Raw genomic sequence first — 72,089 nt, forward strand, 5'->3', positions numbered from 1 at the left:
TAAAAAATGAAGGTTTGTTTTAATATGACTAAAATGTTAGAAAAAAAGTAATTATTAATGATGTGTAAAATTAATTTTTTTTTATAGATTCAGTATATTTTTTTATTTCCTTTTACATTTTTTTGATAACTAAACATGAAAATGAGAATTTTATGATATTTTCTTTTCCTTTCTCTAATATTTTTTAGAGTTCCAAACATAGCCTAAAACAAATAGAATTTTCAAAACCGAAACTAGTTAGGTTGCATAGTTCATTAAGGCTCAATTAACTAATTTTTTGACTAATATCTAAGTGGTTGAGGGCCAAAATGCTTACATAATTTATATTTTTATATATTTATGACACATTAGTTTGAAACCATGAATCAAAATCAAATCGATAGCCAAAAAAAAAATGTGAATTGAAATGAAATAAAAAATTGGTCAATATCTTTTCGGTCCTGATTAGAGATGAGCATAATTCGGTTAAAACCAAATTAACTGAATTAATCGAGTAAATTTGGTTTATTGGTTCGGTTCGATTTTCATTTTTGCTGAATTTCAAGTTTTAATTTTTGGTTTGATTTTTTAGCTTGGCTAATTCTATTAGACCGAATTAACTGAATAATATAAATGAATAATAAATAATTATATATTAAAATTTATATATGAAAATATTAAATCGGTTAAATCGATTCAACCAAAATTTTGTTTAATTGGTTTTGAGTTTGATTTTGATTCTTGTTAAAATTTAAATTTTATATTTTCCTTCTTAAAAGATAATGAAAATAAAAATTTATATATATTTTTAAAAGGGTGGGACCACCAGGAATAGGAAACAGCAGGAGTGGTTCGGCGTTAAGTATCAAACCGACGAACGTTTCAGCCTTTTTATCGACATTGGGACTGTCGGAGTGGGGCCCGTATCTTGACAATTGGCTGCTGACGTGTACGCATGGAATTGACGAATGTGTACAATGTGGATTTTGTATCTGCATGCGTATACAGTTGGCACTCTAGGAGTGACAGGTGGAAATACGTTGATGTTCAATGGACCTGCGCGCATGATGATACTGTGTACTACTTACCGTCAGTTCACATTCCTCCTCCCACTTGCAAGGTTAGGCTCACTAATTTTACTTTTACTATTATACCCCACCCAACCCATTTACGTATTTTAATTTTACAAATTAATTGATATTGCAACGGTGAATTTAATTTTGAATTTTGGAAATTAAGAATCGAGAATCGAATTAAATTGTAAATTTAGCATAATTTTTTAGAATTAATTTATAATAAAATTGATATTATTTTAATAGACTAATATATATTTTTAAAATAATTTAGTAAAGGTAATAGAAGGTGTAATATTTTTTTTGGGCTTTAAATCAGTTGAGTTTAACCATACTTGGCATGGTTAGAATGGAATAGGTTAATCCATCTACATTCATTCATTCAAGGGTGAATTAATGGACTGATTCGATAACAATTTAAATGTTTCTTGGCGGAATTTGTCATAAAATTTATATGAATTATACAAATCAAACAACTCCGACTATATGCATTAAGTAGCATTGCGAAAAATGTTAGCTACATTAATTAAAAAACTACGATTCTAATAAATGTTATTTGACATTAAGCATATATTCATAATGTATGATCGAAAGTCTATACTCTTCTTAACTTATTGCTTCCTCTTTTTTCAACTTCTTTATTGCCTATTAATGTGCTAGCTTGTTTCAAAATTTCAACCACTTTTATAATTTCTATAAAAAAAAAAAAGCAAACCCTAACCTTTTATAAGTTAGAAATGAAGCCCGATACTATGAGTAGGGTTAGGCTCTTATGCTTATCCTAAGCCCTAAAAAATTTATGCATATAGTTACCTCGTACTACTGAAGTGCATAACTTAATTGACCACGATCCTAACCATGACCATCATATTAAGCAATTCGACACTTTATTTTAAACAACGACTATTTGCTTTTTAATTAAAAAATAATTATATTGTAATTCCTTTTTATTTTAATTTTGTGTTCATAATTTAGTTCATAGAAGTAGATTCTTACGAACCTTCTAGCAAATGATAATCTTTTCTTTTTCTTTATTTTTTTTTAATCTCTTTTTTCAAAATTTTAGTGGAGGTAAGTGAATGTAGGTCAATCACTGTCAGTATATATTCTAGCACGTTACAATTGACTTCGCCAAATTTATCGTCAAATCATGATTACTCATTTAATATTTTAGTTTGACTCGAATCGTTATTTGACAAGACATGATTATGAATATGAATACTCAGTGATTATTTTTTTGTCCCTCCATTAGTTGAAAAGTTGGAAAAAAAAATTCATTATTTGGGGAGAAAAATGATATTGTAAAAATGAGATAATGGATGAAAAATGTTTTTAGTTTTGGCATGCACACTGGTGGGCCAATGACACAACCAAAAAATTGAAGGCAATTCCTTAATGAAAAGTAGAGTAGGCATATTTCCTTTTCTTACTATACAAGAACTCCACTTTAGTAGTCACTCAAATGAGCCAAAAGTTTTTAATTTTTTTTCCAACTCAAAGAATAACCCAATAACAGAATAGGAGTGATGAAAAAGAAGCCTACTAAACTTCTACAATTGTTTCACCCACTCTCCCATTTTTTTTATTATTAAAAGCCGAGATTACACAATATCATAAAATCTATACTTCACCTATGTATATATATTTATAACTTCTCAAAATTAAAATAAAGAATTAATATAAAAATGTCATATTCCTCCGTCCTTAATATTCACCGATTGATTGTCCATTAAAAAATTTGTTAACGACTTCTATTAAAATAAAGAAATCTTATTAGGAATTCAAAAAAATGAAAAATAATAAATTTAATATATATATATATTTGAAAAAGACCGGAAGCCACCCACATAGCGGTCATATCCCAAGTTTATTAACAACCTTCATTTATGACGGAAAAATACCGTGAAAACAAAAGAATACTTTTCTTTTTCTTTTTTTTTTTGGTAAAAGAGGGCGACACCTCCATTTATTTATTAATAAACTCTCACTTTTGACGGAGGAATATCGTGGTTACAAGTTAACACCAATCAACCAAATTAGGATAAACAAAATTAAACATAACTAACAAAGGAGAAAAAAAACATAAAAACAACAAAAAATAAAACGAAATACACCAAACGAAACTCTAGAGATGAGCTAACGACGAACGGAAGCAAGAAGAAAATAAATTTATACAAAAACAAAAAAGAAACCAACTAAACATACTTTATTTAAGTCGTACCCATTTTATCCAATCAATACAAATTTTTGATAACTTCAGGAAATTAACTATTATTTATAAATAAACTATTCTTTCTCATGACAAATAAAAATATAAATATAAAACATGAACTTTTCGAAATGTGTTAGCTTGTCTACGCTTTATGCAACAAAATTTTTATTTTTATTTTTATTTTATCAATAAATAAAAGAAGTGGAGAACACAATCATAGAAGCGAAATTTAAAAAGGGTTTGCCTAAGTTAAAAAAAGTCCCATTGAAATTGGAGAAAATAATTTGTGTAGCCTTCTTAGTTTAGAAGCAACTCCCAATAAAAATATAATTGCCTATATTTTACTTTTAAAATTTATTGAGCAAGGTGTAATTTATTTATTTTCATATCATTTAGTAACTTTTTATGTTATGCTTTGGACCTGATTGCCGAAACATAAAAAAAAATATATAATGTTGTTGTTATTCTAAATATAAAAAATAATGATAAAAAATAATTAAAATAATTGAGTAATTCAAATTTAATAATTTTATGTAAAATAATTGTTAGATATTCACGTTTTTTTTTTTTTTTTATCAAATAATGCCAATAAATAAATAAGGTAATGCAAGCAAACAGAGTCGCCCTATAGCTGTAACCAGATCAAAGCCAACTTGGGTCGCCTCGCCCGCCAAACTTGACCCGTTTGGACAGCTTGGGGCGGGTCTCCCCAAATTTCCACTCTCAAGTCTCAATACTCTTAACACTCCCTATTTAACTTGCATTAACATTGGGAGGGAATAAAATGCCCTAGAAGGGAAATAAAAAAGAATCCAAAAAGTAATGTTTATTATTATTATTATTATTATTATTATTATTACAATGTTTATTATTATTATTTGACAAGTTCTTTGTTTTCTTAGTATATACAAATATTTTGGTTTTAAAGTAATCAAATTTTGGACATCTGATTTGATGGGTCATTCAAGAGTTCATTTTTACTAATAGATTATTAGAATTCATACAATTATCACTTTTTATGGTTCGGTTATTCGTCCGATTCATAAAATGTTCTATATTGTTATTTTATTTTATAATAATAACATAATTTATTGTATAACTAATTGTAATTAACTTACTAAAACTAATCTATTCCTAAAAATAGGCATTTTGCATACTAAATGTAACCTTAATTTTCTTTTGATTAATTGTATTTTTTCCTTAATTTTTTTTGTGAGTTTTGAATTTATTAAACATGTAGGATTCATTTGGATTAAAGATTTTATGTGAGAAAAGAAAAGAAAAGGAAAGGAAAACAAGAAGGAAACATAGTTCCCCTTATATTTTCCTTATTTTATTAAATATTATAAACAATGAAAGTTTGCTTTAGTATGACTAAAAATTTTTAAAAATAAAATATTAATGATGTGTAAAATCAATTTTTTGTTTATATACTTCGTATATTTTTTATTTTCTTTATATTTTTATTTCATTTTTATAATATTTTTTGAGTTCAAACTGAGACCATAAGAGCAAAATAAAGTGGCAGAATCGAATTCACGATGTCTGAAAGATGCGTAGTTGAAGAGTATATTTTTTTATTAGGGTATAATACGAAGAGATGTTTACACAATTATTTGTTTTTAATTTTTATATTTTTCTCAACAAACATATTATTAAATTATGTGTTATTTCGTTGATTTCTCTATTCACTATATATCAAGCTTCTGTTTAAGTCAATTATTTTTTCCTTTTAGGAAAGCAAGGAAATTTATTTTCATTATATTTTCTCTTTAAATCAAAAGCTATTAAATAAAAATGTATTCAAATGTCAATCAAAATTAAGAAAACCAAATCTTAATAAAATGTAAATGAAAATTATATTAATATATTTGCTCTATACTTTATTTTTTTCTCACTTTGTTTGATCTTATAGATTCCTTCCTTATTTTTCTTTATTTGTTCCAATATTTTCAAATTTTAAATAAGGCTTAACCAAGCCGAAAAGAAAGAAACACAATAATCAATGCTAACACCCATATAACAATAAATGTCATAAACATTCCCTTAGGTTCGCCAAAAAAAGATACAAATATTTTTTAAAAAAAGTTGTCTATTTGTAAGATACAATAAAAAGCTTGTATTTTTTTGACAAATCTCAAGAAAGGTTCTTGAAAATTTTAAAACCTCAAGGAAGGTCATTGTCGTTTTGCCAAACCTAAGGATATGTTACTGTTTTTTAACCTAAAAAATAAGAATTTATCGAAATAGTATATAATTAACGGAATTGAAATTTAGTAATGTGTAAAGTCTAACATTTTAGATTGATTCGTTGTATATTTTGTTCTATCTCTTACTTTACGAGTTAATCAAATATGAAAAACAATATACCTTCCCCCCTCCCCTTAATATATTCAAGTTCAAAAACAAGTCTTAACCAAACTCAAGAACTAAAAATGGGAACACAAGTGATACAACTTTCTATTACCAACAACGATATAACAAACGCATGACAACCACTAGATTAACCGAACTTGAAAGAAAGAAATAAAAGTAACATAAATAGTTATTGCTAGCAGACAACAATCTCATATCTTGCATATGAAGTTTATGATTCAGTGCTCGATCGAGTACAAATATTGGTCGATGTAAATTGTCAAATGTAATCGAACTCGAAATAAAAGAAACACAGGTGGTGTCATTGTCTATGATCAACATCTCCATACCCATACACGTAGGGTTTTATTGTTCATGTAATCATTGACAAATGTATGATCGCCATCGACAACCGACAATTATGTCATTTTATCATCAACTTTGTCGCTTTTAATGGATGCAAATCTTAGTTTTGATTGTTTTTTTTTTTAATTTTTTTTTTCGCTTAAAAAAGAAGAAAAAAGAAAGAAAAAAATATACACATTCTCATTACATAAATTTTATTTCACTTTCTTTCCCTATCAATTGTAATGTTTTTTTTTTTTTTTTTAAAGTACATCAAATGAATATATATATATATATATATTTATATTTAGATATAGAATACAAAATATCCAATTTTTCATTCTATATTTTCATTTATATTTTTTTGAAAATTCGAATCCAAAATTTTTTATAATAAAAAAATATGGAGGAATACGAATAAAAAAAACTACCATACGGTGCAGACTGTAGAATGTCTCTGCTGCCTCCGAGCAGCCATACCAAGATATCACTTTTCTCATACTCGCAACCTGGAACGTAATTGCACGCGCCCCACCCCTGGCTAATTTTCCAGCCGAGCCCGAGAGCGTGCAGGAACGAGGCGCGTGAAAGTGGTACCCTCAACTGGCCCCTCGCGCATGCCCTCTTTATAGTAATTAAACAGTAGTTGTCCAGATACGATGTGGTACTGATAAGGTACGCCGATTTAATTAAAAAAATAAAAATGTGCACTTGTGCGATCCAGTTGATCTGACCCGTTGAAATTTTCCAGCGGGACGACGAGGGCCGTTGCTTCCGCGGGTGTCGCCATCACCGGTCGCCTCCCGCCCTGGATGGGGACGTGATGGAGCAGCAACTTGGGCTGGGCCTTTTATTTTGGGCCGTCAGTTCCTCCGCTTCCAACTAGATATTTTTTAATTTAATTTTTAATTTTTATTATTTTGTCCGTACGCTCGCAATGACGAAGGAAAAAGTTTTAAAAACACAAAAAGCAGCTGGACAGCCTGTTTGGATGTACCAAAAAATTGAGAGAGATTGAAAAGACTACGGATTTTCTAGTTATTTAATTAATAAAAAATAATTAAATAATGGTCATATTTTATGAAAATAAAAACCTACGGCAGAGGATTGTTGGATCTCACAAAAAGAATAAAAACTTTACGATTGTGACCTTCACTTAATTATTATTATTATTATTATTTTTTGATAACATCGATGTGATCGGCTTACGTATCAAACTTATTATTATTATTATTATTATTGTTGTTGTTGTTGTTATTATTGTTATTATTGTTTGATTTTTTATTTTCTTTTCTCCGATGAATTTAGACCAAAATGAGCATTGTTTGGTCAAATATACCTAACTTAAGGATTGTTTGGTTTGATTTTAGATTTTTATTATTTAGAGTATGATTTCTTATTTAGAAAAAAAAAAATCAAATTGGGTAAATAATTTAAGTTGTAATTTGTAGCAAATTTTTTGGTTTTGAAAAATTACAGTATAAAATGAAAAAAATAGTCGCATAAAGCTTGATTCAATTAAATAAATATTTTTTGGTAATTGCTTCACTTAATACATTATCAACCCCTTTTGAATTCATATTATTGATACAATGAATTGAGGTTAGATTTTAATTGTCATGTCAATAATTGATTAGGAAAAAAAAATTTAGTGTTCTTGTAATTTGATGAAAACAAGATTACTAAGATTTTCAATCAGATCAAAACACACTCACCTCTAATGAGTTTAGTAAAAAGATAAAGATATTCCTTATAATTTGAAAAATGCTATAGACCCCCCCCCCCCTATGATTTCAAAAATACCACAAACATTCATTAAGGTTTGCAAAAAAGACATATTTTTTCTTAAAAAAACTTATCTTTTTTTTTACAAAATACAAGAGTGTTGCGGGATAAAATCGGCGGTGACCAGTGGGACTGCTCTTCGACTTCCGTTGACTTGAAAAGGGGAAAAGGAAGAAAGGCTCGGTAGACTCAGAATGTACTCCGGGGGATCGCTCTGATGTCTAAATAGAAGAAATACTTCAGAGAGACTATATGCAATAGTAAGAATGAGTATTGAATGACTTATCTTGACCTATTCCTTGTGTTTCTTCTTATAGTAGTCAGAGTTGACCCTTGAGTTGAATTGTCTTTATTGCGCGAGGTCATGAATCGCTCTCGGGTCATAAAGTGCCCGCGTGTATCACTCCGATCGTTTAAGGCGCCAACGTGGATCCCTCCTCCTCTTTATTGAGTTGGAGTTGATTGCTCTCACAAGAATGTCTGATTCGGGGAGTAATGACTAGGTGTTGACTTTTTCTTATTGACTGATATATTTTGGGCATATCAAAGAGAATGTTTGCATCTTTTTAGCGAACATCGGTGAAAGTTCTTGAAGTTTTTGACACTTTAGTTGAGGTTCCTGAAAATTTTGAAACCTTAGGAAATGTTATTGTATTTTTTGTCAAACCTCAGAAAAGTTATTGTCTTTTATCTTTTAATTTAGTTAGGACTTTTTATTGTGAAGATTACTAGAGTTTTAATTTATAGTTTTAAAATAATTTATTATTGTAGATATTTTAAAATTGCAATAAAATGTGTTTTGTAAAAATATGCAGATTAATTATATATGTATATGTATTTTTATTTAAAATTTATGTATTTACATTAATATTTATAAAATATTCAATTTATGGTGCCTAACTAAAAGCAAAAATAAAAATATTGATATTTATATCATATATTTGGTGTGCATGCACAAGATTTTTATATTTGTGACATTACTCTTTTAAAAATTAATAATGTGTAATTGTTTAAATTAAGTTTCATTTTAAGTGTTCCAAATTTTGGGAGAATTTATTGATGAAAGTAATAAATAGGGTATATTAATTTGGAATTCTGCATGTAAGGTTGATTAATGGCTTGTTTGGCTATAATGGAAGGCAAATCCACTCTAATAATTTTCAATTAGTTCCCCCAACTCATACATACAAAAGTGAATTTAATATTTTTATTATTAATTTGATTTTTTCTTGAACTTATAATTTATTAAATTGTTAAAGTTTGAATAAAAAGAGCGAATAAAAAAAGGGGAACATTATAAATGATATGGTGTAATGACACACTAACGAGTACAAAATGGTATGTTGAAAAATTGGCCAAATAACAAGTTTTGAAAATGACAAAATGAAAAGTCGGGGGAAGGGATTTTTTTTTTCCGAAAACTAAATGCAAAAGGAGGTCAATGTGAATGTTGAAAACTTATGGTAGGTATAGAGATATGGTATTTTACTTAATTGTTAATTTTTAAAATTAATTTACAATAAAAAATTTTATTGAATATGATAATTGAAAATAATAAAAATATTTTGTAACTGGCTTTATTTTTTTTAAAAAATTTATGTATATTTTTATTTCAATTATATTTAAAATTATATGATCATTTTATTTCAATTTAAACTTAAAAGCGTACAAAATGAATAAATTAATTTAAAAGAACTATTTCTGAATATTAAAATTTCTGACAACGAATCGATAAAATAATTGAACACCATACAATTTATTTTTTATTTTTTTTACAAATAATAAAAAATTGACAACAGAAACAGAAAATTGACAACGTAAACAAATATCGTTTTATATATTTTTTTCACTATGTAGAAAAAAAAAAGAAAACAAAAAATAATAATAATAATATCAAACATGCCCTCAAAAATTAATATCTTTATTTTATAAATTAATATAAAAAGTGATAAAAACAAAAATAAAGATATAAAAATAAAAACAAAGTTAAAAATATAAAAATCAATTTATTCTGACTATTCATTTGCACACATGCACACAAAAGTCAAAACACGTTGTGTATTTACTCTATGAATTAGTAATTTAAGTGCAATAAAATTTCAAAGATAATATGTCATTGATATCATAAAAATGATTCGAGAAGATATAAGTCAAGTAGGTCAAATCTATGTCATTCTAAGTCTAGGTTCACAAACTTATAAGAATATGACAATTATATGATTCAATTAATCTAAGACTAAAACTGCATTTACGTTGATCCATATATGCATGTTTTTTTTAATTAAATAAAAATTTGACATTACAACTTAATATTTTATTATAATAAATCCATATAGATTTTGTTAATGTTATTTATTTCTTACCAATATCTCACAAACCTATTAATAGCTGTGTTAGTTTTCAAAGGGAAATTATTTATTTTTAGTTTTAATTAAAAATTGAAAAGTATATTTCTTATTTATTGACCAGTTGGATACAACTGTAAAAATTTCTTCAAAAAGATTTGGAGGAATAAGGATTAATTAATATATATATATATATATATATATATATATATATATATCACAACTAAAATAGGTGTGAGCATATTTTAATAATTAATTATTTACTTTTAAGAGTTAATCATGCTAATGAAAACTAAAAATATAGATATTTTAAATTTTATTTTTATATTTTAATAATCTATCATTTAATTTTAAAATAAAATTTTAAATACGTCAAATTAAATCAATAAAAATAAAAGTGTACAAAAATTAAATAAAAAACATTTCCGTATTTATTAATAATAATAGAGATGGAGAAATTAGTAGATTGTATTCATTCTCCCTTTACAAAAATCACAAGATAACGAAGCGTGTGAGCGGAAACACCCGAGTCTACCATTCAGAACCGGTTGTGGAACGGACACGTGTCGATCGACCGATCCACATGGTCGGTGATGTCACGGTCTCACAAATCGCAATAAATGCACTTTGCGGTCTCACAGAAACGTGGCAAGCGGAGAGCGGTCGGATCAGATCCAGATCGGCCGCGAGCTCAGCCGCGTCGGACTCAAAAAGCTGGCGAGTCTTCGGGTGGTTTCGAAGAACCTTACATCTTGGCCGCTGACTCGGAGCTGGGAAACCGGCAACCGGAACGCCCCGTTCCACTCGCTGTACTAACATACTACGGTTATACATACGACGTGACTCTTTCTACCGTCCACCGGTTACCTCAGCAGGATATTTTTTTTATTTTTTTATTAATTTTTTTAAAAAAATTTAACTTCGGGCAAGAGCCCAAAATGCAAGATCACTGTGTCCTCTGTATATAAGTCGGGCGGTTCTCTTTTCCAGTCGCCAGAAAGAGTGAAGCTGCGGCCGTACTTCGCTCTCGTGCGTCGCCAAAAAGAGTCGCTGTTTCCAATCGGAAAATTGATCGAATTCCACATCCGAGCTCTGGAACAAGTCTCTCGGTGGGTTTTAAGAAAATTTTCTGCATATTATTGTTGGTTTATCTGATCCAATTTTCCTAAAATTGTGGCGGAACTTGTGTTTTCCTGGAAAATATGCGCGAGCGGGGAGGAGGGGAGGGGAAGAAATCGGAGAGGAGTTCTTTTTGGATTGGTTGTTTGTGTGTTCACTTGTTTGATTTCTTCTTTTGATTGCAGGTTGGAGTGAAATCGAAGTCGTAAAGGTTAAGTCTTTATGCGGATCTGATCGAAAAGTAGTGAGATTCCTGTTTGGAGGGAGGGAAATTTTAATTCTCTTTTTGCAGGAGCTTTTCTTTGCTTTGGAAGTTTGACTCCTATTGGATTTCGAATTCGCATCTGTTCACTGCACTATAGTTTTCTCTCATTTTCTGTCCGCGCCTTTCTGTTTTCTCTGCCGTTTCGGTTTTGAAAGGTCAGACATGGGAGTGAAAGTGGCGACGACTTGTGTGCATTGGTCGCAGCCAATTGTTCCTCATTCTACTCACTCCTCTCAAACCCTAGCTTCTGCAATTTCGTCCCCTTCGAAGAAGAGGAGTCGCAGTTCCGAAGGAGTTCTCGTGTGCCGGTATGTACAGAGATTGGACCGATCGGCTCTGTTCGGAACGTCGTCGTCCAGGCTCTACAGGTCCCGATCGTGCGAGAACCAGAAATCGAGGGCTCAAACCCTAACGAGAGCGTGCAGCGCCAGCTTCGACGCGTCCTCGGACGAAGAATTCGCGAAGAAGATTCAAGAATTGGCGCTGAGATTCCAAGTTTCCGACGATGACGAAGACATCAGCAGCACCGCGGATGCAGAATCGGAAACAAATCCCGATTCCAGAGACGAACAGAGCGAGAATGGCGCCGATAATTCTTCTATAATCAACGGCGAAATCAGCTTCGTCCAAGATAGAAGACAATTTCTGCATTCGAAGATCGTCCCCATTGAGCCTCCATGGCCCACACTTCGCCGGGAGCCGCCGGACTGGCCCGGAAGAGACGAAATTATTCCAGCGAACATAGAGCGGAAGGCGAACAGCGTCGATCTCCCGCTCTCCCTCAGGATGATAAAGAGGAAGAAGCAGTGGCAGGAAGGATTCAGAGAAGCAGGGGAGTCCGCTTACTGTTCCGTAAAGAAGGCGTTCTCTTCAATGGTGTTCATAATTCGAGAGCTCCACAGCTACTCATTACAGATGCGAGAGGTCCTCTTCTACGAAGATCTTCAGGGGATTCTTGTTCGTGTACAGAAAGAAATGCACGCATCGTTCGTGTGGTTGTTTCAGCAGGTGTTCTCTCACACGCCCACTCTCATGGTCTATGTCATGATCCTCCTCGCGAACTACACAGTCACTTCCATGGCTAGCAACTCCGCAATCGCCGCTTCCCAGCCGCCGGAAACCTACGTTTCAGTGGTCGAAACACAGGATCAGCTGCCGCAGAAGTTCGACTCTTCGGCAATCAAGACATTCACGGCGTCCTCTTCCGGCGGAAAGACAACTTTCATCGGGGGAAACGGCGGCGGCGGCGGCGGGGGAAAGGCCCGGTCGGCCGCCGGGGGCACGGACGGCGACGGGACGTTCGACCCGTCGGAACACCACCGGAGAATAGTTCCCGAAGGGACATCTCAGGTTTCTTCGATGGGGAACCCGGCGCCGGCGAGGGAAGAAGCAGAGTCGGTGTCGGGGCGGGAAGAGGAATTGAGTCTCTGGAATTCGGTGGTGGAAGACGCTGCGAAAATGCAGGCTGCTTTCAGGGACGAAGCTCTGGACCAGGAGACTATGCAGAGGTTCGTTTCGCCGGTGACGACGAAGATTGAACCCGACAACTACTCGGACTACTTCCAAACAGAGCTTCTGTATCAAGTCGGGTTGGCCCAGGACTCGAACAACGCTCTTCTCCTGGCCAACTACGCTCAGTTCCTTTACCTGGTTGCTCGCGATTACGACAGGTACTTCGAATTATATATATATATATTCTTTTTAAACAGAGCTTCTATATTCAAATCTGGAGTTGAAATTAAAGTTGAATTTGGTGGAAATGCAGGGCGGAGGAATACTTCAAGAGGGCGGTGGGGGTGGAGCCGCCGGACGCGGAGGCGTATAATAAGTACGCGGGGTTCTTATGGATGGGGAAGAAGGACTTGTGGGCGGCGGAGGAGACATATCTGGAGGCCATATCTGCCGACCCTACAAATACTTACTACGCAGCCAATTATGCTCATTTTCTGTGGAGCACCGGCGGCGAAGACACCTGCTTCCCGCTCTCCACTCCCGACGAAGCAGACGACGATAATCCCATCCCCGACCATTCCGCCTAGTCAGAACCAAGAAGAAGAAACACACACTAGTACACCACCTTACCTTCACTTCAGTCTTTTTTTTTTTTTTTTTCACCCAAAAATTGTTATTATAGCAATAAAATATTTACAAAAAAAAAAAAAAATTCATCTGTAGGTTTTTTTTTTTTTTTTGGGGTTGTTATTCTAATGGTGAACTCTGGGCGCCGAGTAGAATGAGCAAAATGTAAAAATTGATATGTGTCAATACAAATTGTTTCTTTAATTATAATTAAAATTAAAAGTACAGTCAGGAAAAAAAATAATAATTAAGGGAAATTAAGTGTCAAAGATTTTGGAATTTAGATGAGTGTGTTTATCCTCATTCATTTGGCAGCGGGCGGTTTCCCTGTGGCTGTGTCTGTGACCCACCATCTGCCCGTTGCAGCACTTACCATTCAGAAACACAGGACTCATGCAAAATTCATTCAATAAAACATTCTGATATTTTTATATGATTTATAATTTTATAGTTTTAGTAAATTTAGATTAAAGCTGAGTTCTCAAATGCAGTTTTCTTTCTCACATTATGTTTCATTGTTGTTGGCCCTTCTATGTTCTTAATACACTCAGATGCTCAATTGGTCATTGAGTTTCTATAAATATTTTGTTGCAATTTCATTTTTTCTACTTTATGAATCATTGCAATTTCAATTCAAGTATTATACTTTTTTCAAAATTTCTAAATGCCAATATAAAGAAACCTAAAATCTAAATTCCTAAAACAATATTATTTTGTTGCTAACTGTAGAGGAAAATTGATATATTTCAATCACCAAAATTACTGCGTTCGGATTAAGAATTTTGATGAAAAAAAATAAAAATAAATAAATAAATATTTTTTTTATTTTTTAAATATAATTAAAAATTAAGGAAAAAATTATTAATAATATATAAAATTAAATTTTTATTTTTTTTATTTATTTTCCTGAATAACCAAATATGGTAAATTAGATTCCTTTATCTTTTTCCTTCGTTTCTCTTTTCCAAGCTCCAAACAGAACATAAATAAACATTAACTATAAGTTTAATGCAAAAGATTTGAATGAAATTCAGCAAAATAAAATCAATTTATTGCTCTAATTTTTTCTCCATCTTTCTATTTCACAAATGCATTCCTAAAAATTATAAATAAAAAAAAAAAAAAAAACCCCCCAAAAGACAAGTTACAACATCCAAATGGTGAAACTGTACTTAGAAAAGAACTTTGAAAATTAAAAAAAACAAACCAATATATTAATGGACTTGCATATGGATTGGTGCAATTGAATAAGGCATTTGTGCAAAAATTGTTCACGTAATTTGATAAATGTGAATGGGCTTCCAGTAAAATCCGACACCCATTTTGATTATCCTATCATATATATATATATATATATATATATATATATAAAATACAGAAAATCAGCTGTGATTCGTATTAGTGGGAGCCCACCTTGTACTAATGGCGACCAAGGAGTTGGGTTTGCATCTTGGTCATCGGATTCATTTGAGTGTGATGGATTCATTTTGATTTTAAAATTTTAAGCATGTAATACGCTTTATAATAAATAATTAATTACAAATATAAAATTTAGTAATTAATTTTAATTTTTTAATCACGTTTAATTCATTATACACATTTGATGTAAGAAAATATTGTTTAAGAGTTAGTAAAAATGTGAAGTTATTTACTCACTTCTCTCTCTAGTACACAACAATTTTTTTCTACATGGATAAGTTGGGTTTCGGATCTTGATTGTCAGGTCCAATTGGGCGCAGTGGTTTTAATTTAAGAAATATTATTTAGTTTTGAGAAATGTATTTTAGATATTTTCTCTATTCGTTACAAAAGCATAAGACATTACCTGAAATGTATTTTTCGAAATGCCGAATGCTATTGTTAATAATGGTGTTACTTTTTCTCTAGACCGAAAAAAAAAAAAAGTTTGACGATTATTAATTAATGTAAATAATAAAATAAAAGGGATTCAATAAGTGAATGACAATATTGTGAGTATCGTGTCTTCAATTGCAAAGGAAGTTATATTTATATTGACACGAAAACCACATAAATGAGGCGAAAGAATAAAGGAAAGTAAAATGATTGGATACGAATTGCTTTTAATTGTATTCTTAAAAGGGATTTAATAAGTGAATAATAATATTGCGGGTATCATGTCTTCGATTACAAAGGAAGTTATACTTATACACAATCCGTATAAATAAAACTAATAGAAAAAAAAAATTAAAATGATTAGACGCAATTAACTTTTTATCATAGTCAAAGAAATCAAAATTTTAAAAAGTCCTTACTTGTGAAAGAAGAGGGTCTACAATTTTTGTAGTGGCAGACTCTCAACCCCCTAAAAAGTAGATTACATATATGACCCATTTAGATAAAAAACGTTTTCCATTCAATTTATAAAAATAAAATTCGGCTGTTTAAGGGAATTTCAAATAAATCGTGTGTCTAAGACTTGCCAAGAAAATAATAAGATATGTAAAGATAAATATGTCTCATATGCCAAAAAGAAATTACTTAGAAGGTATCTGGTATTTTCTCCATACTTTCTTTATAATAAACGACAGTATTGTGAGTAACATGCCTTCAATTTCAAAAGAAGTAATGTCTATATTGACGGGTCATACAAACGAATGAGACAAATAAAAAGAAGAAAAAATATATAAATTTATTTTTTATTTATAAATTAACTGTTGATCGAGACAGAGTTGCTTATTTCTACCACGGAAAAAGACATTAAAAGAAAAAAAAAAGAGTCATCATTTACAAAAGCAAAGGGTTTTGAAGTTTTGTGATGGCTGACCCTTCACCCTCTTTTGATATTTAAGCGTAGACTACTTATCTAGCTCTCATATTTACCACAAAAAGAAAAAGAAAAACATTTTATGAAGAAAATTTGAGTAGAATTTCTACTCAATTCATTTTAAGACACTCTTTGGTTGGACAAATTAAGTAGTCCAATACTTTGCGCCCATTCTAAACCCCTCTTTACTCCATTCCAAGTTTTTTATTTGAAAATATGAATATTAAAATTTCACTTATTGCTTGAAAATTGAAAATTATTGAGATTCAAGCCCTTAGTTAAAAAATGATTTGCATAATTCAATATTTTGAGATGGCTAAGACATATTAGTGCTTTTAATTAGGTGTGGTTAAAATCCGACGGGTGACTCGTGATCCACCCATTTAAACCGGGTTTGGGTTTAATACAAGCTGACCCGTTTATAAATGGGTCAACCCGGACCCTACTCGTTTAAAAATAAAATGGAATATTTTTTTTTTGAAAATATGTCATTTTATATAAAATATTTTAAAATTTTAAAAATAAATAAATTCTATTTTTTAAATGGATGACCCGTTTATTAAACGAACGGGTTTTGATTTACATAATAGTCATCCGTTAATAAACTGGTCAACCCAAACCCAAACCTATTTATGGCCCGCCCGAATTCGGCCCGTTAACCCTTTTGCCACCTTTGCTTTTAACATGAAGTAATTCCTCTTTCACTTAGCATCTTTAATCATCGATAAAATGAATAATTATCAAAATCAAATTTATTAGATCATTAGGATCTATTCATGGGATAGTAGTAACAAAAAGGTTGTCAAGGGTCACGTGTGAACTTTTCGCTGATCCCAAAAATTAAGTTTACAATATTTTAACACTTACAAGTTTTTTAATTAAACATATTATTATCATTATATAATTGCCATAATTAATTCAATTATCCCACTTGAGTACTATGACTAAGAGCCTTTCGTCCATGCATTGATCTTGGGGCTTCGAGGGTATATGCTCATCATTCATCATTCTCTTTAAACAAAGTAAAAAAAAAAAAAAATCAAAGATCATAAAGTTAGGGGAGAAAATATAATCTTCTCAAAGTGTCACAACTTTCTAGGGGAATACTTTTAATTATGAAATTTTGTTTTGATGTGGATCAATTTTTCATATAATATTTTTGATTACATTTATGCTCGAGAAGGCTCAAATTGGGCAGTGCAATTAATTATATTTCCTGTCAATTGAATGTGGAATCAAACCAATCTAGAGAGATGGGTAGATGAAGTGCCTAACAGTGGGAATATATTGCAGAGTAAGTCTAAGCAGTAGGCTCCAATTGGGTTTGTCAATTCACACACAATTTCCTCCCAAATGCATGCATTTGTGCACTCTTCACTGTTTTTTTTCTCACATATAGATTCTTTGAATTAATTTTTTTTTAAATGTTAAATATGTTCGGATCGAGGATTTTACTTGAATAAAAGGAAAGGAAAATAAGGAGGAAACTCATTTTCCCTTACATTTTCCTTTTTTTCTCTGTTAAATATTATTAAAAATGAAAGTTTGTTTTAATACGGTCAAAAATTAAGGTAAACTAAATATTAATGATGTGTAAAATCGAAATTTTGTTTATGAAGTTGATATACATTTTTTTCTCACTTTTCTTAATAACCAAACACGAAAATATGGCTTCTTTAATATTTTCCTTTCCTTTTCTTTCCCCACTATTTTCTGAATTCCAAATGGAGCCTAAGGGTAAAAGACATTGACCCTTGTGAATGTTCGGTAAAAACACTAAACTTCCTTGGAATTTTTTATTTCTCCTAAATTTTAAAAATTTCACAAGCTTCTCTTGAGGTTTGCCAAAAAGACACTAACTATCCCATATACTTTATAAAAGAATGAGAGTTTTGAGGGGCATAAGTGTCCCAAAAATTAAATGTCAGGCGAGTTACGCGGAGTTTTGAAATTCGGGGGAAGGCCTTTGAGATTTTAGAATCAAATTTCAAGAAAAAATTATATTTTTATACCATTTTTCATTGCATTAATCTACTTTTCCAACTTTATATTTGTGTCAATTTTGACATTAAATTTAAGTCATGAAAAGAGGTGCACAAATGGTGATGGGTGGCATGGCTATCTACCCAAAGAAATCATGTGACTCATACATCACTTTTCAGTCATGTTGTTATAAGTAGTAAATGGATAGAGATCTTTTTTCCCCTGTTAGGGCCTTAGGTCGTGATTGGTTTGGTTTAATGGGTTTTGAGTTGAATTAATGCCTAATGGTTTTGAAAACTTGCAAATTGAATTGAAACAAGAATTTTGCCTCCCAATGGTTTGATTGGTTTAAATGGGTATGATAAATTAATTATCATTTGATTTGCTTTCAAAACTAAATCATTAATTTCACTTGCGACAACAAATAATAGAGCATGAATGAGCAAAATATAAACATGGGTTTTAATTTTTGGACAATTTTTTTTGGTTTAATATTTTTTTAAATTTTTTTTTTTTTTGTTGTTGTTCTCTTTCCTAATTTATATTACGTAGTAATAGTATGTTCCTTAATCTAACCTTATGCAAAAAAATTCATACAGCTCAACGAACGTCTACGACATCAGTTTTGAATTAATGAAATAATAGCTGAAAATAGATAGATTATAAGTCTATTTTTTTACTATAAAATTTACTTCTAAAAAAAAATTAGGGTTTTTTGACATAGTAAAACTTAGGGCGTACAATAATGACACATCATCATTCAGCTCCGTTCTAAAAATTTAAGAATATATTGATACAGTCAATTTAAAAAATAGTTACTGATGTATAATTTAGGATAAAGTTTAAAAATAAAATATGTAATTTACCCTTTATTTATTTATTTTTTTAGAGAGTGATTTAACATTTAAAGGGTTGAAGAAGAAGGGTAGCTTTTGTCTCAACACATCAGGTGCATTGCACATTATGGCCTTATGGGTCCTTTAGATTTTGCATGGGAATGGGATAGAATGGAATTATGTAGGCGGCAGTCCAAATACAAATTGACATTTGACGCCCAACATGCATGTGAAGAGAGATATGGCCTGCATTCATACGGTAATATCATATTATAAAATCTAGTATATTTTTATATATATTTTATCTCCCAAAATTCTAACTTAGACTAACCCTTCCAACTCTTAAGTGACACCAAACTAGGAGAGGATGTGACCGATCCTTCAACTGTCTCCTGATTAATCAAGAATTGATCTTGGTGAGGAATCGAACCAAGCCCTCGAGAAAGTATTCAAAGAACCCATCTCTCCACATATCTGTGTATTTGTATTTTAAATGACAAACATATGTCAAATTAGTTCTATATTCATAAATGTTAGTGCGCGACCAGTCCCACATCGTTTCTGCGAGCTTTTCCAAAGTTAGTATAAGATCATCTTAACTCTTTCTCCTTGACACCTAAGTTTTGAGGATGAGTTCTCTAACATGGTATCTGAACCTTGGGCTACTTGACTCCTCTGTGAGTTGGACTTCTCCTTACCTCATTTCTTCAATGGGCTCGAGGGGGAGTATTAGTGTGCATCCAGTCTCACATCGTCTCTATGAGTAATTCCCAAACTAGTATAAAATCCTCTTAACTCTCTCTCCTTGACACCTAAATTTTGAGGATGAGTTCTCTAATAATAAACATCAGAAATACGAACACATGAATACCGATCCCCTCTATAACTTTTGCAAGATCTCCTATTATGAGATAACTTTGCAGCCACATGAACTCTTATCTCCCTCAATAGGGAATATCTCACCTCTCTCTCTATCAACAGTTAATTATTTATTTATAAATGTGACGTCAAGATTCAATTAAGAAAGAGGGAGGGGGCTTTTATAAATTAAAGCAAATCAGTGTGGTAAAATATACACAGCAGAGAAGTACAGAGATGATATATTAATGGGGAGTGGCTAGCCATAGCTAGAGCGGAGCATGCATATATTATACTAATATGGGTTATTGCTTTTGTTCAAAATTCATTGGACCCTCACCTTGGATTACCCTGCATCTGCTTGCATCTTCATTTCAAGTTCCTGTGAATGAATTAAAAAAAGGGGATGGTATATATATATATATATATATATAGAATGGCACAGTGGGACAAGTACAAGATCATAGCTCCTATGGGAGGTGACGGCTGGAATCGCATATGTTTTTTATTTTTTATTTTTTATTTTTAAAATAATGGTGTTTGAAATATTTTGAATACTTGACTAATTCACTGAACTGAGTTTGTCCTTCTATCTTTCTTCACTTAAATATTAAAATATTATTTTAAATGAAAAATCATAACTCTCAAAACTCAAATTCTGACCGTTTAATCTGGAGAACCTTCAGTTTGCCACTTGAACCATCCTTGAGGAGTAATTTTTTTTTTTTTTAAATTTTGAAGGCTAATTAATAGATCGTTTCAATATTATTTTGTGCAGTGCCAATAATACTCCCCTTATTATATTGTTACAATTCACTTTATGTGCTCCAAGGACAATCCATTGTTTATTTATGGAAGTTGAAAATTGGTCATTTGTCCTAAAATAACTATTTTACTCTTAATTTTTATATCTTTGTATGGTTATTATTCCACCTGAATCTTACTTTATTCTGTAGATCAAAAGCAAGATTAATTTTGAATATACAAAATCTATCTTGGAATTTGTAAACTTATTCAGTGCCTAATGCTAGATAGCTTGGGATAAATCTTAAAGAGACAATATTCTACGGTGAGCGCTTCTATGTCCTAGTTTATAGGAATGCTGACTTCCTATGCCTACTAATATGGGACTCTTTTCCAAGGAAGAGAGCTGAAGGCAAAGCTCCTCCATGAAAAAGTATCATAGCGTTTCACTCATTATGATTCCCAAAGAATGCTTGGAGCAAAATACCACATAATAGTTATAGTTTATTATGTTTGTAAGATTTAGACAGCGGGCAATAGAGTGATTGAAATCTTCATTAAATTTTCATTTTGATTCATCATTCAAATTTCTACCATCATAAATACGAGCCATCATAGTTGAATCACATAAACCTTTGTGTTAGGTTTTCTAGTCATTTTGTTTAGTTTTTATTATTCTTTCATCAACATTCTTGTTTTCGTCATTATCGTCTTATATTCTTAATCGTCATAATTGTTGATTTAAAACTTGTAAATACTCCCTATCTTGACAAGGCATCTGCATTGTCGTTGTCCTCCTCATCCTTGTTATATGAAATTTAACTCCTGTAACCTTTGAGAGGCATCCACTTTGGAAAGAAGGTTTTGAACATCCAGGGCGATGAGTAAGAATGATAGTGGAAAACAAGTGAACCTTAACCTAGCTCAAAGCCAAAATAAAGCAGGAACCATTGAACTTCCTCTTCATAAGTCCCCAATAGTTTCAAAAGCATAATTTTACAATTTCCGACAGATTGATTCAAAAATGCAATTCAGGCTTTGCCAGTTTTAACACAACAAATAAGAAAACACCTCCTTTGCTTGTTGAACTTCTTGTAGTGAGGGCGTCCCTCACTTTTCAATACCTTAACTGATACATTTACTGCAGAAATTGGCTGCTGTTCTGCAGAACTTTTCCAAAGGCTTGTGCTTCTTCAGTCTTGGCAACTCATACACTCGGATGATAAAAAAGATTTTGACTTAAAGCAAACAGCATGCAGAAGCCATTGGACCATCACAGTTCTTGGATGAATCTTACCCCCAGTGACCCAAATTATGGGATATCAGGACATTTTGGCCCAGGCAAAGAACACTCCAGCAAATAGACCTGCGAAGAAGTACACACACACATACTTGGCCATCAGCTAAACTAAGATCGATGAGGGGAAAATGCGTATTACATAGTTGTCGATCATTTAAATTGTTAGTGTCCTGATTACCAAATAGTATGCTGAAGAAGTTTGGGAGACTAAGCGGGACATTGAACATCACTAGACCAGCAATAGATATGGGAATCTTGTTCAAGGAACCCACCAAACTGCAAAACAGGAGCAAAAATGTTAATGGATATTGGAGATTGTAAGCATCACACTCGCAGCTATCAGAAATGGCTCATAGTTGTCTGCAGCCTAGTAATATGATAAGTGAGGTAGGAAAAAAAAGTATAGCATTATCCATGGTTTCATCCAGCCGTCCATGGGATCGCCACAAAATTCCCACCTCACCAGTTAGAAAAGTAAATGTCATGATCTTTCACACATCATCCTCAGCCTAACCCACCCATCTAAGAAAAGATCCATTAGGAAAAGAAAATAACAATAGAAACTACAAATGTAATCTGGCGTAGGTATCAAGTGGAGATTGCATGTGACTCTACTTTGTTGGTTCAGTGGATAAATTTTGGGAAGTGCTCGGTTTGGAACTTATGGGATTTGTGGGAAGAACTTATGCTAGCATTAAGAGGCATACAGTTCAAAGTGGAACATGTTTACAGGGAGATGCATAAAAGTGCAGACTTCTTTGCCAAACATGGTAAATCTGGTATTTCTCGATCATATAGTTGTCAAGATGATCTTCCTCAGCAAGTTAGGGGAATGATTCAATTGGACTTGTTGGGTTTTCCTTCTTTGCGCTCATGATGCTTCGTGTTATTACACTTTTAGTGGTTAAAAAAAAAAATCTGGCGTAGGTGTGCGTCTACCAGGCACATGTACATCACAAATATCGTAACCCCTTGTCTCTATAATTACAATATTTCATATGCATATATATTCCTTTAGTATATACTCGCTAAAGACGGGTGTCTTTCTGAACTCCAATGGCAACAAAACAGTAAATTCGTTATATAACTGATATATCATCGTAAGAACCTTACAGTTCTACATATGGATAAGACAGTTCTTTTTGAGTGTTAACCATATGTCATTACCTATAAGTGGTGGGGCCAGTTTGATGCAAAAACCACATAGAGGTGAAGCTAATGGCAAGTCCAAGAAATCCACTAGCTGTTGAAACCAGCCAAAATTCAGGCATCTTAATCACATCCCTGCAAGATAAAACCACAAATACACAAACTCGTAACTTGAGGCTTGCAATGAGGGCAAAACACTCATTTGTAAGAAAATCTAAAACCTAAATACTCAGATTTGGCTTACGTGTTCTTTACATATTCCCATTCATCAAACAAGAATATCAATATTATAGCCAAAGGTAAAGATAATAAGTTATTCAGCAACACCATTGAAATTTCATTAAGTGATCCAGATCCTGTGAACTGTTGAGCTTTGTCCATGACCTGCCGGAGCGTGAGCTGTCACAAAGTACAGATATTGCAAATAAGGTATGGAAAGGATATAGAGAGAACTACACCATGAACAAATTCTCCCCATAAACCAAGGTCAATAATATAGATCTCCAAAAAACTAAATTGCGAACACTAAACTTTTTTTTTTTTCCCCCTTTTTTTAGGTGGGGTGGGGTGGGGTGGCGTGGGGTGGGTTTACTGGGGTGATAAACACAATGGGGCAGGGCAAAAGGTACATACCGAATAGCTTGCTGTTAGAACACAATTCAAAATTTGCCAAGCATAGCCGCCAGCATTGAAAGAGAGATCTGTGATACCTCCACTAATTGCAGAGATGATCTGCATTTCAGGAGGTTTACAGAAGCAGAAACAAAAAATAAATAAAAATGTAAGATTGCATTTCGGGGGAGGAAAAGCAAAATCAGGTGGATGAAGGTTGTGACATAAAAAAATAAATGAAAAAGTAAATAAAATGGTTTTCGGAATAAAAAATTCTTAGTACCAGCAATGTCATTTCAGTTCTGGTCAGGTTGAATGCGAACCCCCATTTATATTCAATAATTCATAGGGGACCCAGTAACAAAATTTCAATAAATATTGGCACACTTGGAGAAAGCAATAAATAAATACTCTGGCTTTCAAAAAATACAAATGACTTTTGTTTTCAAGTTCATAACATGTCATTATTTCTAAAAAATAAATTCAACAACAACAACAAGAAGCCTTAAGTCCCACTAGGTGAGGTCGACTACATGAATCTTTTTCTGCTAATTCACCTAATCAAGAGCATTTTACTCTAATAGATTAAGGGTTGCTAAATCCTTCTTCACTACCTCATCCCAAGTTATTTAGGCTTACCCCTACCCCTGCCCCTTTTCTTACCAGAAACAATAACTCACTCCTCCTCACAGGTGCTCTACTAGGCCTGTGTTTCAAATACCCAAACCTTCTAAGCCGCCCCTCCCTTAATTTGTTTTCAACCAGTGCTATGCCTAAATTATTATGTATATGCTCATTTCTTACTTTATTTTTAATGTTAAACCACTCAACCACCTTAACATTCGCGTCTCAGTAACTTTTATTTTTGTACATGTTGTTTCTTAGTTGCCCAACATTTGGAACCACAAAGTATAGCTCGCCTTATAGCCGTCTTATAAAACTTCCCTTCTAATTTTAATGGTATTCTATGATCACAGAACACACCTAACGCACTCCTCCAATTTACCCAACCTATTTTAATTCTATATACAGCATCTTCTTCAATTTCCCCTTCCGCTTGCATAATGGATCCAAGATATCTAAATCTATTAGTGCTATAAATCTCTTGATAATCAAGTTTATTCTTCTCTCTATTGTTACTCCTTACAAACTGAAATTACATTTTATATATTTTGTCTTATTCCTACTTATCCTAAACTCTTTAGACTCTAATATGGCCGTCCAAAGTTCTAACTTAGATTCCACTCTGCTCCTACTATCACCAATCAACACGATATTATCTGTAAACAACATACACCAAAGGATCTCATTTTTGAATATTCCTAGTTAGTTCATTCATTACTAAAGTAAAAAGATAAAGATTCAAAGTAAAACCTTGATGTATACCTATTGTGATTGGAAAATCTCTAGATTCTCTTCCCACAGTCCTAATGCTTGTCACTACTCTATCATACATATCCTTAATGACCTTCGTATATCTACTGCAAGCTCCCTTCTTTTCTATAAACCCCCCAAAGAACTTCCCTATGTACTCTATCATAGCTTTCTCTAGGTCAATAAAAATCATATGCAAGTCCCTCTTCTTTTCCCTAAACTTTTCCTTTAAACTTCTCAAAAGATAAATAACTTTTGTTGTTGATCTCATAAGCATAAAATCAAATTGATTTTCTAAAATCTTCGCTTCTAATCTTATTCTATGTTCAATTACCCTTTCCCATAATTTCATCGTATGACACATAATTTTAATTACACATTGGTTATTATAGTTTTGTATATCGCCTTTGTTTTTGTACAAAGGTACTAACGTACTTTTCCTCCATTTTTCAGACATTTTCTTGGTTTTTATAATAGTATTGAAAAGATTACTTAACCAAATAATTCCTTTATCCCCCTAAACATTTCCAAACTTCAGTTGCTAATTTATTTGGTCTTACAGATTTCTCACTTTTCATTTTTTTAACATTATCTTAACTTCAAGGACTCAAATTTTGCAAATAAATGTCCAATTTTTAGTCTTCTCCTCATTTTTCATTTCCAAGTCTAATATTTCATTTTGGTTTTTATTAAACAACTTATCAAAGTATCTCCTCGACCTCTCTTTTATGTCTTCGTCTCTAATTAAGACATTATCATTCTCATCCTTTATACATCACCTAAATCTTTGCATTTTCTTTCTCTAACTCTAGCAAGTTTATAAATGTTTTTTTTTCTTTTGTATCTAGTTTAATATATAAATTATCATAAACTCTATGCTTAGTTTCACTAATAGTCTTTTTTGCATTTTTTTTTCTCACTTCTTTATATTTTTCAAGATTTTCTAAATTTATACAAGTTTGCCATATTTTATACCAATTTCTTTTTGTCTTAACGGGTTTTTGACTTCTTGATCCCATCACCAACTTTCTTTACTACCTGAGTATCTTCCTTTGGACTTACCTAAAACCTCTTTGCCTGTCCTTACGATAGAATTTCCCATTTTATTCTAATCAGTATTTGCATTAACCTTATGGTCCTTATCCCTTACTATCCAATCACATTCTTTGTTCATTTTATCATTGAATATATTATCTCCCTACAAGTTCCACTACCTAGTCCTTTTGTGTTGATTTATGTTACTCCTCTTCCATTGTTTTAATATGTATATCTAATACTAACTCTATGTTGTGTAGCCGAACTTTCACCTGGAATAACTTTACAATTCTTACAAGATAGAAAATCCTCATACTTGTTTAAGAAGAAATCTGTTTGGCTTTTATTATACCTGCTCTTGAAAGTTATTAAGTGTTCTTCTCTTTTTATAAAGCAAGTATTCAATATAACCAAATAGTAAGACATGGCAAAATCTAAGATTGTATCACCGACCTTATTTTTATCTCCATACTTGTGGCCTCCATATATCCTCTCATATCCTATATTATCCTTTCCAATGTAACCATTCAAATAAGTTTTTATGAATGACCTTTTAGACATTGTTATCTCTTGTAAAATACCATCCATATCTTCCCAAAATTGTATTTTAAGATTTTTTGCTAAGACTATTTGGCTAATTTTAATGATCCTATCCCCTATTCTTCTAACATCGACTCCATCATCTTTTAGGTCTTTGTCTACAATAATACCATCCCCTTTTCATGTTTCTCTAGCTTTCTCTCCTACCCATTTTGTTGAAGGCTAATTTAGTTAATTTTCCTTCTAAACATTATTTCCACTATTTACATACTTTTTTCCCATAAGAGGTCTCTTATATTCCAAGTTGCCAATCTAATCTTAGTTTCTCGTGCTAACTTATTAACCCCCCCCCCCCCCTTTTTTTATACTAACCTGATCTATTCCCTTGACGTAGCTAAATTTGGTAAGAATTCATGATAATAAGATCTAACAAAGTTTTATGCTGGTTGTTAGCTACCTAACACAACTCTACTCCTTTATTTGGGCTTGAGACTAGCTGTGTGTAAAAAGAATTTGTGTTACGAAGGCGAAGAACACGTTTGCATTCTTCTTCTTCTTTATTTTCTTTTTTGCAAAGTTATTTCATATAGACAATTTTTTGGAAAATAAATTCCTGAGAGAAAAAAAGACATGCATTTAAGCAAAGCTCCACTGCAAAGACAAAGCCATCTTGTTTCTAAGCCAGCAAAAGACCACATCTCAACATCAAAGCGAGCAGGTTAGTTGACCTATTATCTCATCTTGCATATACAGGTAAGCCTGAATGCTCATACACAATTATAATTGTTAAAGCCTGATATACATTGTTGGCCCACAACCTAACGGCTTAAGCTTCTAGGTAAAGTGGTAATCTAACATGGTATCAAAACTGGTTACCAAGAGGTCCAAGGTTCTAGTCTTGTTGCCCATGTTTATTGTGTAGTGTTTAAAAAAATTACTTTGTTCCTTATCATAGGTGTTATTTATCGTGTGTTTATCTCTCCACGTGCTGTCCGGCTGCACGTGCGAAGGAGTGTTAAAGCTTGATATACATTGTTGGCCCACAACCTAATAGCTTAAGCTTTTACGTAAAGTGGTAATCTAACAATAATCTTTGAGAAGTAGACTCATTGATGAATTAAAGAACTGCAATTTATTAAGTTTATAAAACAAATGAAGGGATTTCATATACCATTAAAAACATTGCAGTCCACACTTTCTGATTCTGATGCTTCCTGAAAATATATAGCTCTCCGATTGCTGTTAAAATATTTGTCACATTCTTCAGAATCGTCACCATCGCAATATTTATGTATTTCAAACTGAAAAGTTTCACCAAAGAACATCAAGTGTGCACTACTAATGTATGACACAATAAATATAGCAGCATGAAAAATATAGAAACCCACATTGACTTTCCTTTCCCCATTTTTTTCTTCATGGTTCAGATCCACATCTATTCACCAGAGACTGTCCATTAACTGGCTTCTATAAGAAGTGCCCAATATGAATTGTAGTTTGCAACTTACCTATACATGCCTGATACAAGCATGCCAATGAAGATGATATTGATGGGGAGCCAGACCATTATAAGTTTCCAATTCAGCTTTTCCACCGAGACAGCTCCACTAAAACCCAACAATAGAACAACCACAGAACAGATAAAATTCTGCAAAAAGTACATGAAAGAAAATGATTTGCATCATGGTAGGCTAAGTTTCTAGCCACAATAATTCCATGGAAGAAAGTAAATAGAAAGATGATCCAAAATAAAGTGAAGAGGTTCAAAAAACAGCCCGAGTGACAAGCAGGATGTATGTTTTTCAATTTTAAATTGATTTATCAACAATCAGAGATCAAATGTGATATAGGCTAAAACTAAAAAGATATTTGCTCATAGGACTTGACGATAAGAAGCAGCTGCATATACTAAATATACTAGAAACAAAGATAGATTACAGATAGCCTGAAAATACCTGATAAAACATCAACGATACTCCAGCATTGAAGCCATAACTTGATAGGACTACTTTGTTCAGTAAAATCATGCTGCAAGAAGAAATACAGTAAGCAATTCCAGACACGAGAGGTCCATATGTCCTTCTAGTTCCATGATCCCGTTTGTCATCTCCACCAGTCAGAAATTTGATAGAATCAGCAAATGGGACTCTATTCCCTCTCAAAGACCTGCACGAGTAAAATGGTTTTAAGAAGAATTTATTCAAGCATTAAAAGGAGATCACATTATCTAATGTCAACCAAATTGAATATACAAGTGTACAAGAAACATTTGAAAGACTGAGGAAGTTTGGAAGATTAGAATGTTCACCTATCATTTGCTGCTTTGCATCCTGCATTTGTTACAATATTGCTAATTAACCTTTTCCCTTGTCCATGAAGACCACCAAGAATTTTGTATGCTGCACTGAACCCATCTCCAAAGCTCACTTTCCCATTTAAAGAGCCTAATTCTGGTTCGTTGCCTTCATGGCAAATAACCACATCCAGCTTGAAATCTGATGACATGACACTGACCTGTGAATGGAGGAAAATGTGCATTTAAATATTGGACTGATCAGGACTACGTGAAGCAAGAAATCATGAATAGGTGGGAATTCCTTAAACAACAATCATGGGTCAAATCATTCTACTATGCATGCACTCATAAGATGAAGGTGCAAGTATGTCTATGCCATCCAGTGATAGTACAACAAATTCAAATGAAGGGGTGTTTTGGAACCGCATAAAATCAATTGTTCCATTTTGTTTTGCATAACATTTAAAAAAAAATGGAATAGTAATAAAAAATATTAGGATCCATCATATAAGAACAATAATACAATTATCTCTTAAAATCCAATAAATATTGACAGAAGCACATAACATTGTAAAAGCCGCAGAAAACATTATGCTTAACTCAACTGTCATGACTGATGCAACTTCATTCCCATGCAGTTTACATAAAGTATTGAAGCAAAAAATTACAAATATTTGGCATGGTCATGATTGAACATGCAGGCAGTCCTGGGCCAATCCCTTTCTACACAAATTTGAACCTTTCTTTGCATGTTTAATAACGTCAAACTATGAATTAAGTGCAAGTACCTGAGGTAAAGAGCCAAAAAACTCCCATAAACAGCCTTATACAGCTCATTTACAGATATCATTGTTATAATTATTATGAAAACAGGTATCCTTCATTTCAGAGTTCAGTCTGAGGCTCTGAGCATTGCATTACTAATTTTTCTAATTTGAGCTTACTAACTTCTGTCACCAACAAAATATCCATATGCAGCATATATAACAAACTAAAACAAGCTCCCCTATACATGATACAATATGCACATTTCTGATCTGACATAAAATGTCTGCAAAGCACCATACAAAATGCATCATCATCCCCACTACTCTTGCACTAGGCATCCCCAAGGAGATGGGAGATAATGTAGAAAGAGTTTTAAAGAATCTAAGTTGCCATTCTTAGAAAATATGCTTATTGCTGATAAGATCCTACACAAATGTTCGCAGAGGAGGATATTAACAATGATGGAAACACCAGTGAAATGGAAATTTTTCCAACCAGCCAAGATGTGGCGCCGCAACTTACACAAGATATAGAGAGAATGAGTGGCTGCATGAACTGAACAAGAGTGTGATGAACAGATATTTCAGCCTTCTGGCCAGTCATTTCAAAATCATCTCTGCCTCACACGATCTCAGAAGGAATGTTGACTCAAATTCAACATTTAAAAGCCAAGAGTCACGATGCAGCAGAATTCCAAGGTCACAAGAATCACCCTTTTTTAAATCTGTCCAATATATGATGGAGTCACACCTGAGCAATGACAAGACTACACCAAGTTCTGTCCAGCCGTAGTCATTCAGATACATGGTAACACTCATGGATCCAATTCGATGATAAAGTTTCATGGCATAACAACCCCTAATTCCAAATGAGATCGCCCCCAAGGAACCTTGACTCGAACAATAACAGTGTCGAACTCACATTCCACAAGAACTGAGAGTTACACTTTGTTAAGAGTTTATATATGACTTTTAGTATTATTATTATTGTATTAGTATATTAATTAGTGAGAGTTAGTAAGGATACTAGTGTCATCAGAATGCATTTAAATTTGTATTATGAATAGAGGGAGAGAGACCTATCTTCAAGTTAGGTCATTCATTTTTAATCAAATCTCAACATGGTATTAGAGCATGATCCTATCTAAACCCTATTTCCCTATTTTGTCATTGGAAAACACTATTCCCGTGGCTGTTCTTCCCTAATCCATCTCCATCCCATACTAAATCACAAAACCAACCATATACCCATAATCAGACCCCCCCGATCCACGCCACAAAACCACATCGGCTGAGCCCCCCCTCCCCCCCCACGCGCCGGCCAAATGCTGGCAGGGCCAACCCTACGGGTTGGCACATGAGAGCAGTTCTGGCCACTTTTTTCTTTTTTTTTTCTTTTTTTCTTCTGCCATGCTCTGATTCCTTCTTCAAACTATATTATCAAGCAGTTAGGCCAGTTTTTTGCTAAAAAATTCAACCTTTTTCGACCATGCACTCACAGTATTCCGTTAATTTCTGTTCAGGGTTTGTGAAGGCTTCCCTTGTGAGTTTTTTGGAGCTGTGGCAGCATTCGTATGTTCAGTTGTGAGGCTGTGGCAGTGCTATATTCGTTGGCGAGTTGTTCACCTTGTATGTGATTGCATCAGTGCTTTACATGGTTTGTGATTGTTCTGATTATTGATTGTTTTTCTTGTTTTTGGTGTGGTTGCTGTTTGTGAGGGCTGTGGCAGCGCTATATTCATCGGTGAGTTGTTCAAATCGTCTGTCGTTGTGTCAGTGCTTCACATAGTTTGTGATTGTCCCGATTAGTTTTGATTGTTCTTCTTGTTTTTGGTTTGATTGCTGATTTGTTAGTGTTAAGATGGAATCTATGAATCCCAAAAATTAGTTTCCTACATTGCTGCCTCAAATAACGACTCAAAAGCTAGATGGAAAGCACTATGTTCAATGGTCTAAAGCAGTTCGGATTTATTTAGCAGGATTAGGGAAATCTGACCACTTGCTCCTATCTGAGTCTTCTGATGAGAAGAGAAAAGACGTGTCAGCTCAGGAAGATGCCTTGATTGTTTCCCTTTTATGGCATTCAATGGAGCCATTGATTGCACGGATGTGTATGCATCTAAATACATGCAAGGTGATTTGGGATTATGTCAAACTTCTTTACTCTAGTAACATTACACGTATGTATGATTTATCCCAGGAGTATTTTCAATTACAACAAGGAGATAGGAGCATTGCAGTTATTTTGGAGAGATGAGGCGTATTCATGAGGAGCTTAACGTCGTGCAACCTATAATTGCCGACGTTCGTGAGATGCAAAAGCAGAGGGAGCAGATGAAGGTTCTTCGTGTTCTAGCAAGCTTGAAACCTGAGTTTGAGGCAATTCGGTCCTAGATAGTAGTGTTGAGCTGCCATCATTTGCTGATGTTTATTCTCGTGTCCTTCGTGCTTCCTTTAGCACGCATTGTCTTGTTCTTGCATCTGGCTCTGAGAGGACAGCCTTTGCTATACAGAATGATTTTAGTTCTCTACCAAACAATTGCAAAAGTTATCGTGGTGGTTCAAGTAGTCATAGTGATAGTGACAGACGAGGTAGAGGTACTCCTCGCAAGTGCACTCATTGTGGATGGAATAATCATGGTATTGAGAAGTGTAGGGATCTTCATGGCAGACCTTTATGTGTTTCTAATGCAGCCACCACTGACTTCACACCTTTGGGGGCAGCCAATACAGCCACCACTGACTACACACCTTTGGGGTCAAGTAGGGGGCAACATACTATCTCTATGTCAAAGGAAGAGTATTCCAAGTTCCTGCGGTAACAAGCGTCACAACAAGCTTCTCTTCCCATTGCCTCTCTTGCCCAATCCGGTAAGCACACATGCTTGTCATCCAATACTTATCGTCCTAGTCATTGGGTTATAGACTCCGCTGCCATTGATCATATCATAGGTATACCTAGCTTTTTCTCCACTCTTCAATATCCTGCAAATTTACCTTGTGTTACTTTTGCCGATGGATCCACTACGGCAGCCAAGGGAATTGACACATATTTCTCTTCCTTCGATTTTATATATTCCAAAATTTCCTTTCAATCTTATGTCCGTTAGCAAAATTACTAAATCCATGAATTGTTTAGTGACATTCTTCCCCGATTCTGTGGTTATTCAGGATTTGAAGACGAGGAAGAAGATTGGTGGAGGGCGTGAAGCTGGTGGACTCTATCACTTTGGGCCGCTATCTCCTTCTACCGCCTGCACTACTATTGCCACACCTTTCGAAATTCATTGTCGCTTGGGTCATCCTTCATTGGAAAAGTTAAAATGTCTTGTTCCTAGTTTGAGTTCTGTGTCTAATCTCAATTATGAGTCTTGTCAGTTGGGAAAGCACCATTATGTTTCTTTCGCTTCCTAGATCAATAAGTGGGCTGCAAGACCTTTTATGTTAGTTTATTCAGATGTATGGAGTCCGAGTAGGGTTGTGTCCAAGTTGGCTTTCCGGTACTTTGTAACCTCTGTGTATAATTATTCAAGAATGACTTGGCTATATTTAATAAAAGATCGTTCTAAGTTATTTCATGTATTTGTGCCTTTTTTATGAAATAAAAGTCAATTTGGTTTGCCAATTCGAATACTTTGAAGTGATGATGCTAAAGAGTTTTTCAGTGCACAATTCACTACTTATATTGACTCATTTTGGTATTGTTCAACAATCATCCGTGCCCACACTCCTAAAAAAAATGGGGTTGCAGAGCAAAAAAATAGACATCTTCTTGAAATCACTTGCACTTTACTTTATCAAATGCATGTACCTGAAGTGTTTTGGAGTGATGTTGTACTTACTGCTTGTTATCTAGTCAACAGAATGCCATCCTTTGTTCTTAGTGATAAAATTCCCTACTCCATTTTCTTTCCTAATTCACCTTTATTTTCTCTTCCTCCTTGTATATTTGGGTGTGTGTCTTTTGTTCATCAACTAACTCCTAGGGTGGATAAGTTGGATCCTCGTGCTATAAAATGTGTCTTTCTAGGCTATTTGTATACTCAAAAGGGATATCGTTGTTATCATCTTGTGCTGCATCGCTTCCTTGTTTCTGCCAATGTTACCTTCTTTAAGTCTGCACCTTACTACACCCAGTCACTGAGCACTTCTGAACTTAATGAGTCCCTTCCTTTGCCTAATCTTCCAGATTCTACATTGTTGTCCTTGTCCAATCATTTGAATCTCCATGTAGTTCAAGTCCTTCTCATCGCCTTGATCATCCTAATTTGCAGGTGTATTCATGATGACGGCTACAAGGAAAAGAGCCCCCTTTACTACCACACCTTTGGTTTCCTCGTCCAATGATCATACTTCTCATGATGTTGATCCTCCTATTGTTGTTCGTAAAGGTAAACACACATGTACTCAACACCCCATTTCCAACTATGTTTCTTATGACTCCTTATCACCCTCCTATTACTATCCTACCTAAATTTGTTTCAGAAGCCTTAGCCCCTTCAGGATGGAGGGATGCTATGGTTGACAAGATGAATGCTTTACATGACAATGGTACTTGGAACTTGGTACCTCTTCCTCCTGACAAGTCTGTGGTTGGTTGTCACTAGGTTTACACTACGAAAGTCAACCCTGATGGTTCTGTGGCTCGTCTAGAGGCTCGTCTTGTTTCTAAGGTATACACTCAGGTGCATGGTCTGGATTATTATGATTCTTTTTCTTTGGTTGCCAAACTTACATCAGTACGTCTGTTAATCTCCTTGGCTACTACTTGTCACAGGCCTTTGTATCAATTAGATGTGAAAAAATGCCTTCTTGCATGGTGACCTTGAGGAGGAGGTTTATATAGAGCAACTACCTGGGTTTGTTGCTCAGGGGGAGTCAGGCTTAGTGTGTCGGCTCAAAAAGGCTTTATATGGTTTAAAACAGTCTCCCATAGCATGGTTTGGTTGTTTCAATGTTGTAGTACTTGAGTTTGGTCTTCGACGGTGTGTTGTGGATCATTCTGTGTTTTATCATCATACTTCATCAGGTAAGATCCTTTTTGTTGTTTATGTCGATGATATTGTCATTACAGGTGATGATGATAAAGGTATAGAAAGTCTAAAACCTTTTTCTACAAACTAAGTTTCAGACCAAAGATTTGAGACCATTGAAATACTTCTTAGGTATTGAAGTATCGAGATCTCATACTGGAACTGTTGTGTCGCAAAGGAAGTATGTTCTTGATTTATAAGATGAAACTGCCTTGTTAGGATCTAAACCAGTTGATACACCCATGGATCCTAACAGCAAGTTAATGTCAGATATGGATGATTTGCTACCAAATCCTAGACAATACTGAAGACTTGTTGGAAAGTTGAATTATCTCACAGTTACTCGGTTGGATATATCTTTTGCAAAAAGTGTTGTGAGTCAATTTCTAGATTCTCTAAGGACAAGCCATTGGGGCGCAGTAATTTGCATCTTGAGATACCTCAAAGGTGCACATGGGAGAGGTCTTTTATATTGTGATCAAGGTCACACTTATATCCATGGATATACAGATGCAGATTAAGCTAGATCGCCTTTCGATCAGATATCCACCATCGGCACTATATCTTGGTTGGTGGTAATTTGGCTTCTTGGAAAAGTAAGAAACAAAATGTAGTGGCAAGGTCAAGTGCTAAATCAGAATATATGGCTATGACTCATACTACCTGTGAACTTGTCTGGTTAAAGAAAATGTTGGAAGATTTGGGTTTTCCGCATTCTCAGCCTATGAAGTTGTGTGATAATCAAGCTGCCCTTCATATTGCCTCCAACCTGGTCTTTCATGAGCGGACAAAGCACATTGAAGTTGATTGCCACTTTGTTCAGGAGAAACTTGTGCAGAAGCTTATTACAATCGCTTATGTGGAATCGAGCACGCAGCTTGCTGATTTGTTTACCAAAGCATTGGAGGGTGCTCGTGTTAGATTCATTTGTAACATGCTAGGAGCTCATGAAAATTATGCGCCAGCTTGAGGGGGAGTGTTAGAGGTTGAATATGTCTTTTGGTATAATTATTATTGTGTTAGTATGTTAATTAGTGAGAGTTAGTAAGGGTATTATTGTCATTAGAATGTGTTTAAATTTGTATTATAAATAGAGGGAGAGACCTTCTTCAAATTAGGTCATTCATTTTTAATCAAATCTTAACACAAGTCATGTAGCAGCCACTAACCACTCGAAAGCGAAGCATTGGACGAGTGACATTACGCACTGCTTGAGACAGGAACTACAAACATTTAATATCACTCAAAAAGTCCAATCAGTATGAAACAACACCACCCAACTCTAAGAGTAAATCCAAAGGCCAGCATGAATGCCCGTCCCAACCTTTGGGTTGAGAGTGACGCATGACCTCATTCTTGGGCTGTCCATGGGGCTCCTAATCCCACACAAAAGCTCATGACACCCCTTGAGGATGTCAAAAGAGCACTCAAAAGAACACCAAGGGTGGTAGGACATTAACAGGATGTTCCTTCACATTCTCACTCACACATGAGTAACCACCCATGGGTCTTATAATCATAAATCATTTGCCCAAGAATGCCACCATGATAATTGTTTGAATCTTCCACATCATCATAGCAACACTTAAAACACATCCTGTGACAATCTATAATCATATCCATGTTCACATTAGTTATTTCCAAGACTTTACATGATTACCGTGCCCTTTCAAGGCTACTCAAGTGTCCTTTTTGCATCTGTCTGGATGCAAGAATGTGGGACTGTGACACAAAGCTTAGGGAATCAAAAAATTATAGAAGAAAATAGATGGGGAAAATATGGATACAAGAAGAACAATAACACCAAGCCATATTTGGTCTAGACATAGAAGGAAACAAAAGGAAGGTTGTGGTAATAAATGCACCTAATCCACCAAACCCATTTTAAATTGGCCTAAACCAACAAAGGCAACCTATAAACAAATTCCCTTTCAAGCTAGGCCTCTCTAACAACTTTGTTGGATCCACATCTCAAAATAAAATTCTATGTATTGGGCCTGACTATAAACTATGGACTGAATCAAATGGCCCAATACGTATATGTTACTTGTCTCTAAACCATTAGGTATTTTTTGGATCATAGAATACCTAGTCTTAGGAATAAAGATAGTTATAATAGAAGAATTTGATAGTTTATATTAAAAATATATTATTACCATAAAATAAATAACAATATAAAACTTTTTATGAATCCATAACAAGGAATAGACAAAGAATAAGTATTCCCAAACTTCATCATAGGAATGTCTATTCCTTTCATATTACATGTTAAATGGAATAATAAGAAACAAACAAGAAATAACTACTAGGTCTATTCTCAAAATTTTCTTTGTATTCCATCTTATTCCCAAGAATAGCTATTCCACAAACCAAACGTTTCTTTGGTACTCATAGGAAAGCAACTCAAGGCACTTACGCAGGTATTACACATAAGTTTGCAACAATTGCACTATATAACCCCCTTTCCATACCAATTCTGGAATCTAATACTTCAAATACACTCTATACGAGTACTTGGTCAAAACCTACTAGTAGTAGATGTGTGCAACTACTCTGCAACTGCAGCCCAGTTACTTTGTAGCTCTCACTATGAGGAGGGAAACCTAGAATCAGCAAAACATAGGAAGGTATCTCAGATTGGGCGCTTATGAGACTTTAGGAGCAAGTTTGTCCCTATTTGTGAATCCGAAGGCTTTGCAAAGGTATCTCAGATTGGGCTCTTATGAGGCTTGTGGACTTTTGAGTCATTCTCTCCTCCTACTGCCTACACAACCACTACTACACCACTTCAAGTACGTCGTCCCCTTGGTCATTCATCCTTGGACAAGTTGAAGCAGTTAGTTCCTACTTTGATTCTGTGTCTAATCTTGGGTGTGAGTCTTGTTAGTTGGGAAAACGTCGTCGTGTTCCCTTTGCTTCCCGAGTCAATAAAAGGGCAGTTAGTTATTTCATATTAGTCCTTTCCGATGTTTGAGGTCCCACTCGTGTCATAGCAAAGTTGGGGTTTCGATACTTTGTTACATTTGATGATGACTATTCCAGGATGACTTGGTTGTATTTGATGAAAAATTGTTTTGAGTTGTTTAATGTCTTTTGTGCCTTTTGTTCAGGACTCAATTTGATATGCCAATTAGGATACTTCGTAATGATAATGCTAAGGAGTACTTCCATATCCCAATTCACTACCTATATTACTAACTTTGGTATGATCCATCAGTCATCTTGTGCTCACACTAAAAAATAAAATAAAATTTGTAAAGCGGAAAATAGACATATTCTCAAAGTCACTTGGACCTTTTCGTATCAAATGAATGTCCTTAAATTTTTTTGGAGTGATATCGTGCTCACTACTTGCTCTTTTATCAGTAAAATCTCATTCTCTATTCTTGGTGGTAAGACCACATAGTCAGTTATCTTCCCTAATGCTCCTTTGTTCCTGTTGAGAATTCAACTTGTAAGTTTGTCCCATATTAGAAATCTTAAGTAGATGATGGGTGCTTATATGCATGGTTGAGCCCAAGACCTAATAGGCTTAAGCTTTTGAGTCAAGTTGGTATTCATCCATGTGTATCAAGTCCACCCATGGGCTCCTCCAGTGCTAACAAGTGGCATCAGAGCCGATGGTTCGTCACTCTGGGAGAGCGACATCGTAAAAAGTTGAGACGTGAAACTAATTCTCCTGACGTGCTAATAGTAGGAGGACCAAGTGTGTGACCGAGACCAATAAGGATCATCTAGGCTGGGAATGGATCCGAATAGGGTCAAGACGTGAGAGGTAGGATTTGTTCGGAGGCACGTGGAATGCAATCCGACGCACGTAAGGCGCCGGTGGTAAGGCCTACTTAAGCAACTGTTGGGGAATTAGACTTGTTCCCATAAAGGAGACGGTTTCCGTTCAAGGGGGAGCAGTTGGAACTCACAAGTGAGGGGGAGATTGTTGAGAATTCCACTTGTGAGTTTGTCCCACATTGGAAAATTTGAGTGGATGATGGGTGTTTATATACATGGTTGGGCCCAAGACCCAATAGGCTTAAGCTTTTGGGTCAAGTTAGTATGAAGCCCGCCCATGGGCTCCTCCGGTGCTAACAGTTCCCACTTCCTCTTTGCATATTTGGTTGTTTGACCTTTGTTTATCAACCGAGTCTAGGAATGGACAAGTTGAATCATCGGGCTATCAAATGTACTTTTCTAGGCTATTTATATGCTCAGAAGGGCTATCGATGTTATAGCCCTACCTTACATCGATTATTTGTCTCTGCTGAAGTCACTTTTTTTGAGTCTGCACCTTTATTATAATACCACTTTACCTAAAAGCTTAAATTGTTAGGTTGTGGGCCAACAATGTATATCAAGCCTTTAACACTCCTCCACACATGTAGTCCAATAGCACTTGGAGAGAAAAACAAATGATAAGTAACACCCATTAAGGGAATACAATAATTTTTAAACACCACATAGTAAACATGGGCAACAAGACTAGAACCTAGGACTCTTTGGTAACCAGCTCTGATACCATGTTAGAATGCCACTTTACCTAAAAGCTTAAGCTGTTAGGTTGTGGGCCAACAATACATATCAAGCCTTTAACAACATCTTAATCTAGTTTTAGTCCTTGTTGCTTGGATCATCTCAATCTAAAAGTATACACACAACGACTCAAGAGAGGAAAACCTTTTCCTTCTTCTTCTTTTGCACCTCAAGTTCCCTAGTTAGGAGATCCTATTGCTCAAGATATTGATCCTCCTATAGCTATTCGGGAAGGTAAATGCACTGGTGCCCAACATCCAATCTCCAATTTTTTTGGCTATGATTTCTTGTCATCCTCATATTACTGTTGGATACCAATGGGGAATTAAAACACTTGGAATGCACAGTGAACCATGGAAAAACAGGAGGATGCTTAGAATGGTATACGCATGCAGCAACCGAAGCCATTATGTTAAATCATCTTAAGGAAAATCATTTCATGGAACATGAGGGGTCTTAACGAGAAATACAAGAGGAGTGTAATTAAGTCCTTTAGTAAGTCATTTAATGAAAACCAAATAAAAGGCTTAAACTTAGGATTAACAAGTGAGGAAAAGACTAAAAATATGAGATTTATTTGCAAGATTAGAGTTAATGAAGTTAAGTTTGCACTAAAAAAGATGAAAAATGGAAAAGCTATAGGACCGGATAACATTCCAATTGAAGTTTGGAAATGCTTAGGTGATAATGGAATTATATGGTTAACTAATTTATTTAACACAATTATAAAAGTAAGAAAATGCTTGGAGAAAAAGCACTTTAATACCTATGTACAAAAATAAAGGAGATATTCAAAATTATAATAACAATCGTGGAATTAAATTTATGAGTCAATGATGAAATTGTGGAAAAGGGTAGTTGAAACAAAGGTTGTGGCTAGAAATGAAGGTCACAAAAAATCAATTTGGTTTTATGCCTGAGAAATCTACTACAGAAGCACTATATCTTTTAAGAAGATTAATGGAAAAGTTTAGGGAAAAGAAGAGGGATTTGCATTTGACATTTATTGATTTGGAGAAAGTGTATGATAGGTACCTAAGGAAGTTCTATCATAGGTTTTAGGAAAAAAGGGTGTATATAGTAGGTATACTGATGTCATTAAGGATATGTATGATGAAGTAATGACTAGTGTAAGGACTATAGGTGAAGAGACTAAAGAATTTCCAATCACAATAGGTGTATATCAAGGATTTGCTTTGTGCCCTTATCTTTTTGCTTTAGTGATGGATCAATTGACTGGGATTATCCAAAATGAAATTCCATGGTGTATGTTGTTTTGTATTGATTGATGAAACTAAGGGTGGAATAGAGGCTAAGTTAGAATTATGGAGAGAAGCTTTAGAATCTAGAGGCTTTAGCATAAGAAGAAATAAGACAAAATATATGAAATGTAATTTCAATAATAGTAGGAGGAATATTGGAGACAAATTTAAACTTGATGATGTAGAAATAAATAGCACTTCTAAATTTCGATACCTTGGATTTATTATGCAAGCTGAAGGAGAAATTGAAAAGGATGTAATGCATAGAGTTAAAGCATGTTGGGTAAAATGGAGAAGTGCTTCAAGTGCGCTTTGTGATTGTAGAATACCCATAAAATTAAAAAGAAAGTTTTGGAGGATGGCTACAACACCAACTATGCTATAGGGATCAAAATATTGGGCAACTAAGAAAAAACATATCCAAAAGGTAAGTTGTCAAGAATAGAATGCTTAGATGGATTAATGGTATACCATTGAAAGATAAATTAAAATATGAACATATTCGTAGTAAGTTAGGCATTGCTCCTGTAGTAGATAAGATAAGGGAGGGGTAACTCAAATGGTTTGGGCACTTGTAACGTACGCCACAAAAGATACCAAGATCCTCAATCCTCCCTCCCCCTCTCTCTCTCTCTCTCTCTCATGGGATTTGCTGTCTTTGAGAATTACTCTCACCTCACGAGTCTCAACAATATCCTACTAGTCTCAAGTCTCCCAAGTCTCAATAGTCACTCTCTCTCATCTTTGACCTGATGTCAAATGAGCTGCTCCTGGTCTAATTAATGAGCCGCTGTTCCTGCCATTTATTTGAGTTTGCGAGCTAAAAATGGCCTAAATGTGATTTAAAAACCACGTTTTACTTTCAGCTTTATTATTTTAAATTTTTTATGATTTTTTTTACTATATATATATATATAGAATTATTTTTTTATTTGCTAATTAAAAAAATACAGTCCCAAGACGCTTACGTCTCAAAGCCTTGAGGATTATGCCTCACCTCGGCTTTGCCTTTTAAATAGTGTTCCATATGAATCCAAAGATCACAACCTGAAATTTTGAGGTGCTAAATGCCCAAGATAAAAGAGCAAATCTTAAAACAGCATTACAAATCTGGAAGACTGATATAATATGTTTGCAAGAACCAAAATTAGGGCGAGTAGATCAGTTCCTGATTAAATCACTGCAGAATGACCATCAGTTAGACTGAGCAGCATTGGATGCACCAGGACCTCAGGAGGAATTTTAGTAATTTGGAAAAACTTAGACCAAACAGTCAATGAAGGTGTTTACTCCATCGTTCGCTTACTCAAAAGCAACATAAATAAATGAACATGGGCCATCATGGTGGTATATGATCCACATGAAGACATAAAAAAAGAGACAATGTGGGACGAATTGACAGCAGCGGCTAATAACTGAAAAGCACTCTGGTGCATTTGTGGAGATTTTAACACAATCAGATTTCCTCCAGAGAGGAAGAGGCCTCACATATGACAACAGCCATGGAAAAAATTTCAGAGTTTGTTCTATATCACTTCAAAGAGCACGCACCAATCCTAATGAATTTCAGGGTTACGTTGGAGAAAGACCCCTTTCAAATTTGAAAACAAGTGGTTCAAGGTGGAGGAGGATCTTTAAAAAAAGGTGGGAGGGAATGAGTTTTCATCGACTCCCTTCACACAATGGCGAACAAGGTTAAACTCCTTAAATTCAGAATCCAAGATTGGTCCAAGGAAATAGTTCGGCTGGCTGCAAAACAGAAAAAATAACCACATCACCTTAAATCAAAGAATTGGACGTTGAGGAAAGACAACCTGCTAGAAGCCGAGAGAGTAAGACACTCACAGAAAATGGCCTCTGCTAGAAGGAGATTAAACCTCATCACCAAGATATAGCCTCATGGTGATACTTAATAAGAATATGATACATCAGAAGAATCATCTCTAAATTCCATAACAATTATGCTCTGAGATCCAGCACAATAGGCCCAAGGTGGATCATCTCCAATAGAAATCAGTACTCTCAGATGACAGATTGTAACTTGAAAAATCTGTTGAGCTAGAGGAGATTATTAAAGCTGTCACAGACAAATGGGGCCAAGGCCCCCGGGGCAGATGGATTTACCATCAAATTATTTATATTTTCAATGCTGTTGGAATCTAGTTAAATCTGAATTGTTGTAAGTTTTCTCTGAATATCATCAAAAGGGCAGCATGCACAAAGCTTAAGCTCAAGTTTCTTCGCTTCAAGTACTTCAGATTTTTAGGTTGATCAGCTTGGTGTATAAAATTCTTTCAAAGATCTTGTCCAAGAGACTGAAAAAAAAGCCATATTCTCAGTGATGTCAAGGAGCCAACATGCTTTTATTTGAGGATCAAAACTTTACACATCGCTTATCGGTAGTGAGTGTGGTTGCCAAGGAAGGAAAGAAAAGAGACCTTGTGCAAACTTGAATTAGAAAAGCCCTCAATCATGCTAATTGGGAGTATGTGCTGCACAGCCTGCACATTATGAGAAAGTTGGGTTTTGGCTAAAATGGATTAATTTGGTTTTCATTGGGAATTTCCTCACTTTATCTTAGTAATAGTTAACGGGGATCCCTATTTATGCTTCATTTCTGGATAACCTTGGAAGTACTTAGCCTTATGTTACCCAATGCAATGGGGTTTAATCTCGTCTAAGGTTGTGAAGTTGGAGGACAAGAAGAGCATAGAATCTCTCACTTAATCTTTGCTAATGACGTATTGACACTTTGTGGGGGCTCCAAATATTAACTGAAATGGCTCCATGGAATATTATTGTGCTTTGCGGCAGCCTTTGGAGTTTGAACTAAAGATCAATCTCTCAGAAGTTTCTTGTACCCCATTGGTGCAGCTTCTTTGGCAACAATTTTTAGCTGCAAGTTATGATCATCCCCAATACAAAACCTTGGCTTACCACTTGGTAGAATCAAAACCAAGTCTGATTGGTATCCTAAAGTTGAGAGATTTTTTGAGGAAAAAAAAATGGCTATGTGGAAATCACTTTACTTCTCTAAAGGTGGGAAGTTAACCTTGACCACAAATGCATTTTCAAGTCTACCATTACACTATATGTCTTTGTTCCTTTCACGTATATCAGTAAAAAGAGAAGGTTGAGAAAATTCAAAGACAATTTGTTTGGTAGGTTTATCACTTGGTGCAATGGGAATCAACAGTACTGAAAAAACCCATGGTGGCCTGGGCCTCAAATCTTTCCAAATCATGAACAAAGCCTTACTTGCTAAGTGGTTTTGGATTCGCTAATGAAGAGGGCAGTTTATGGAGATAGTTAATACGTTGTGAATATGGATACAGGCAGTTTTTCAAACGTGCAAAAGAATATGAAACATTTCTGATTGAAGGTGCAGGAACTTGTGTTTGGAGCCCAATTTTCTATGGCAACCCCTGGGAGACCCACTAGTCTTCAATTGAACTATTCTATGGGAATGTGTACTCCATTCTTTTTGAAAGAGATATGAGGGACAAAATCGGGTGGTGCCTTGGTTCAAACAGAGGAAAGAGTTAATTATCTGCGACTACACTATCCACGTGCATACAGTTTGGATCTTCTTCATCTCTTTGTTGCAGACAAACTGGATCTTATTCTTGCCTCCTTTAGTCCCTCCCCTCAGTTGTATCTCTACTGCTGATCATGTAGGGGGCTGAAGGGTCCTGAAACAATTTGGAACGTGCAACTCATCATCATCTTATGGGAAAGGTTGAAAGAAAGAAATATGAGCACCTTCTGCAATGTCTACAGAGACTCTGAAACATCTATTCAGGAATCAGGTGGCTTAGATACACAAAAGAATTTTGTGCAATTTACAAGAATCTTCTTCTATCTCTTAATTGATTTTAGTTGTAAATTCTCCGTATCTATCTGTTTCCTCAGCTATCACTCTTCGCTGTTCTTCATTTTCATCCTTCTGTTAGCTGCTCCTGCTGGACCTCTATTGCTCTACATTCTTCTCCTCCTAATAAAAGCTCCCTTACTTCTCCAAGAAAAAAATAATAATAAAAAACAAACAAACAAAACCAGACTTTCATTAAGTTAAGAATCAAGCAGGAAATAGCAAGAAAAAAAATAAAATCAGTTATAATGCTCTGGGCGCAAATTTCCAATCATCATCAAGTGTTTGCAAATCATCATACAAAACCAGATAATGATCATAAAATCTGGAAACTTTTACTAAATTAACAAAAATTATGCAGGAAATAACAAGAAAAATACAAAATCAGCTAATGATAATAAAAATATAGAAACTGTTCTTAGAATTAACGACAATTATGCAAGGGGGAAAAAAATAAAAATATAAAATCAGCTATACCAAGCTCGGCTCTGACCAATAAAGTCAAGACAGTCTCCCGATCTAACCGTTATCTATCCCGATCCTCACTCTCACCGAAACGAACTGCTGAGTAATTCACTACGGATAGACACAAATGGGAATCTCGTTATCATAAATAGAGAAATAGCCACGTAACGAAAGACAACAGTAGAAAAAAGGAGAAATACCCAAAAACAGAAAGATCATCAGATGATCAAAAGGTCATGCAAAAGACGTGGAATTAGGGTATTTTTTCATAGAGCACGCAAAGGAAAGGCAAAGCCAAAGGCGTAAGACGTGGATCTGACGAAGAATAAATTGAACGAAATCGAAGGAAGTGCGATAGCCAAAAACCTAAAAAGTTCATGTTCAATGGCGTCGAGTGGGCTCTGAAACCAATGCTAAGACAGATCGAGGAATCAAATAGAAGCGAGATTTGAGTGATACAATTAGACCCGCCCAAGCAGCTGAGTACTGTGAATTTTTTGGATTGAACTGATCTCGAGGTTTCCGAAGTCAAATTCTTCGCCGAATCCATCCTCCCTTGCAAAACAAGAGAGAAGAGAGAAAGATTAAATTAATTAGGGTTTTTGTGATTACAAAGGAAGAAGAAACGTGAAGAATGGCGTAATTGGGCAAAGCAGCAGGAGCAGGGTCGTGGATTCGACGTCGCTGAAACTTGAAACCAACTAACTGATCTTTTTGGCGGGGAGAATATGGCAGGCCAAAATCATGGGCCTGAAGCCCTAAAAGGGCCCATGGGGGTGGAGTGAGGCTTTGAGCAATTGAAAACTAATCATGCAACAAATTCAAACCCTAGCCCATAAAAAGAGACATTGGGCCCAAAAAAATTAACAAAAACGAACTAACAAGGATCTTCTTGTATTTTTGTGCCCGCATAAATTATTCAATATTTTTAGTATTTGCTCTTCTTTCTTATTTCCATAACAAGTCTTGTGTGAAAAGTCATAATTTTTTGTTAAAAAAAAGGGAATACACAGTCAAATATTGAATAATTACTTTTGTGTTTTAAAAGGTATTTGTAATAGGGCTCTCGTTTTTATAATCAAAAGAAAATATAATACTGTTTTTTTTTTGCAAATAAATATATGATACTCCTATTTTTCGTTCTAGCCCTTAATATAAACTAGAGTCCTTGCACATAGGGACAAAGCTACCATAGGCAGGTCTGAATAATTTGTTTGACATTGTTTTTCTACCAAATTGAATCAAATTGTGCCTAATCGAAAGCTCGATTAATGGAATTGTAGTTCAGCTAATCGATCGATCATTGTACAATAGAAAGAAACGCCCAGAGGCATTTTGGCCTGCTCAGTGTTGCGGTATTCTTTGTGTTTTATTTGATTAATTAAAAAAAAAAAAAAGCTAGAGCAAACTAAATGTCTAGTTGAATGCATGCTTGTTTTTATCCTTGGATCAAATAACAAGTCAAAATATTTTTAGAATAACGAAAATGTAAAAAGTATTATAAGAAAAAATTTATTATTATATTTTAGTGCTCCAAAAATAATCCATTATGTATGAACATGTAAAAATGTTTTTTGGGTGATTTTTAATTTTTTTTATAAACTGCATATGTTGAAATATGTCCCACATGAAAAGGGCAACATGGACATTTTTGGAATTAATGAATTAAAGAGGTTATTGGCTTTTAAAATTCAGTGAGAATTAAGGGGTTTCATATTGAATGTAGAAAATTTGTCCTCTCTCAACCTATCTCTTCTTTTCATCATTTTTTTCCCATATGATCTTGTGAAACATAGAAAGGGGGTTAAGCGAGAGAAACGATTTCTACAAGTCTTCTTCAAGATTGATTTATGTTATGACTGATTTCGGTATGTTTGTTTATGGATTTTTTATTTTCTACATAAAGGTGATACATGTGATGATCATGATAGTTAAAAATTCCTATTTCAACCAATAAAATTAGAAAAAAAAAATTTCTTACATGTGGTATCAGAGCATGGTTGAAACTATCATGAGTTTTATTTTAATATAGAGATTGATTTCGTTAACATCTTTCGATCTTGATATTGTTTTACGTGTAAGTTTTTTTCTTTGCGTTTATGATATTCGTTCGTTTGATTTCGAAAAATTCCTATGATGTTTGTCGGATTTATTGAAATCTTGATAAAAACATGTAGTAGTGGCTAGATTTATTGGGATTTTACGTTAATATAATATCATGATTCTGAAACCGTTGAAGGTTTTTAGAATTTGAACCTCTCTACTCGAACAAAACCGTCAAAATGTATATATGTTTTATGATAGTAAATTAGTAATGGTGGCTATATATGCTATGAACTCACTTGTATTGAGTTAATAATTGTATTTATGCATGCATGGGCTCAAATGTTATGGGCCGGATTTTACATATAAATTGAGCTTCTATCTTTTATGATAAAATTCTCATTCTGGGATATTATTTATCTGCTTTGAACATAAACAAATTTTTGCTTGGTTATTTATTAATCAATGTTTATATTATGGTTCGCATGTTATTACCAAAGTGATCTTGTTGGGAAAAGTCATAAATATTGAATTGAATAATGACTTTGCAAAAATAAAATAAAATATTATGGATTGATTATTTGATTTTTATGGTTTGACCCAAAGGTGCACCAACTTTCAAGTAATCATTACATTAATTAGGATAATTGATAAAATGATAGTGAGTTTGTAATGGATGCCCAAGGGTGACAAACCAATCAAACTTTAAAGGGTTATCAAATATGTCTAGGTGGGTGAAAATCACCATTAAATTTGAATATTAGTATATTGAATTAGTTAATCCAAAGATTGAATGCAGTTTTACTAATGGAAGTGATTTTTCTTAAAACATTAATGTTGTGATGATTTCATTCGCTAACTTCTTATGTTCCGATCTTTAATGGAACTAATCTCTCTGATTGGAAGATGTTGGCGTGAGCTGTCATTGTAAACAACCAAGAGAGATTTGAGGCGTTTGAAATTTGTAACATCAAATAAAAAAAAATAAAAAAAAAAAAAAAAGATGAAGAAGGAGTAGAATACAAAAGACAGATTTTTTACATGGTATCAGAGCCAAACGAGTTCTGGCTTCCTATATTGCATCCTAACCATACCTCTATTCATGGCGGACTCTGATGATCTGAACTCTTCTGGCAACACGTCCAATCTCTTTGATTCTATCCTTGAATTGACTACAAGGATGACCGAGGTTTTGAACAACACTCGGACCCCGACCATCACCACTGAAACAACCGCTGCTCCGATCGGCATTAAGTTGGATGGTTCCAACTATGCACTGTGGTCCCAGGTTGTTGAGATGTATATCTCTGGCAAGGATAAACTGGGGTACATTAATGGCGACTTTCCCCAGCCACTATCCACTAATCCCTCCTTTCGCAAGTGGCGCATCGATAACACCATTGTTAAAGGTTGGTTAATTTCTTCCATGAATTCGTCCTTGATTGGCAATTTTATTCGGTTTCCTACGGCAAAGGCAGTTTGGGATTCCATTGCCACTACCTTCTTTAATGGTAGTGATACATCACAAGTGTATGATCTTCGACGCCGTGTGACACGGCTAAAGCAAGCCGCTAGCTCGCTGGAAAATTATTATACTGAGTTGCAGGGTTTATGGCGTGAAATTGATTTCCGCTGGCCAAATCCTATGGAATGCTCTGTTAATATTTAGCATTATAATCAGATCATTCAAGAAGACCGTGTTTATGTGTTTTTGGATGGTCTTGACAATCGGCTAGACAAAATACGAGCTGATGTTTTGCAGATGAAACCATTTCCTACTGTCGAACAAGCGTTTGCGCGTGTTAGACAGGAGGCTATTTGACAACAGGTTATGACTACCCATGACCCCGATGGGCTCCAGGGGGCTGTCTTGGCCTCAAAATCACTTACATTAAGCACCTATGCCCTTGGTAAATCTTCCAAGCCCCGAAACTCCACTGATTCGAAAAAATGTTCTCATTGTGGAAACCAGAAGTACACATGTGAAACCTGTTTCAAATTGCATGGGTACCCTGATTGGTGGCATGACCTTCAAGCCCGTAAATGTCTTGCTAGAACCGGAACGAATGGAAATTCAGGCACAGCTGCTGTTGCTGCTGCAGAGCCTCATCTCTCCCTTATACAACCAGCTGCAACGTCCACGAATGCTCCTCCTAATTTGGACTCAGTTTTCCCTGATCTTGCTCTTCTTACCTCCCATCGAGATGCAGACTGTAGTGCATGGCTTCTTGACTCGGGGGCCACTGACCATATGACTTTTGCTGCCTCGAACTTCTCTTATACCTCTCTTCCGCTACGCACCAGCATAGCCAATGCAAATGGTGTTATCTCATCAGTCACTGGCGCTAGTTCTGTGACTTTATCTCCATCCCTGCATTTATCTAATACTTTACTTGTTCCGTCTTTACCCATAAATTGTTGTCTATAAGTCAGCTTACTGCAGACCTTGCGTGTGTTGTGCTTATTTATCCCAATTTCTGTCTTATTCAGGATATTCTCACCAAGGAGATAATTGGGCGTGGTACTAAGAGGGAGGGATTATATTATGTGGAAGACATTAGTATCGGCCAGGCCAATCACATGAACCATCCGCATGTCGATAAAGAGACACTACTTTGGTTGTGGCATCGACGCTTGGGACACCCATCTTTTCCTTATTTGAAGCATGTTTTTCCTAATTTGTTTAAGCATTTACAGACTCCTGATTTGAAATGTGACACTTGTATTTTGGCTAAGAGCCATCGCACTACTTATCATTTAAGCATGAATAAAAGTGACACTCCATTTACGTTAATTCACTCTGATGTATGGGGGCCCTCACCTGTTACTAATTTGTCTGGCTTTCGTTGGTTTGTGATTTTTGTGGATGATTGTACTCGTATGACATGGCTTTACTTGATGAAACACAAAGATGAGATTCTTAGTGTGTTTGAAACATTCCATGCTATGGTTGGTACTCAGTACGGTGCCACCATGAAGGTTCTCCGCTCTGATAATAGTGGTGAATATGTCAATAAGCACCTTAAAGCGTACTTTACTCAACATGGTTTAATTCATGAAACTTCATGCTCACAAACACCTTAACAGAACGGTGTTGCCGAGAGGAATAATAGACATGTTCTTGAGACTGTCCGTGCTTTGCTTCTCGGTGCTTATATGCCCAAACGTTTTTGGACCGATGCCGTCTTAACTGCTGTCCATCTTCTTAACTGAATGCCTTCCAAGGTTTTATCCTTTAAGACACCACTCCAATGTCTTTCTACTTATGTGTCACTACCTACTGCACTAATGCTTCCTCCTTGCAGCTTCGGGTGTGTTGTCTATGTGTATCTCCACAAGAACCAATGCACTAAACTTTATCCATGTGCATGTCGATGTTTGTTTTTGGGCTATGGCGTCCATCAGAAAGGGTACCGGTGCTATGATCCTACCACCCGAAGACTCTATGTGACTATGGATGTCCAATTCTTGGAGACTGATATGTTCTTTTCCTCTTCGGCACCAACTTCCCCTCTTTAAGGGGAGATACATAATGAAGAGTTGAATTGGTTCCAACATGAGGCGCCAAATGAATTTGATTGGTTGGCGCCAAATGAGGGGCCACATGAACATGAGGGGCAGGCTGGGTTGAATGATAACTTAGGCATTGTGAACTGTGAAGCTGAGATATATCCTTTTGCAGAGCATGCAACATCTAAGACTGAACCTATATCCCCTCCCTCTGAAGTGCCAGCCGAATCATCTCCTGAGAATACTCCTGAGGTGCGTAATGTTATTACACCCTTACATACCAATGATATAGATGCTTCTGTGGGTTATGTCTTACCTTACAGGCACAATCGTGGCAAGCCACCTAATAGATACTCTCCAAATATTGAGGAACGAAGGTCGAGGTATCCTATTGCTAACTATGTATCCACCAAGGAACTCTCTGAACCGATTAAGAAATTTGCACAAGAACTCTCCATATGTTAAATTCCTACCAGTGTTCATGAGGCATTGGCAGATCCAAGATGGACCTGAGCTATTGAGGATGAAATGGAGGCACTACTAAAAAATGATACATGTACTCTTGTTCCATTACTTAAAGGAAAACAAACTATGGGGTGCAAATGGGCGTTCTCCATTAAACACAAAGCAGATGGATCTATTGAACGGTACAAAGCACGATTGGTAGCGAAGGGATATACGCAGACATATGGTGTCGATTATCAGGAGACTTTCTCACCTGTAGCCAAGCTAAACACAGTTAGGGTATTATTGTCTCTTGCTGCAAATCTTGATTGGCCTTTGCATCAATTTGATGTAAAGAATGCTTTTCTCAACGGTGATCTCCAAGAAGAGGTTTATATGGATGTTCCTCCTGGTTATACAACATCTTCAAAGAATGGAGTGGTGTGCAAATTGTAGCGAGCGTTGTACGGACTAAAGCAATCACCACGAGCATGGTTTGGAAGGTTTAGCTTGGCAATGAAGAAATATGGCTTCCAACAAAGTAACTCTGACCATACTTTGTTCTTAAAGCATCAGTTAGGCAAGGTAACTGCATTGATAGTTTATGTAGATGACATTATTATTACAGGAGATGATGAAGATGAAATCTCTCTACTTCAAAAGCAATTAGCAATTGAATTTGAGATGCAAAATCTAGGAGGACTCAAGTATTTCTTGGGAATTGAAGTTGCCAGGTCTAAGAAAGGCATATTTCTCTCCCAACGGAAATACATATTAGATTTGCTAACCGAAGTAGGGATGTTGGAGTGTAGGCCTGCAGACACCCCCATAGTTCAGAATCACAAGCTTGGAGAATACCCAGACCAAGTACCAACAGATAAGGGAAGATACCAAAGGTTAGTTGGTAAACTCATTTATCTCTCCTATACTCGCCCAGATATTGCCTATGTTGTAAGTGTCGTAAGTCAATTTATGCATAATCCAAGTAAGAGTCATATGGAAGCAGTGATTCGAATACTTCGAATACTTCGATACTTGAAGTCATCCCCGGGCAAAGGACTTATGTTCTCAAAACATAACAGTTAGCCGATGGTTTATGGGTATACGGATACGGATTGGGCAGGTAATATCACTGATAGAAAGTCTACATCATGATATTTTACATTTGTTGGAGGAAATCTTGTAACTTGGAGAAGTAAGAAACAAAGAGTGGTAGCCTTGTCAAGTGCTGAAGCTGAGTTTAGGGGAATGGCTAAAGGTCTTTGTGAACTCCTTTGGCTAAGAAAGCTACCCACTTAAATCGGGTTTGCCCTCACTTCCGAGATGGATCTCTTGTGTGACAATAAAGCTGCAATTGTCATTTCTTACAATCCTATTCAACATGATCGTACTAAACATGTGGAGGTAGATCGACACTTCATCAAAGAGAATCTTGAAGCAAAAACAATTAGGTTTTCGTTTGTGAAATCCAAAGATCAAGTGGCAGACATCCTTACAAAAGTTGTATCTAGCAAGGACTTCTACAACTCACTTGACAAGTTGGGCATGCGAGACCTCTATGCATCAACTTGAGGGGGAGTGTTGGCGTGAGCTGTCATTGTAAACAACCAAGAGAGATTTGAGGCATTTGAAATTTGTAACATCCCATAAATCAGGGTGAGAGATTTAAGGCATTTGAAATTTGTAACATCCCATAAAAAAAATAAAAATAAAAATAAAAGGATGAAGAAGGAGTAGAATACAAAAGACAGATTTTTTACAGAAGAAACATATTTAGTTTCACCTTGGTGTTTTGGATCTTGACTTAACACTGCGAATTGACAAACCAGCTACTATTATTGAAACAAGCAGTTCGAAGCAACAAACTTTGTCTAAGTCATGGGAAAGATCAAATAGATTAAGCATCATGTTTATGCGAATGTGTATTGTGAACAATATTAAGTCAACGCTTCCTCAAATTGAAAATGCAAAGGAATATTTCAAAGCTGTGGAAGATCGGTTTTGTTCAGCGGATAAATCCATTGGAGGGAGATTAATGACTAAACTTACCACCATGAAATTTGATGGTAGCCGTAGAATGAATGAACATGTCCTTAAAATGACCAATCTAGTTGCCAGACTCAAATATCTGAGTACAAATGTTGATGAAAGTTTCTTTGTTCTGTTCATTCTAAATTCCTTACTTACTCAGTATAGGTCATTTCAGATTCACTATAACACTATTAAGGAAAAGTGGAACGTGAATAATTGGCGAATATGTTAATTCAAGAAGAGGCAAGGCTTAGGCAACAAGGACAACATTCAGTTAATGTTCTGAGTCATGGAGTTGGAAGCAAAGGAAAGAAACCAAGGAAGAGTTTCAAGAAAGATCCATTGAAGGTTGCAGGACCTTCTCATGATAATGAGGCTTGCAATAGGGAACATAATGGACCGAAATGCTATTTTTGTCATGGCTATGGGCATTTAAATAAAAAATTCCTGAAACATAGAGCTTGGTTCGAAAAGAAAGATAAGCTATTAGCTTATGTATGTTTCGAAAAAAATATGATACAAGTTCCTTCTAATACATGGTGGATTGACTTTGGTTCTACTATTCATGTTTCAAAATCAATGGAGGGATACCTTTTGATCTAGAACATAAAGGAAAATAAGCATTTTATAGTCTTGGAAAATGGAACTCAAGTACGAGTTGTTGGTGTTGAAACTTTACATTTGTTTTTAGAGTCAAGCCATTGTTTGGACATATTTGTTACTCTTTATGTTCTTACTATTTCTAGAAATTTAACTTCCATGTGAAGACTTGATTATGATGGTTATGCTTTGTATTTGTTGTTTATGGTATGGCTTTTATACTGGGGGTTTATAAACAAAAGGAAATAAAAACATATGGATGCTTCTTGGTGTGGTGTAGTAGCAGGGACTTATTGATGAGTGCCCTGTGCTCGTTGATGAGTAGATATCGAGAGCCAGAAATTCTCAGAGTTGAAGACTCGTCGACAAGAGGATAGACTAGTTGACGAGTGCGCCTGGGCTGCAAGCAGTTTTTTGAATTTTGAATTTAAACGTTGGGGTGGTTGGGTAATTGGAGGGAAACCTTAAGAGACTATTATATATGTCATTCTGGGCGTATATTGATAGAGAGTGTGATCATTTGTGAAGTGTATTGTAACTTTGATATTTCCTTAGTAAAATTCTTGTGTCATTGCTTCTGTGGATATAGGTTTTGCCGAACCATGTAAATCTTGTTGTTGCGCTTGTTATTTATTATTTACTAGTTGTGATTGATTTGCTTGTTGCATTTTTATTCCACTGTGCATCCTATTTATCCTATCCATATTTAGAACGATTGTTGTTGTCATGGCATCAAGATCGTCTTCTGCAAGATTTAACATCGTCAAATTTAATGGAACTGGGAATTTTGGTTTATGGCAGAAGAGAGTAAAGGACATTCTTGTGCAACAAGGAATAGTTAAGGCTTAACTTGATACTTAACCGAAAGGAATGAATGAGACAACATGGGTAGATTTGAAAGCAAAGGGTACTTCTACAATACGCTTGTATTTGGTTGATGAAGTACTCTATCGAGTGACGGAGGAGGATTCTCCAGCAGCTATATGGCGAAAGTTAGAAAGTTGGTACATGTCCAAATCTCTAAATAATAAACTTTTTCATAAGCAACGTTTGTATTGGCTTAAGATGGTTGACGAATCAAACTTAGATCAACATATTAATGCCTTCAATCAAATCATTAGTGATTTGATGAGAGTTGATGTTGAGTTTGATGAAGATGATAAGGCTTTGATGTTGTTAAACTCTTTGCCCTTGACTCATACCTATGAAAATCTTGTGACCACTCTTACGTGGGGAAAAGAAACTCTTGATCTTGAAGAGGTAACAAGTGTTTTGCTAAATTTTCATCAAATATTGAAAATATGTGATGAAGGAGAAGGACTTGTTGTAAAGGGTAATAATGAGCAAGGCAAAGGAAAATCCAAACATGGATCAAGTCAGAAATCCTGAAATCAATCCAAGAAGAAGAAATAAATTCGGTGTTATAAATGCAGTAAAAAGGGGCATGTGAAACCGGAGTGTCCAAATTGGAAGAAGGAAAGTTTTGAAAAACATAAGGGTATTTCGAAATCTGTGAATGTTGTTCAAGAAGGAGGTTCAGCGTGTAATGATGGTGATGTTCTATTAGTTTCAGTGGTGGATACTTGACTCGGTATGTTTTTATCACATGACTCCGAACAAGGAGTGTTTCAGCACTTGCAGGTTAGTGAATTCTGGATCAATTCTTTTGGGTAATGTTGCTTCTTACAAGATCATTGGCATAGGAAATGTAAAGATAAAAATGTTTGATGGTGCTGTGAGACCGTTGTTTAATGTAAGACATATACCAGAATTGAGGAAGAGTTTGATATCACTTGAAACTTTGGATTGTAATAGTTTCAATTACAAGTCCAAAGGTGGAGTTATGAAAGTATGGAGAGGAAATTTGATTGTTATAAAATGGCAGAAACTGGATGGGAATATCTACACATTGCAGGGAACCACCATTGTAAGTGAAGCTGCATCCATGGATGCTGAATCAGATGAGACCATCTTGTGGCATACATGCCTTGGGCATATGGGGGAACACAACATGAGGGAACTCCACAAGAGGAAACTTTTGAAGGGTTTGAAATCATGTCAGCTGGAATTTTTTAGGATTTGTGTTTTTGGAAAACAAAACAGGGCAAAGTTCATATCAGCTATACACAAGACAAAGGGTATTCTTGATTATGTGCATTCAAATGTTTGGGGCCCGGTTAGAGTTGCATCAAAGGGTGAACATGTGTATTATGTGAGTTTTATTGATGATTACTCATAAAAGGTCTGGGTTTACTTCATGCGTCACAAATTAGATACGTTTGCCAGGTTTAAGATTTGGAAGGCTGAAGTGGAAAACTTGATAGGGAGAAGAATCATATACTTAAGGCCAGATAATGGGACCGAGTACGCTAATTCTTGATTTGTGAAGTTTTGTGTGGAGCAAGGCATTAAGAGACACTTTACAATTCTCCGGACACCTAAGCAAAATGGTTTGGCAGAACGAATAAACCAGACTCTTGCTGAAAGGGCTCGATGTCTCGAATTAAATGTAGGGCTACCGAAGAACTTCTGGGCCGAGGTAGTGAGTATGACTTGTTTTTTGATAAACCGATCACTAAGGGCATCACTAAAGGATAAAGTAGCAGAAAAGGTTTAGAAAGGAAATACAGTAAACTACTCTAGATTGAAGGTATTCGGGTGTCCAACCTATGTTCACGTACCTAGTGAGGAGAGGTCTAAGCTTGACTCGAAGTCTCGTCATTACATCTTTTTGAGATATCCAGAGGGTGTAAAGGGGTACAAGTTGTGGGACCCAGTGGCAGACAAGGAGGTGATTAGTAGGGATGTAGTCTTTGATGAGAAGTCTATGGTGAAATGTTCTCAAGAGTGTGATGAACAGAAACAAGAGCCAGAAAGTTGGGGTAGTGATGAACATGTTGTGCAGGTGGAGTTGGAAGCTCAGGGGTAATGACAATAATCATGGTCTTATGGTTGCAGAGAGTTCTAGTTCAAGAAACCAGCAAGTCGAAGATATTCCTATACGGAGATCCAAACGCACTAGCAAACCTCCACCAAGGTATGGATTTGAAGAGTTAGTATCTTTTGCTTTCCTTACTAGTTGTAACAATTCAACTACATTTCAAGAGACAGTGCACGGCCAGGAGAAAGATAGGTGGATGGGTGTGATGATTGAGGAGATGAAATCACTACATAAGAATCAAACTTGGGATTTGGTGGAGCTTTCAGATGGAAAGAAACCGATAGGTTGCAAATGGATATATAGGAAGAAGGAGGCAATTTCAAAAAAGGAAGGAGAGAAATTCAAGGCACAGTTGGTGGCAAAAAGATACTCACAAAAGAAGGGGATAGATTATAATGAGATCTTTTCTCCAGTGGTCCGACATACTTCTGTCAGAATTGTGTTGGGGTTGGTAGCCCATATGATTTTCATTTGGAACAAATGGATGTAAAGACGGAGTTTCTTCATTGTGACTTGGAGGAACAAATCTACATGGCACAACTAGAGAGATTCATTGAATGAGGAAAAGAAAATTTAGTTTGCAGGTTGAAGAAATCTCTTTATGGGCTAAAACAATCTCCAAGGCAATGGTATAAACGGTTTGATTCTTACATGATCAAGATTGACTACAAAAGGTGTGAGTATGACTACTACGTATATGTGAACAAGCTTGAGGATGGTTCTCTTATTTTCTTATTATTGTACGTCAATGACATGTTGATAGCTGCAAAAGATTTAATTGAGGTGAATCAATTAAAGGACCTGTTGTATAAGGAATTTGACATGAAGGATCTTGGCTCGGCCAAGAAAGTACTTGGGATGGATATTCGCCGTGACATAACTATAGGGAGATTATGGCTATCTCAGAGCGGTTATGTGCATAAGGTGTTGGAAAATTTAGCATGACTGATGCAAAATCGGTGTGTACACCTCTAGAGAATCATTTTAAGTTGTCTACTGCAGGTTGCCCAAGTACGGATGAAAAAATCTGGGACATGTCAAAGGTCCCTTATGCTAGTGTTGTGGGGAGTTTAATGTATGGCATGATGCGTACAAGGCCAGGTTTGGCTCATGTTGTGAGCATGGTAAGTAAGTTTCTCTCTAATCTAGGAAGGCAGCATTGGGAAGCCGTCAAGGTATGTTGGAGATCCATGGTACAGTCTTTGGTAGCATTATCCACGACTAAGGAGGAATATATGTGTAATAACCCAGAGATTAAAACAAATAACAGAAAAGAAATAAAATAAAAGCACAAGGGTGCATGAGCGCAATACATAAGCAAAAGAGAAAGTGCATAAAAATATCCCAAGCATCTAGTCTATCCTAATCAAAGTCCGAATCAGAATCAGAACTGCACGAGCAACAAGATGAGGTTACTGCTCTAGCGGCATCTCGGTCCCGTGCCATTTCCTCCAAAAGACGACCCATTTTAGGGGTAAGAGAGGAGGGTGGTGGTTCCCTGTATGGGTGTGACCTGAGGGCCCGAGGCAGCAAATGGTCAGGAATGTCTGCCGGAGGTGGATTATTGTAATCATACGGCATGGTCGGCCTAATCGTACAAAACAATACCGGATGAGCGGGCATGTCCTTTGTAAGCCCTAGGGTAACATTAGAGGACTACTCTCTACTAGGTGGCGCAGCAGAACGTGTCGGGGGCAATTGCACATCCTCAAGAGTCACCCTTTGTGCTCTCGTCTCATCTAAAATCCTTTCATGCTCATTCAGTACAGCTCGACCCTAGGAAGAAGACTCTCCCCTTGGTGGGTCTTGAACCCTCTGTGCTTTGAGGCTGCTCAAGGTTCCCTTCACAGAGGCATTAGCCAGTAAAGAGGAAATCCTACGATTTAAGTTTAAAACAAAATTTTTTTTCAGAGGAACATACTTAAAATAAAATTAGGAGAAAATATTCACACCTACTTATTAAAAAAGTTCAACATAAATTTAATTTTAAAACTCATTTACTAAACCAAGTAAAATTATTAGTTACTTGTTCATATGTGCGCTTCATTTTAATATATATATATATATATATATATATGATTATAATATATTAATTCATAAATAATAAGGTAAACATTTAAGCTGTTTAGGGTGAGTTTGATGCCCTTATTTTGTCTTGTCCTCTTTAAAAGACAAAGGTAGGTCTAATTTTGGTATAGCTTGTTTAGTTTCTAAAAATCAACTTTTAGTTTTTTAGAAGTTACAAAATTAAAAATTGAAAAGCTAAAAACTAATTTTTTTCACGAATAATTTATTTTTTCTATTGTTGTCCTTAATTTTTTCTAACACTGTAACACGGTTAATGTATCAATTATATTTCCTAAAAGACCATATTCTTTCTAGTTTTATATACTTTTAAATACCTTACAACTGTTTTTATCATATACTCAAATCTAATTTTTTCTTTCTTGTAGCTCTTTTTTCATAAGGAGACTAAACATTTTTAAAACGATTTCAATAAACTTATTTTTATCATCTCTTTTTAAAAATGTCAATTTGAACTTATGCATTTTGTAGCAAATGAATTACCTGGTAATGTTTATTCATTTTAAAACAGTATGTTATATTTTTGGTTCTTAGTCTTATGAATAAAAGGATGGCTATGAAATTCACCACTTCAAAAGTCAAATCAATAACAAGTAAAAGAATGTCAGGGAATCTCACAAGATGAAAGGAAAAAAGAAAAAGGAAAAAAAATAGGCGAAGGAAAAAGGAGTAAAGTGGCATAACCTGTTAAACACAGTCCAATAACAAATAAAAGGGCATTGCAATCTCAAAGACTAAAAGAAAATGAATGCTCGGGAAAACATAAAAGCAGCGTAACCAGCCCAATATGGTTCCATGGAAGAGCTTTAATGTGCTATTATTTGGTCATGAATCATGATGCAAAATCATAGCATTATATATTATTGCTAATCTTGATATAATATCGCAGCAACATTAATTATTGTTAATCTGGATACAATAATATTAGTGCTCAGACGTTATTAAATTAAACCTAGAAAAGAACAAAACAAATTCAGGGAAAATAAATACTATTTACATCTTTAAGCAAAAACCTGCATTATAAAAAGAATTTATTTCTAGATTAGTTTTGCAATTTCAATTTCTTTTTCATCCAACATAATTTTTAAATCTCATTTCAACAATCAAGCCAAAAATTCGATAAACTTAGCAATGGAACTTAGCAAAGAGTTGTAACTCTTGAAATTCAAACATAGAAAGAACCTCTAAAAAGTCAAAATAAATGAAGAAATGGAAAAATAGAAGCACAAAAAAAATGCAATTAACATCTTTGCAGGCATTGAAGCAAAATAACATTTACTTGCAAAATTTGACAATTTTTCCAATGTGCTTCAGCCCCCAACTGAAAAGTTTCCATATACAAAAATGACATCAAATTGTTCAAATCAAACATACCTGCTAGAAGGCTGGAAGGCTTTCGGCGGTGGATCTCCTCTGCGAAGGCGACGGGGATAGACTCGGAGCCTTAGCGACGACGACGAAGAGATGGCGACACCGAGAGAGAGAGACCAGAGAGGTTGAGAGATATGGAGAGACTAAAAGTGAGTGTGTGTGTGTGTGTGTGTGTGTGTGAGAGAGAGAGAGAGAGAGAGAGAGAGAGAGACCGGAGAATATGAGAATATACCTTGAAGGGCTCCGACGATGTTGATCTAATCGGCGATAGGGACAGATCGGAGCGTCAGCGCCGGTGGCGAGGTAGAGAGATGGACAAACTGAGAGAGAGACACCAGAGAGACGAAGTGAGATGGAGAGATTGAGAGAGACCGGAGAGATGAAGAGAGATGGAGAGATTAAGAGATTGAGAGTGGAGGGAAGTGAGGAGGCTTGGAGGGAAAGCTAGATTGGGGAACCCGCGTGCGGCTTTTCAGTGTAAAACTATTAGTGACGAATCTTAAAATTCGTCACTATTAGTATTTAGTAAAATTTTATTTTTTTAAAATAAAGGACGTATTAGTGACGATTCTCAAATCCGTCACTAATAAGGGGCCAATAGTGACGAATTTGTATATTCGTCACTAATAGTTTGAAACAAATTTTTTTTATTTTTTTAAATAAGGGAAGTATTAGTGACAGTTATAAAATCCGTCACTAATAGTATGATTTTTTTTTTCTAATTTCTTTTAAATAAGGGAAGTATTAGTGACGGTTCTCAAACTCATTATTAATAATGGGTCAATAGTGACGAATATGTATATTCGTCACTAATACTCTGAAACAAAATTTTTTATTTTTTTTAAAAAGGAAAATATTAGTAACAGTTCCAAAATTCGTCACTAATAAGGGGCTAATAGTGACAAATCTTCATATTCGTCACTAATACTCTGAACTAAATTTTTTCTATTTTTTTTAAATAAATGAAGTATTAGTGACACTTCCCAAATCCGTCACTAATACTCTGAACTTTTTTAAATTTTGTTTAAAATAAATGAAATATTAGTGACAGTTTCCAAATCCGTCACTAATAAGGGGCTAATAGTGATGAATTTTTATATTCGTCACTAATACTCTGAACTAATTTTTTTTTTATTTTTTTAAATAATAGTAGTGACGGTTATTTAACCGTCACTAATAAATGTCTTTTAGTGACAGATTTAATTCGTCACTAATACCGTAGAAATCGTCGCTAATATTTTCCCAAGATAATTTTTGCGGGAAAAATAGTTTCCCCATATTTTTTGAGTTTTAGTGACGAAACTATTAGTGAGGTTTCAAATTCGTCACTAATAGTGTCGTATTAGTGACGGTTGCCAAAACCGTTACTAATACCTACTTTTAGTGATGAAATTTTATCCGTCACTAATAGTTTCGTTACTAAAAACTAGTTTTTTTCACAATGTTTTATGATTGCGGAATTTTATCTCGGGATTTGGAATTGTCGACAGTATTATCAGGCCACTGAGAATGTATTGTGATAATTCTGTAGCAGTCTTTTTCTCCAAGAACAACAAATATTCTAATGGCGCTAAGCACATGGAACTCAAATATTTGACCGTTAAGGAGAAAGTTCAGAAACAAACGGTGTTTATAGAACATATTAAAACTAAGCTCATGATTGCAGATCCTTTGATTAAAGGGTTAGCACCAAAGACATTTAAGGAACATGTTGATTGCAAGGGTCTTTGTTGCAATCTCTGAGGTATGTTTGTAGATCTTTATTTACGTTATAGCTAATTCTGGTATGTTTGTTTAAGGATCTTTTATTTTTCGCATAAAGATGATACATGTGATGATCATGATAGTTAAAGATTCCTATTTCAGAAAATAAAATTAGAAAAAAAATTCTTACAGTATATATACATATTCATTTTTAATTTGTTTCTTCACTATACAAAAGTGAAAATAAAGAATTAAAAATAGAAATGATACAACAAACCCTAAAAAAAAAAAAAAAAGAATTGGTGTTTTTCTAAAATTTCACATAAATTAAAAAAATTATAAAATATGCAGAATTTTAGTAATATTTTTTATTTTTTATTTTCAAATAATTATACAAATATCACTTTATTTTTTAGTGTCTCGAGGATTTATATAAGAAATCTAACAATAAAAAAGACATTTTTTGAATTTTCTGCACAAATTTGAAATTTTAAAATAAAATAATTTTGTTTATATAACATAAAAATGAAATCGTTTTCTTCAAGTGAAGAGGGACTTAATTTTGTTATATGATAATAAAAACTTTTTTTGATTGGGCATTTTATTGCTAAATAATACTACTAATTAATGCAAATTAAACAATTACTAAGGAGACATCTCAAGGGTTTAAAATACATTTTTGGGATTATAAATTATAAATTATAATTTTGAGACTAGGAAACTTTAAATAAGAATTATATTATTTCTCGTCATATTGTCAAAATTTAGCGAGCCTCTAATAAAGTAATATAATAAATAAAAATTAAATGGGCTAAGATGGGCCTTTAAAGTAGGACCCAAAAATTGATATGACAAATGTGTCACATTCTTGATGCATTATTATTGGCCCCCACATTGCAGGATAAAATTAATTATCCCTTATTAGTTTAGTTTGTTGATTGGGACTCGCAATCATCCCCCCACAAATTACAATTTAACTCTTTTATTGTTTTTGTATTTATGCATGTTTCATAGAGAGTAACATAAATTTCAAATCTTAAATTTAGATTCGAGTGAATTTAAACAATTTTAATATAATTATATATTACATTTTATCCAAATTCAGTAAAAATCTAAATCCACGATCTATTGAAACATGCTGTAATTTTATAAATTAGTTCAAGTCTTGAAATTGAAAGCGTATTGTTTTAGATAAATAATAATATATCTTTGTATTGAATTGAATTAAATTTATGACAAATTCAACTGTGAAGTTAGGTCACATAGTTTTAAATAGAGCGAGTGCCCATTTGTCCTAAAATGTGAAATCTTTTTTCCTCATTTGTTTACTTCAATTTGTTTAAAATGGTGATTATTTTATTTTATTTTATTTTTTGCAAATGAATATAACAATAACAACAAAACCAAACCTTAGTCCCACTAAGTGGGGTTGATTATATGAATTTTTTTTCGTCAATTTATGTAATCATGAACCATTTCTTTTGATAGATTCAAGGATATTAAATCCTTACTCACTATCTCCTTTCAAGTTATTTTAGGTTTACCTCTACCCCTTCTATTGCCCATCCACAGTAACTAAATCACTCTTCCTCACAGGTGCACTATATGATCTACGTTGCAAGTGTCCATGTCATCTGAGTTGTTCCTCCCTTATCTTATCTTCTATAAGAGCTATACCTAACTTACCATGAATATGTTCATTCCTTAATTTATCTTTCAATATTACACCACTCATCCATTTAAGCATTTTCATTTCAAGAACTTTTACTTTTTGAATATTATGTTTCTTCGTCGTCCAACATTCCGATCCATATAGCATAGCTAGTCTTATAGCTATTCTATAAAACTTATCTTTCAATTTTAAGGGTATATTACGATCACATAGCACACTTGCAGCACTTATTCATTTTACCCAACCTACTTTAACTCTATGCATTACATCATCTTTCATTTCTCCTTCACCTTGCATAATAGATCAAAGGTATCGAAATCTACAAGTGCTATTTATTTCTTCATCATCAAGTTTAACTTTGTCTCCAATACTTTCCTATCATTACTAAAATTAAATTTCATATATTCTATTTTATTTATATTTATCTTAAAGCCTCTTGATTTCAAAGTTTCTCTCTATAATTCTAACTCAGCCTCTACTCAATCCCTAGTTTCGTCAATTAATACAACATACACCATAGAACCTCTTTTTGAATACTCTTAGTCAATTGGTCCATCACTAAAGCAAAAAGATAAGGACTCAAAGCAGATCTTTGATGTACACCTATGGTAATTGAAAATTCTCTAATTTCTCTTTCTATAGTCCTTACACTAGTTATTACTCCATCATACATATCCTTAATGACATCGATATTCTTACAGCATATGTCATTTTTTTTTAAAACCCACCATAAAACTTCCCTAGGTATTCTATCATATGTTTTCTCAAGGTCAATAAATATCATATGCATCCCTCTTCTTTTCCCTAAATTTTTCCATTAATCTTCTTAAAAGATAAATAGCTTATGTGGTAGATCTCACAGGCATAAAACCAAATAATTACGAGAGTATTTTAGGGTCCATTTAATTATGGAAAATAATGTTTATGAATTTTATTTTATTTTATTTTTTAAAAGTTAGCTATTTTTTTTTTCATTTTTACTTAATTTGTATGTGATAAAGGAACAACATATATAATTTTTACACTATTTGCTTGTGAAAGTAGTTTTATTTTGTATATTAATTTTTCAAAATATCAGTTTATTTTCTAATTTCTCAAATCGATAAAGAAAAGTTGGAAATATATTTTAATTATTTTTCAAGATTTCTAACTCTTACATTGTATATGGGAGCAAGAAATTCAAATTCTGAACTTTAATTTGCATTGATTATGTATAAACTTTCTTCTAATTTTTCAAAAATTCAAATTGAAGTCTCAAAATCCATGATTCCAAAATTGACCTTATATAATTTTTTTAAAAAAATTAGAAACAATTTGCATTTTTGTAAATAAAAATAAAAAAATTGCACATTTAAATGAATTATTTTTTTTTATCTTTTTAATAAAATTTTGAAAAACTAAAACTAAGTTGATTTTTTGATAATTCTTCAAACAAAAAAAAAATAGAAAAGGAAAAAAAATATTTTCCACAACTAAATGGGCTCTTAAAGTTTTTATGGGAAATATTTTAATTTAAAATTTTAAGAACCTAGTCGATAATATTGTAGAGATTAATTCTTTATGCATAGATTGGAAAGTGATTGTACAATTAGATTGTTTTTGTTGATTGGGTAGAGATTTCTTGTCCATTGGAAAATAATTTTTTATTGCATGCACATAATTCGTGTTATTCTTATTTGATATTATCTCGTCGGTGATGGAATATATTGTATTAGGTGGAAAGACTGTTGTTGATTATTGTTATTGCTGTATATTTATCCCTAGTTTTGAGAAGGACAAATTTATCATATCATTCAGTGTGGAAAATCGGGTTAGCAAGTTGGATTTGGACGGATTGTAAACAGGTAGGGGTTAAACGGGTTCGAATTGACCCGTTCACTTACAGATGACTAACATATAAACCCAAACCCCATTTAATAAACGGGCCATAAATAGGTACCTGTTAAGAACCCATTTAAAAATATAATTTATTTATTTTTAATTTTTTAAAACATTTCATATAAATTGACATATTTTTTTTAAAAAATAGGTCGGATTCGGGTTGACCCATTTATAAACAATTCATCTTCTACTAAATTCGAACTTGATTTAAGTGGGCAGGTCACGAGTCACTTGCTGAGTTCCGACCCATTTTACTACCCCTAATTGTGATAGATAATCGTATTTTCCTCCACTACCAAGAAAAAAAAGAAAACCTTTAAGGTAAGATTAGGTTATGGCCACAATGGTCAAAAGATGGAATAACATATTCCACCCTCTTAGGGTTGTAGCCTAGGCATATAGTGAATGTAGTTTTAGGGGTTAGAAATATAGTTTATGGACAGCCTTTATTTGTCATTTACATTTATATTATTATTATTATCACTTCCAAGGAATCAATAATTCTTCTTATTATTATTATTATTATTATATATTCTCCAACAATAATGATAAGCATTGGGGTAAATTATTAATTCGCCCATATTATATTTGATTTTTTTTTTTGACATCAAACTGTATTTAAGTGAACATTGATAGTCGAGCAAAGCAGCTTTTTTATACATAAAAATATAAAACTAATTTTACGCATATTTCGTGTGAATTTTTTTAAGTTTTTAAATAAGTAGCTTGTGCAAAAATACCCTATAAAAATCTCTGTTTTATAGAATTATTATGTTATTATTCTGCACAAATTTATTGTTACCAAAAATGGAGGGCCAAATCACATGTGTAAACATTGCTTTGACTACTTTTGCATGTTGAAAAAGACGTAGCCAGGGCATGTGAATCACTAAGCCTCTTTGGTTAGCTAGGTACTTTAATTTATAGGGGTCACTTTCACTCACCTAAGCATGGGCATGTATTATAATGAACTTATAATTTAGTTTTTGTAATACTAAGTGAAACTATATTTTAATTTTTATATCTTTAATTATCATGATTAAAACTTTTAAGTTTTCATTTCAAGGAAGATTTTGCTAAAATATATATATAACTTTAAAAGTATTTTATGGTAATAAGGTATCACTTTGAATTTTGAATACTTAAAAGCCTCAACTTTTTTATTTTATTTTAAAAAATTCTTAATGGGATGATAAAAAAGTTACAGTACTCTTCACTAGTGAGTAATGCGTCAATCTTTTATAGGACAAACCCGTGAGACCAGTGGATCAAAACAGACTATACTTAATCTCTTGCGTATGCAGGATCCGAGAAAGGGGTGAACCACAATGGGTCTATTTTTACAAGAGACTATTTTCACGTCTCGAACCCGTGACCTTCAGCTCACACGTCGACAACCTTATCGTTGTGCTTAAACTCCCAAAAATTATAAAATTTTTAAATATATTTTAGGCTATCTCAATAATTAATGGTAATATAATATGTAATATTAGCTCATCCTTTTATGTACGTTAATTTAGATAATAACATATTTAATCGCGTGAAACTTGTGAGTAGCTATAAATTGTATTGATTAATAACTTAAGATTATAGGATTAGTTTATGATATCACTTTGAATATATAACAAAGGAAAATGTCTTTTAGCAGCTCATTTTCGATGACTCGCAATTCTCCGATATTATTTATATTTGATCATATGAAGTATGCGATAATCAATCAACAATACTGAATCAAGGCTAATAGAATATAATATAGAAGTATATTAAAATTTATCAAAATTCAAATTGAAGATTAGAAATTCATGCTTTCAGTATTAAGATGTCTTAATCAGAGTAAGAGACCGAAAGGATCAGCTCAACACATCAAAAACAAAGCTAAACAAAACAAAACAAAAAGGCTTTACATTGCACAATATAAAAATGGGCACAGTTAAAAATAAATATTCGACATAAATCACTCCACAGCCGACATGATTTTTAGACCGTGAGTCACAGATAGTCATGTTGGCTGTGACACTAGCAAGCCCCAGCCATCCTCCATCATGCTGTTAGGTTTATGTTTACACGGTGCATTCCATCCAGTGAGACCCACACACGACAGCTACCTTACGAACTCAAAGCAACGGTGGATAACAAAGCCGTCACCCCGACTTGGCACAGCAAGCTGTGACACTAGAAGTTTTACCCTACGTACGGAGACATCACAAACAACTCCGCCACCGCATCACAAGCCATGCGGACGCGATCACACACCGTATACGATCACGAAGCAAGGAAGCACGGCCCTCGGATTAAAAACCAAAAGCTCCTCTTCGTCCAGCCTGTGGTGTGGCCCGGCTCCCCGGCCCACCACCGAGTCGAAGCCGCCGTCCTCCTTGTCCAGGTCGGCGTCCACGTCCTGGTCCAACCCGACCCGGCCCGCCACCACCCGGCACACCAGCATCGCCCGCTTCACGCCCATGAACGCGAACTCCTGCTCCACGTCATCCGGGATCGCCACGTGCGCCCTCCAGCTGTTCGACAGCGTGGATATTCCGTCCATCTTGGGAGAGAACCCGGCCCGGATTATCCCGCAAACGCTGCAGTACTGGTGACCGCAAATGCCCGAATTACCATTTTGCCCCAGCTCGCAGAGAAACGTCGAGCAGTGAAACCTCAAGAGCTCGTTGCCGTCGGCGATGCACCGCTCGTCCCGCCGCAGCGCGACGCAGTGCCGGGCGGCATTCAGTTTCACGGACTCTCTGTACTCCTCGAACCGGGCCAGAATTTTGGGGCTGTTGTGGATCTTGAGGATCCGGTGAATCTTCGGGGTTTTATCCTTTTCGGTCCAGCCCGTTTTGAAAATGATCCGGACGATGTTCTTGCCGGAGTCGCCGTCGAGGAGCTCCGACACGGCGTGCTTGATCGACTGGTGGGTGTCGAGGAGGTGGGGTTTCTGGAAGATCTCGCCGCAGGCGGGGCAGGGGAAGATGTCGTTTCGGAGCGGGAAGAAGGGGTTGTCGGAGGAGATATCGGATTCTTGGGCGGATCCGGGTCGGACGGTGACAGGAGAGTCGGAGACGGCTGTTTCAGCGGCGACGATGGGTAGGAGGATGGATTGTTGGGATGATCTGGCGGAGATTGTAGGCGGAGGGTGCGAATCGGTGTCGTTTTGTTTGCAGTAATTGGGGGAGAAGACCCGCTTGAAGTAGGACCACGAGGATGGGCGAAACGCTTTGCGTTTCTTTTTAGGGGATTCGCGGTGGTGGAGATGGCTAGCAAAGGTGAAGCAACCCAGGTGGAGAAGAAGAAGAAGCAGAGTGAGGAACTTGTTGAAGAACGAAGCTACGGTCGCCATTGTTGAGGCAGGTGCTCTGCCTCAGTTCAGCTGCTCTGTTTCGGACTTTCAGTCCATAAGAGTACTACAGACGCGCGAGAGTGAGTGTGAGAGAGAGAGAGAGAGAGAGAGAGAGAGAGATGGGGAGAATGATGGAAGAAGAAGGGGGAGAATGTAAAGCAGTCGTGAGTGGGGACATGGAAGAATAAAGTAGAGTAGGTGGAACGCAACTTCTCTCTCTCTCTCTCTCTCTGTTGCACTCTCTGCTTTAGAGAGTAACTATTTAACTTCTCGCGACACAGACGAGAAGATTTAATGTAAGAATGGAGAAGAGGTATCACGATAACGCTAGAGATTCTTGATTAGACAAAAAATTTAATGGCTTTCTACCTTAGGGAGGAAGTTACCCTAGCCATTTTTATTCATGCTCCAGTGCTGGCCCTGCCCCTGCCCCTGCCCTCTTCAACTTAACCTTTATAACCTTTCCCCTGTTTGTTGACAGGCAGTCCTCCTCCTCCTCACAACTCTTATTTTGGCAAAAGCATGTGATGACAGAAATGCTATGTTTGCTCTCTTCCTCTCAATTTCGACTATATCAAGAAATTATCTTTTAAATTTGAATTAAAGGTCCTCATTTTTTCTCAAAATTTAAGAAACAAATATGAACATATTTCAAAAATTTTATTGGTATATTTTAAGGTTTTAACCTCTGAAATTTATGAAAAAAAAAAAAATACAAATCTCCTCTCAAAAGATTTATTTTTTACAAAATATAAGAGAAAAATTAATATATTTTTGACAAATTTTAGGAGAGATCTCTAAATCTCTTTCTAATGAACAATGTTATGTTTTTATAAAATCATAAGTGTAGCTTCAATGCTTCTGGTTCTTAAAAAGAAAAATTAAGGTTCGATTCCTTTAAAGTGAAGGAGGTAAATAATTATTAGTAAAAAGTTATTCAAAAAATGTCCTTATACTTAAGTGACTTTTAATTCATGAATTCTTTCACAATTTTTTAAAATCCGATGCTCTTAATATTTCATTCTCATTTCTTATGACATAAAATAGTAATTTAATCATAATATTAGGGTCCATTTTAATGGCAAAAAAATAGTTTTTATTTTTTGTTTTATTCTTTAAAAAAAGTACAGAAAAAATTGGCCAATTTTTCATTTTTCGACATTCATATGAAATAAATGAATGATAATAAATAGTTTTGACACTATTTTCGTGTGAAAATAATTTTATTTTTATTTTTAATTTTTTAAATAATTACAAAAAATACTACATAATTTTTCAATTTACAAATTTATGTAGAAAAAAAAATATATATATATATATATATATATTTTTTCATTACTTTTAAAATTTCTAACTCTTACCGTACATATGAGAGTATTGAATTCAGAGCTTGAACTTTAATTTGTTTGAGTTATATATAGAGTTTCTTTTTAATTTACACAAATCCAATTCCAAGCTCAAAAATCCATAATTCTAAATATTATCCTATATAAATTTTGAAAAATTAAAATAAAGTTATTTTTGTGATTATTTTAAAATCTAAAAATTAAAATCTATTTTGCACATTTAAACAAACTCTTTATTTTCTACCATTTTATTACGAATTTTGAAAATTTTAAAATAAGTTAAAATTTTTAGATTTCTTTGAAAAACTAAAAACTAGAAAACAAAATATGTTTTCCGCACACTAAACTTGCCTTTAGTTTTTCTAAAAATTTCATAGTGTAAACTAAACAAAAATACTTTTTTATGAAATAAACATTTTATTGTCAAAAAATTTAACGTCTAATATTTCATTTTAATGATCATCTTACCTATGTTTGGTACGAAGAAAAAGAATAAATTAATGATAAAATAAAGGGCAAAAGACATTAACCTCTATCATTTAGCCAAAAAGATAAAAACTTGTCTTGAAATTTCAAAAATTCCAAAAACCTCTCTTGAGATTTCAAAATTTTTAGATACTTCTCCTGAAATTTATCAAAAAGACAAAACCTCCCTTTATTTTGTAAAAAAGACAAATTTTTTTAGGGGATGCCTATTTCTTTTAGAGAAATCTCATGAGAGGTTTTTGACATTTTTAAAATCTCAGAAGTGATCTCTGTCTTTTTTCCAAACCTTAGAGAAGAGAATGTCTTTTGTTCTAAAGTAAAATAAAATAAAAATTTATATGATAAATATACAAAATTGGAAACACTAATTCTATTTAATTTCATTATGTTTCTTAGTGACATTATGTAGTAACTCGAACCAGGAGATAAATGAATAAATTGATAAAGAGAGGGATGGAAAATTTAGGAAAAAGGGGTAGCATGGCCTCGTTGATGAATCCCAGTTTTCGTCGACAAGCGCCTTTCTAGGGATCGTCGACGAAGTTCAGGTCCTCGTCGACGAAGAGATCTCAAGAGTTTGGAATAAATTCAAGCTTCAGGTTCATCGACGAAGCCGGGTGGCTGTCGACGAATGTGGCCGGGTCAAAGACTTAAAGGTGAAGCAAGACTTGATATTTTAGAAAAATAAATATCTCTCTCTCTCTCTCTAGATCCTCGAATCGGACTCTCTCTCCTCGATTTTATCGCCAATCGTCACCAGACTCAACGATTGGAAGTTACCACTAAGGTTTCGGACCCTACTCCTGAAAGCTAGGGTTTCAGCCTTTTGGGGCGTTTTTCAGGAAAATAGGTAAGGGGATTATACTAAGTCAGTTATGTTTATGAGTTCTAACCAAATCGAATGTTAAAATGGTTTTTATATATATAGTTAATGTAATGACTTGAAAATTAAAACTATTAAAATAATTGGGAAGTATAATAAATGAAATGGATTAATGGATAATAAGGAAAAAGGAAAGATTTCAGAGGAAGGAACAGCAGGCCTCGTTGACGAATGTTCTGTCTTTGTCGACGAGTGTCCTTCTAGAGATCGTGGACGAACTCCAGTCCCTCATTGATGAAGAAATCCCGAGAGAGTAATTTCGAACTCTGAATTTCGTTAACGAATGTATTTTCTCGTCGACGAAGTTTCTTCATTGGCTCGTTGACGAGCCCACGTGTCTCGTCGATGAAACCTTGCCTATAAATAAAGTTTCTTTCATTTTTAGCGAGAAATTTCAAATTTTCACTCTCTCTCTTTCTCTTTAAAAAACGGACCCCTAACCTTCTCTCTTTGATTTCAGGCTGGATTTAACCCGGTTTGATGATCCGGAACCACCACGAGATTCGTAGGATTGTTCCCTGCAAGGCTGCGGGAGCTGATTATTGATTTGAGAGGTTTGGGAAACATCCCAAAATCAGGATAAGTGAGTTATTTTGAAAATTTTCTTAACAAATATTGTTATTTGGAGCCTAGAAAGTATTAAATAAGTATTTTTCCTAAGATTTGATCTAGTTGGGGTTTATTTAACTAAACTAGGGTTTTGGTTTAGGGTCCAAGTGAACGCCGTGGGTATCGGTTCGAGGATCCTGCCAGTGTAGTTC

At 34.7% G+C, this 72,089-nt stretch overlaps 3 protein-coding genes across 8 annotated transcripts; 1 reads left to right on the forward strand and 2 right to left on the reverse strand.

The window, feature by feature from the left end:
- Positions 1-10,973: 10,973 nt before the first annotated feature.
- LOC131148752 (uncharacterized) lies at positions 10,974-13,773 on the forward strand. 2 transcript variants are annotated; one of them, XM_058098660.1, is made up of 3 exons: positions 11,045-11,203; positions 11,399-13,148; positions 13,244-13,773. In XM_058098660.1, exons 2-3 carry the CDS (start codon positions 11,641-11,643, stop codon positions 13,515-13,517), a joined length of 1,782 nt encoding a protein of 593 aa, XP_057954643.1. In that variant the 5' UTR covers positions 11,045-11,203; positions 11,399-11,640; the 3' UTR covers positions 13,518-13,773. The 2 variants fall into 2 exon arrangements, with proteins under 2 accessions (XP_057954642.1, XP_057954643.1); XM_058098659.1 differs by having other exon boundaries at positions 10,974-11,203; positions 11,399-13,773.
- A 7,926-nt stretch (positions 13,774-21,699) lies between these two features.
- LOC131148694 (GDP-mannose transporter GONST2) lies at positions 21,700-45,693 on the reverse strand. Of its 5 annotated transcripts, none has more exons than XM_058098580.1 (11): positions 45,195-45,671; positions 45,007-45,105; positions 29,082-29,287; positions 28,729-28,939; positions 28,282-28,421; positions 27,945-28,074; positions 23,846-23,944; positions 23,457-23,611; positions 23,231-23,347; positions 22,242-22,339; positions 21,700-22,129 (listed from the first exon to the last, which is right to left on the reverse strand). In XM_058098580.1, exons 3-11 carry the CDS (start codon positions 29,276-29,278, stop codon positions 22,086-22,088), a joined length of 1,191 nt encoding a protein of 396 aa, XP_057954563.1. In that variant the 5' UTR covers positions 29,279-29,287; positions 45,007-45,105; positions 45,195-45,671; the 3' UTR covers positions 21,700-22,085. The 5 variants fall into 5 exon arrangements, with proteins under 5 accessions (XP_057954563.1, XP_057954561.1, XP_057954564.1 ...); XM_058098578.1 differs by having other exon boundaries at positions 45,361-45,645; XM_058098581.1 differs by having other exon boundaries at positions 45,023-45,105; positions 45,195-45,645.
- Positions 45,694-67,061: 21,368 nt separating this feature from the next.
- LOC131148834 (uncharacterized) lies at positions 67,062-68,994 on the reverse strand. The gene has a single exon (XM_058098769.1). It carries the CDS (start codon positions 68,611-68,613, stop codon positions 67,522-67,524), a length of 1,092 nt encoding a protein of 363 aa, XP_057954752.1. The 5' UTR covers positions 68,614-68,994; the 3' UTR covers positions 67,062-67,521.
- Between the last annotated feature and the right edge of the window lie 3,095 nt (positions 68,995-72,089).

This window comes from Malania oleifera, chromosome 2 (assembly GCF_029873635.1).
Source record: "Malania oleifera isolate guangnan ecotype guangnan chromosome 2, ASM2987363v1, whole genome shotgun sequence".
Taxonomy (NCBI): domain Eukaryota; kingdom Viridiplantae; phylum Streptophyta; class Magnoliopsida; order Santalales; family Ximeniaceae; genus Malania; species Malania oleifera.

Excerpts from the sequence above, each read along its gene's own strand:
- LOC131148752 (XM_058098659.1), top strand. The coding sequence starts at position 11,641 with ATGGGAGTGAAAGTGGCGACGACTTGTGTGCATTGGTCGCAGCCAATT.
- LOC131148694 (XM_058098579.1), bottom strand. The coding sequence starts at position 29,278 with ATGTCATCAGATTTCAAGCTGGATGTGGTTATTTGCCATGAAGGCAAC. Across the intron at positions 28,940-29,081 it reads TGCAAAGCAGCAAATGATAG|GTCTTTGAGAGGGAATAGAG; the intron begins GTGAACATTCTA and ends TTACTCGTGCAG. Across the intron at positions 23,612-23,845 it reads TTCTAACAGCAAGCTATTCG|CTCACGCTCCGGCAGGTCAT; the intron begins GTATGTACCTTT and ends ACTTTGTGACAG.
- LOC131148834 (XM_058098769.1), bottom strand. The coding sequence starts at position 68,613 with ATGGCGACCGTAGCTTCGTTCTTCAACAAGTTCCTCACTCTGCTTCTT.